Source organism: Synchiropus splendidus, chromosome 5 (assembly GCF_027744825.2).
Source record: "Synchiropus splendidus isolate RoL2022-P1 chromosome 5, RoL_Sspl_1.0, whole genome shotgun sequence".
NCBI lineage: Eukaryota > Metazoa > Chordata > Actinopteri > Syngnathiformes > Callionymidae > Synchiropus > Synchiropus splendidus.
Window position 1 is genome coordinate 10,924,583 of NC_071338.1, and position 60,948 is coordinate 10,985,530.

General features: G+C 42.5%; 8 protein-coding genes and 1 non-coding gene across 16 annotated transcripts; 5 read left to right on the top strand and 4 right to left on the bottom strand.

The window, feature by feature from the left end:
* The first annotated feature begins 1,703 nt into the window (after positions 1-1,703).
* cabp5a (calcium binding protein 5a) lies at positions 1,704-4,052 on the top strand. Of its 2 annotated transcripts, XM_053865641.1 has the most exons (7): positions 1,704-1,841; positions 2,558-2,607; positions 2,876-2,906; positions 3,002-3,145; positions 3,250-3,359; positions 3,433-3,580; positions 3,653-4,052. In XM_053865641.1, the coding sequence occupies exons 1-7, from the start codon at positions 1,802-1,804 to the stop codon at positions 3,679-3,681; spliced, it is 552 nt and encodes a 183-aa protein (XP_053721616.1). In that variant the 5' UTR covers positions 1,704-1,801; the 3' UTR covers positions 3,682-4,052. The 2 variants fall into 2 exon arrangements, with proteins under 2 accessions (XP_053721616.1, XP_053721617.1); XM_053865642.1 differs by lacking the exon at positions 2,558-2,607 and having other exon boundaries at positions 1,722-1,841.
* Positions 4,053-8,606: 4,554 nt separating this feature from the next.
* Positions 8,607-8,679, top strand: trnav-aac (transfer RNA valine (anticodon AAC)). Its single transcript has one exon. It is a non-coding gene; the product is annotated as a tRNA-Val (tRNA).
* A 181-nt stretch (positions 8,680-8,860) lies between these two features.
* nif3l1 (NIF3 NGG1 interacting factor 3-like 1 (S. cerevisiae)) lies at positions 8,861-11,970 on the top strand. Of its 2 annotated transcripts, none has more exons than XM_053865935.1 (7): positions 8,861-9,011; positions 9,822-10,414; positions 10,535-10,691; positions 10,974-11,097; positions 11,187-11,325; positions 11,571-11,654; positions 11,724-11,970. In XM_053865935.1, exons 2-7 carry the CDS (start codon positions 9,832-9,834, stop codon positions 11,906-11,908), a joined length of 1,272 nt encoding a protein of 423 aa, XP_053721910.1. In that variant the 5' UTR covers positions 8,861-9,011; positions 9,822-9,831; the 3' UTR covers positions 11,909-11,970. The 2 variants fall into 2 exon arrangements, with proteins under 2 accessions (XP_053721910.1, XP_053721911.1); XM_053865936.1 differs by having other exon boundaries at positions 8,861-9,001.
* A 3,511-nt stretch (positions 11,971-15,481) lies between these two features.
* tbx6 (T-box transcription factor 6) lies at positions 15,482-19,072 on the top strand. Its single transcript, XM_053866098.1, has 8 exons — positions 15,482-15,551; positions 16,037-16,250; positions 16,411-16,678; positions 16,769-16,912; positions 17,103-17,173; positions 17,251-17,309; positions 17,382-17,658; positions 17,881-19,072. The coding sequence occupies exons 1-8, from the start codon at positions 15,482-15,484 to the stop codon at positions 19,058-19,060; spliced, it is 2,283 nt and encodes a 760-aa protein (XP_053722073.1). The 3' UTR covers positions 19,061-19,072.
* Positions 19,073-21,290: 2,218 nt separating this feature from the next.
* prodh2 (proline dehydrogenase 2) lies at positions 21,291-27,284 on the top strand. Of its 2 annotated transcripts, none has more exons than XM_053866036.1 (11): positions 21,291-21,425; positions 22,980-23,212; positions 23,317-23,507; positions 23,903-24,029; positions 24,218-24,289; positions 24,380-24,460; positions 26,111-26,254; positions 26,330-26,496; positions 26,587-26,697; positions 26,761-26,849; positions 26,952-27,284. In XM_053866036.1, the coding sequence occupies exons 2-11, from the start codon at positions 22,985-22,987 to the stop codon at positions 27,116-27,118; spliced, it is 1,377 nt and encodes a 458-aa protein (XP_053722011.1). In that variant the 5' UTR covers positions 21,291-21,425; positions 22,980-22,984; the 3' UTR covers positions 27,119-27,284. The 2 variants fall into 2 exon arrangements, with proteins under 2 accessions (XP_053722011.1, XP_053722010.1); XM_053866035.1 differs by lacking the exon at positions 21,291-21,425 and adding an exon at positions 21,797-21,842.
* Positions 27,285-27,411: 127 nt separating this feature from the next.
* On the bottom strand, positions 27,412-35,121 carry eif3c (eukaryotic translation initiation factor 3, subunit C). Its single transcript, XM_053865329.1, has 23 exons — positions 34,961-35,121; positions 33,644-33,761; positions 33,496-33,561; positions 33,232-33,421; positions 33,000-33,125; positions 32,538-32,589; positions 32,246-32,361; positions 31,899-32,050; positions 31,672-31,822; positions 31,441-31,544; positions 31,169-31,310; positions 30,948-31,076; positions 30,384-30,477; positions 30,090-30,277; positions 29,731-29,955; positions 29,459-29,650; positions 29,169-29,340; positions 28,713-28,872; positions 28,567-28,632; positions 28,394-28,481; positions 28,156-28,321; positions 28,003-28,044; positions 27,412-27,733 (listed from the first exon to the last, which is right to left on the bottom strand). The coding sequence occupies exons 2-23, from the start codon at positions 33,739-33,741 to the stop codon at positions 27,654-27,656; spliced, it is 2,799 nt and encodes a 932-aa protein (XP_053721304.1). The 5' UTR covers positions 33,742-33,761; positions 34,961-35,121; the 3' UTR covers positions 27,412-27,653.
* Positions 35,122-35,369: 248 nt separating this feature from the next.
* Positions 35,370-41,393, bottom strand: LOC128759047 (mucin-17-like). Of its 3 annotated transcripts, XM_053865667.1 has the most exons (9): positions 41,248-41,393; positions 38,306-40,687; positions 38,196-38,244; positions 37,260-37,406; positions 37,023-37,109; positions 36,672-36,782; positions 36,146-36,223; positions 35,768-35,839; positions 35,371-35,505 (listed from the first exon to the last, which is right to left on the bottom strand). In XM_053865667.1, the coding sequence occupies exons 2-9, from the start codon at positions 40,592-40,594 to the stop codon at positions 35,492-35,494; spliced, it is 2,847 nt and encodes a 948-aa protein (XP_053721642.1). In that variant the 5' UTR covers positions 40,595-40,687; positions 41,248-41,393; the 3' UTR covers positions 35,371-35,491. The 3 variants fall into 3 exon arrangements, with proteins under 3 accessions (XP_053721644.1, XP_053721642.1, XP_053721643.1); XM_053865668.1 differs by lacking the exon at positions 37,023-37,109; XM_053865669.1 differs by lacking the exons at positions 37,023-37,109; positions 37,260-37,406 and having other exon boundaries at positions 35,370-35,505.
* A 285-nt stretch (positions 41,394-41,678) lies between these two features.
* si:ch211-136m16.8 (uncharacterized) lies at positions 41,679-47,373 on the bottom strand. 2 transcript variants are annotated; one of them, XM_053865285.1, is made up of 6 exons: positions 47,198-47,373; positions 43,000-45,183; positions 42,747-42,933; positions 42,613-42,680; positions 42,248-42,321; positions 41,679-42,179 (listed from the first exon to the last, which is right to left on the bottom strand). In XM_053865285.1, the coding sequence occupies exons 1-6, from the start codon at positions 47,240-47,242 to the stop codon at positions 42,119-42,121; spliced, it is 2,619 nt and encodes an 872-aa protein (XP_053721260.1). In that variant the 5' UTR covers positions 47,243-47,373; the 3' UTR covers positions 41,679-42,118. The 2 variants fall into 2 exon arrangements, with proteins under 2 accessions (XP_053721260.1, XP_053721259.1); XM_053865284.1 differs by having other exon boundaries at positions 41,681-42,179; positions 42,242-42,321.
* A 1,584-nt stretch (positions 47,374-48,957) lies between these two features.
* On the bottom strand, positions 48,958-60,675 carry si:ch211-180a12.2 (uncharacterized). 2 transcript variants are annotated; one of them, XM_053865792.1, is made up of 13 exons: positions 60,432-60,675; positions 57,240-57,542; positions 56,866-57,159; positions 56,117-56,422; positions 55,890-56,000; positions 55,616-55,777; positions 54,989-55,216; positions 53,880-53,930; positions 53,354-53,608; positions 52,941-53,282; positions 52,601-52,864; positions 50,679-50,948; positions 48,958-50,531 (listed from the first exon to the last, which is right to left on the bottom strand). In XM_053865792.1, the coding sequence occupies exons 1-13, from the start codon at positions 60,481-60,483 to the stop codon at positions 50,500-50,502; spliced, it is 2,670 nt and encodes an 889-aa protein (XP_053721767.1). In that variant the 5' UTR covers positions 60,484-60,675; the 3' UTR covers positions 48,958-50,499. The 2 variants fall into 2 exon arrangements, with proteins under 2 accessions (XP_053721767.1, XP_053721766.1); XM_053865791.1 differs by having other exon boundaries at positions 54,989-55,300.
* Between the last annotated feature and the right edge of the window lie 273 nt (positions 60,676-60,948).

Sequence of the window (60,948 nt, forward strand, 5' to 3'; positions counted from 1 at the left end):
CATTTCTGTTTCTGATGTCTTTGTTATTACAGTGATGATTGTAGTTTGTGTTGTTGTAGTTGCCTATAATGTTTAATGTTTGTGATAATTTCTGTAAAGTTATTATGCTTTTTTTAAAAATCCAAATATCCATTCACATACTTTTTCTTGGTCAACTGCTGGCATTATGTCATAGACTCTTGAATGTGACGGCGGTCAGTGTCCCACTCTTCAACAGTTCATCTTTAGAGATCATTAATTTCCAAGATTGTGTCAAGTGTTTTCCTAATATTTTGCTTATTACCTTCTTTGTGCAGTGGGATGTGACCTGTGTGACCTTCATCCTGCACGGAAATGTTGCTGTTTGTAGAGAGAGTATACAGATGTGTCACACTTTTGCATTGTTGTCCAAAGCCAAACATAAGCACAGATGCACCTGGAATCATTTCATCCCACAGTCTCATACAGACAGTGCTCTGCTCATAGGCAGCAGATGAAGGCAGTTGGAGTTTACATGTGGCTCAACCTGGGTTATATATGGAAGCGCTCTTTGCAAACTTGACGACAATGAAGCTTAGTGCTCTGCCATCACATTTTAGAGGGCGTTTAAATTTGGCTTCATTTCATCCAAAGTATCTTTTTATGTAATTACAGGGTGAAATCGCATCTTACTCTGAATTGGTCTTCAACTCCCCTCTGCCAAGTTTTGTGTGGCACAAAATGTCTGTTTAATTTAACCTCTGCTCACATAATCTCGTCATCCTAGAACCGGTACAGTCACTGTGTCACCAGTCCAAATGCACTAATTTGTCTGCACATTTTTGCAGTGCTCACACACACTATCATAGTATCACTCCACACACATCTACCACCCGCTGACATCACATTCCAGATGGTAGTGTGGCCTTGTCAAACCTTGGCTGGGAAAAAAAAGATAATAAAATCATTATCGGCTGGTGGTGAAAACGCACTTTCAGATTATTCTTCTTACGCAAACAGATTTATGAATTTACATAAGAGGAAGCCAGGCCGCGTTGTGAATGCGGGATGGACTCATGACGTGACCCGGCTGCTGGAGTTCACCAGCTCATCCAGTTGAATCAGACTGAGCAGATACATCCTTGTTGAAGGAAGTTAAGACTACAAGGTAATCCTCCTCTTGGTCCTCTGGGTTAATAATGAATGAAATAATCCTTTTTTCCAGGGATATGTAAATAATACCAGCGCAGATTAGCATTTAATAGGATACATAACAGGGTTCTGCCTCTGTATTTATGAACAATATTCATGGGTGTTTCACACCACTTTATATACAGAGGCAACCATGTGAAAAAAAGCAGTTATTATTACTGCAATTCACTTCACCTTTCAGTGACCTTAACGTGATGGCTCAAGGGTTTCTGGTCCTCACATATTTCAAGACAAATGTTTGGTTGTTTAGAAGCAGAAAGCCAGACTTAACAAATGAATATTTGCATTTTGTCACTGAACCTTGGCACTCGAATGAAGCCCTCACAAGACCAAGTAAGACATCTGACCTGTGAACAGATTGTATTTCCTCGGTCAGCAGCAGGTTCATATGACAGGATAATTTACAAAGTGATGTCATCACTCTTGGCAAATCCAGCGCATTACTCAAAATCCAAGAGTGGTCAGCAGACTCCTCCCCCAATGCAGCCACTCCTCCCTATATAGCACCTACTCAGGCTCCATCATCAGGCCGCTACAGAACAGAGGAGCACTCATTGGGGGTAGCACTCAACCAGAGGAGAGGAGGGTCGGTTCTCACTCACCTGCAGCTGGAGATCAACCTCACACGTTCATGATGCGTCTGTCTGATGACAAGACTTCACCAGAGACAGGTGAGTGGAACTCAACGGAAATCTTATCCATATTCACACACATTTGATATGTGTACTTATGATGTTTTTGCAGGACACAGGAACCACAGTGATTATTTTACTCACAAGTGGTTTGAACATTTCAGAGTAACAAAAAAAAAAATTAATAAATAAATAGTAAATTAATACATTTTACCAGACAACATGGACAAAAACTGCTTGGATCTCATTGAGGCAAAAATAAAATTTAACTTGCGTATTACTAAGTAATATGGTAATCATAACTAGACCCTGTCAAATTAAAACCTTAAGTGAATGTACTTGCTACATTTGAACAAATTGGGTTAAAATGGAGATTTGTAACGCAACATGTAAATAACTGGACGAAAGACAACATAAAGCCGTATAATAGTGTATGAAAGATCAAGGGTAATAAATGAACAGGAAAAAGAAAGTCTGGCTGTCCAGTAAGTCTAGCACCACTCCAGATTAGCTCAGATTGTCATGCATCCATGGATTAGGGTGAATACATGAGAGAAAAATGAATGTGGCAACACAAAATGTGATTTGCTAACATTTAAGAAAAATACATTTAATATAAAAAAAAAGAAAAAATGGCATTTCAAGCAAGGCTGTTGCTTATGATAATAGTAAACAGCAAACAACAACACACAAAACAGATGTAATTCACTCAATAGTTTCTTGAAGTCGACTAACTTGCAATTAATACTTGGCAGGTGTGAGTTTGGGAGCAGCCTGCATTTTTTTGCGAGGAGGAAAAAACATTGTAAGTATTCATTTGTTCATCATAAGACAGGAATAAGGCATTTAATTGACTAACTGACCATGGCTCCCTTGGCTTTAAAGCACTGAATACACATACTTTTAGTTTAGTTTTATTTTATTATCAAGGACTCTCTGCAGTTCAACACGTTTTTCATATCATCCAAACCCTGATGAAGACAAAACCCACCTGCATGTTTACTGATGACAAAAAGAGACATTTTACTCAACAGTGCAACTGATTTTGACATTTTATTTGCGTCGCTTTATAGTCCAGACAACTGGCTGACGATGAAATTGAAGGTGAGAGAAAATTCACCACCTTATTCTTGCACAAATGAGAATAATAATGAAATCCAAGTTTTTCACAGTTTCACTCTGAGCGTTCTTCTTTGTAGAGCTGCGTGATGCCTTTAATGAGTTCGACAAAGACAAGGATGGGCTGATCAGCTGTAAGGACCTGGGGAACCTGATGAGAACCATGGGCTACATGCCGACTGAGATGGAGCTGATCGAGCTGAGCCAGAACATCAACATGAACCGTGAGTCACTTATGGTTTAGGATAGAATTTAAGAACTGAAGAACTAGATATAGTCCTGCAACAAATCGTCTTTATTTCCAACTGTTTTTTTTTTATCTCTCCAGTTGGTGGCAGGGTCGATTTTGAGGACTTTGTCGAGCTGATGGCCCCAAAGTTGCTGGCTGAAACAGCAGGGATGATCGGCATGAAGGAGCTCAAGGATGCTTTTAAAGAGGTATGCAGGTACATTTGGATTCAACCCAATGATTCTGATTGAAACTGACTTCACCTCCACCTTGGCGTGTTAGTTTGATGCTGACGGCGACGGAGAGATCACCACAGACGAGCTGCGCTCAGCCATGGTCAAGCTGATGGGCGAGCACATGGCCCGGAGAGAAATCGATGCCATAGTCAAAGAAGCAGACGATAACGGAGACGGAACTGTAGACTTTGAAGGTATGAACCTGATGCCGAACATTCAAGACACGTTTAGAACTCTCAAATAACAGCCGATTTCTGCTCCTCCAGAATTTGTCCGAATGATGTCGCACCAATGATGAGGAGGACGCCAACATGTCAACACACCACACATTTGCAGTCTTCCATTCTACTGGGTTGAGATTAACTGAAACCAATTGTACGACTTAATGCAATATGTAATAACTTTTGTTGAATACTGTACATAAGAGCATTTTACTGTCTCTAAATGTTCATTCGTGCCGCGCCCAACTCAACTCCTCACAGTGTTGACGGCGAGGCTCTGCAGTGATGTCCACACCAAGAGTTTTTGGATGGGTTTGCAGTAACGCCCAATTAATGGGATTACATCATTCAATTGTGGAAGACGTCCAGTATGTAAATCCTGCTGCTGGGCATTACAGGAAATCTGCCTCTTTGGCACAGATCAAAAATAAAAGCATTAAAATATTGTCGTGTGTGAGCGGATTATCTTATGGCATCTGTGACAGCGTCAACTTTGGGAAGCAAGCACGTCTATCTAAGTGTTAATCGCGCTACATGCTGCTTTTAGGTCAGTAAATTCAACACATTGTTCTCATCTTATTTAGCGTGACGGAGCATTTGTCCAAAGAAATTGAATATAGTAGAAAATTACACAACAAAACAAGCCACACGTTGTATAATGGGGCAATGCCATGATCTTTGATTTTCCCATAGAGAGGATTTGGAATATCAAATTGTCTGTGATTCTATCATTTCCTGTGGAAAAGGATTGAGCTTGTCTGGGTTGGATTTGGTGGGATAAAGAGATTGTGTCCAGAAAATGGACTAGCCTGAACACTCTGTAGAGGACATTTATACATAACAAATATTCTAGGTATTAAAGGAAACATGATGGAAGATTGGTGAGTTTATCCTGGACGCTTCTGATGACAGGCTTGGAATTTTTACTCCACACTTCTTCCGTCATTGAAGCCACATTTATACTGTAGTTGAATCTATTTTACTTAAACTTGATGTGTCTTTTAATTATTTTCAAAAAGTAAACCAGAGTAGCACTAACAAAGCTCCTCTTAGTGACTGGTTATTTCACTGTTCCTGATCAAAATGGAATATTTCTAGTACGTGGGTGCGCAACCTCTGCTTCAGATTATCTAATGTTTCTTAGCTGATCAAGTAGGTAAAGAGAAAATAGTGAATATTATTTATAAATATTATTTTATTATTTTTGATTTGTCAGTGTGCCTCTGGAATGAGCACGTATAGAAACAAAATAAAATGGATCTAATAGTTAGAAATTACAACCTTAACAGCATTACATCATATAACATTGATGTAATGTTAACTCTTTTAAAGCCTCACATTGACAACTATAGAGCGAGAGAGAGTAGTGTTTTAAGAAATATCAGTTTTACCTTAGTCAATGAAAATGCGTGGATGCATTGGATAGTTGCTCACTATATTTTCGGAAGTTGCTTGATCATGCAACTCCAATCTTTTGAGTCACTACTACTCAGAGGGAACGTTTGAGTACTCAGTTGTTATTATATTATGCAATCACAACAGGCACCTGGAAGAGGAAACTGGCCACAATGTTGTCCACGCATGACAAACTGGGCACGAGTTGCAACGTGTGGACAGATGGACAACCAGGGCTTACTAATTAATAAAAAGGAAGCCGCTCTCTTTCGCAGACAATCCAACCCTAATGACTTCAGCACATCTGTCGGTCCTTCTCCACGAGGAAGAACTGAGAACTGTGCCACTAAGCTTTACTTAAGGACAGAACTCTTCGATTAGCACGGGGGAGCAGCACTTTTTTAGCCAACACAAGGTGTCTGGAACCTCAAGATCAGGGTCGGGGTCCTGTGAAGCAGAGTGCAGACATAGGGCACGGCTAGTCGAAAGCAAGGTCCAGATGATGTAATGACGGCAAGGCAGACTCTGCCCTGATCCTCCTCTGATCCGTCTAACATCTAGCATGGACCTTTTCCACGTTAATCCAGAATAATCCGCCTCTCGCACTGATGCTTTCTGACTCTCTCCTGCGATAACCACAAGCCCACTGTGTTGTCACGCACTCCATGTAAACTTTGGTTTAACCTTTGCCTTTACCTCACAACACTCGTGACCTTTCCCTGTTTCCATGAACAAGAGCGCTTTCCTTCCTCACAACAGTCGCTGTCAGGCAGACGACCTTGATATGAAGAGGTTAATCCCGCATTTTCCTGTTTCAGTTAATCAGTCAGTATGTGTTGTTGATGTCATGCTATATGAAAGCGTGTTACGTAATTCCAGCCGCTACAAAGGGTTTACGTCGAGGTAAATACAATCTATTTATTTACTTATAAAAAAACGATCAGAGGACATGGGAGCACTTTTTTATAGGGTTCAGTGAGAAATAAGTTGTACATTTAACATTGGTTGTGCATTGTTTAAAAGTCATTCATGTTCAAGTGAACCAAAAATAATGTAGCCGAGCTGTTCTGAAGAAGAGGAATTTAGGACTCAAGAACTAGATAGTTTCGTTGAACAGCGGCCCCGAACGTTGCCGCTCGCTTTATTTTCAACACCCATCAACAGTTCCACATTTCTGTTACCCCTCCAAAATAAAACGGAACCACGCGTAGTGACAGAGACAAATAACAAATATAACTCCTTACAGTTCTCCCCCCCTTCGAGAAAGAAACGCCCCCGTTTCACCGCATGAAAAGGCAATACCATTCCAAACACTGTGCCAACAGAAATACAATGAATATATATATATATATACATATATGCACACAAGTATCACTTAGAACCTTGGTATTAGGAACTACTACTCCCACCTGTCCCTATATACCAGATTAGCTGATATATGACAGATTTAAAACACACCAAGGAATGATATATGTCTGACAAGTTTGACATGAAGCATAACTCTATTTTAACAGAACATTACCAGAACACCATTAAGACAACAAAGTTATCAAAGTGGGATGGGACCCTAACTCGTCTCCCTGCACGAGTCACAGCCTGAGGAGGCCCCTTAGTGGCATTCTCCGGAATGGGGTTATCACTCTCCATCCCAACATTTTCAATGCACTCAGCCTGCTCGTTTTGCTGCCATGGCAACCCTCTCAACACCAACTCCATCATGCGTTGAAACGTAGCAGGAGCGTTGGTCATACCCATAGGCATCGAGCGCCATTGATACAGGCCCCTGCCGGTGGAAAATGCTGTCTTTTCTCTGTCTTCTTCTGCCACCTCAACTTGCCAGTAACCATTTGCAAAGTCCAATGTGCTGAACCAGCAAGCGCCAGCCAATGCATCCAGTGTATCATCCACCCTGGGAAGAGGATGAGAGTCTCTTATGGTGATACTGTTCAGGCGACGATAATCAATGCAAAACCTCCAGTCGCCATTCTTTTTCTTCACCAACACTACAGGTGAGGCCCACGGACTGCAGCTCTCCTCAATAACCCCCTGAGACAAAAGGGTCGCCACTTGATTGTCAATCTCCTTTCTCTTCTCCGGTGAAGTTCTGTAAGCTTGTTGACGAAGCGGAGCATGATTACCAGTTCTAATATGGTGTTTTACCAGTGAACATTTACCTGCCACAGCTTTCGATACATTAAAGATGTCCTGGAACTCTTCAAGTAATTCCATCAACTGGATCTTCTGATGCCCCTCAGCTGGAGATTCCCGTAATGACTCCATAATACGGTCTTTATTTGGCATCACTGCTTCAGCCACACGAAGAGGTTGTGGAAGTGACAGCACTTCGGTCTCGTTCCTTGAAAAAAACTCACCAAGGTGCATGCCTTTCTTCAACACCATGTCTTGATCTGTTGGATTCAAGATTCTTGCAGTGGTGACTCCATCTTTTACATGAGTAACGGTATGAGCCACAACACATTCACATGTAGAAGGTAAGTTAGGAGATAGATACCCCACAAAGTCCATGTTCTTATCTCTACCCACAGCAGCAGAAACACTTACTGGCAGGAGTGTCTCACTGATGGGAGGCAAAGTCACGTCCGATGATACTGAGACATTGCAACATAAAGGGATCAAGTCCTTGTCCTGCATAAGGGGGACGACCACATCCCATAACTGTAGTCTTTGATGGGTATAATCCAAAAGAGCGTGATTCAAAATAAGGAAGTCCAGTCCAAGTATTGCAGATTGGGATGACTCCCTTAGCACGTAAAACCTTTGTTGCCAAGAGTGCTCACCAATGCGCAGAGTCACAGTTACTGAGCCTAATGTGTCCAGCATCTGTCCATTCACAGCATGAGCCACCACAACAGCAGTCTGTAGGGGTCGTTTGCGCAAAGAAGGAACTGACATGCGAAAATCTGCACTAATGAACGACTCAGTGGAGCCAGAGTCAACCAAAAATGTTCACTTCAGTGCCCTCAACGCTGCCCCTAATATATGACGTGCAGCAGTGTTGCTCCCTGGAGGGTTGATGCAGGTCTCCATGTAACTCAGGGCCCCTGGTGACCGTAGCTGGTGTCTGGCCCACAACATCAGCTACTGAGCATTTCCCGACTGATTGCCCGCTTCCCCTCTCCTGGGAGAAAGAAAACGCACACCTCCCCGTCTCGGAGTGTTTCCACCTGTCGCCTCTGGACTGCGCCGGCTGGGGGACCGGCCTCGGTCTCCAGTCATTTCGATGGCGTGGGTTCGAATCCCACCGCTGCCACCAATGCAGCCGAGCTGTTCTGAAGAAGAGGAATTTAGGACTCAAGAACTAGATAGTTTCGTTGAACAGCGGCCCCGAACGTTGCCGCTCGCTTTATTTTCAACACCCATCAACAGTTCCACATTTCTGTTACCCCTCCAAAATAAAACGGAACCACGCGTAGTGACAGAGACAAATAACAAATATAACTCCTTACAATAAGTGCAACTAACTAATGTAATTCTTAAATCAATACAGATCATGTTTGCCAACACACGAATTCGAATATATGGTTTCAACAGGCTGAAAGACTTAAATATATTAGCTGTAGCACCACCTTGCGCCAACATGTGAGTTTCCGTAGTGTAGTGGTTATCACGTTCGCCTAACACGCGAAAGGTCCCCGGTTCGAGACCGGGCGGAAACAACACTTTTCTTTTCAGCGCGTCAGATATACTGAATTCGTTTTATACACGTTTACTATAAAACTGGCTCAATATATATTTCCCTCTGCCTCGAATACAATTGGAAAGTTAATCTGAAAAAAGAAAATAAATAAATAAATCGCTTGTTTCGCTTCGGACAGACAGAAAACTATGTGGACTGCAAGAAAGTCATTTTCCATGGTGACTGAATGAATAAAAACTGTCGATATGAAAAATAAGCGAAAGCATTTGTTCACATGAGCTACATATATAGGCGTGACGTCAGTCAGCGGAAACAGGAAAGACCGTGACAACTTGTGCTGTGTGAGTGCAGGTACATTATAGATGACTTTTCGTTCAATTATGACACATGATATGATACACAAGCAGTACGAGGCCCGTTTCAGTGGTGGCTCTTTAAATGTTAACTGCTCGTCATGCTAGTATTCAACTGTCGCTAGCTCGAGTTAGCCGCGCTGCTGCAGCATGTACTTTGGGTTGCTAGTTTCACGGCGTGGATTCGAAGATCATTTAGCGGCACAGACTGGAGCAAATGCTATTTCAAATTCCAACTTTGTTGTTGTTACGCACTTGTCATGTATTTCTCGAACAGTTTGGTTCTAAATAACGATGTACTGAATTGCATTAACATTGGCCCCATTCCTCTTAAGCAAACGCAACTTTAATGTCCAAACACTAAAACAAAAAAAACAAAAAAATAAAACATTACATTCTCCCAATTATATGGAATGTTTTAGATTAAATTGTCGTCCGACTAGAACCAAGTAACAGTCCTTTTACCTTTATGAATATTAGTGGAGTTTGTGGACAAAATGTTGGACTCCTCCTACTCTTACCTCCACCATGAAAACACCGTTAAAAACTCATTTTTATCGACGTTCATTGAGCACCCTGTTTACCTGCTTACATCTGCTTTTGCTGAGTATTCATATAAATGTATATGCATGGTCTTACTCAAGTTCAGTTCTGTCTTGAAAGTTTCATTCTATTTTTATTATTTAAACCGGCTAAAGGACTGAAACATGTAACCAAGACTTCTGTTTTTACCGTGATATCAGCGAGAAGCGCTTAAAAACCACATAATATTAAATATAAACCTGCTGTTTTTCCTTTATCCTTTCAGGTCTTCCCTGATGTTAACTATATTCCGAAACTCATCTTGGACAGTGGTCTGTGGACGTGTCTCTGTCTGGAGGAGCTCAGCACCAAAGAAGTTCCTTAACTGCTGTGCGCCTCCAGTTTCACCCACTCCCATATTTAGTTTATTACATTCTGAAATTGATTTCTTAAAAGCCACTCAAAAAGCAGTGTTCCACTCATCGTCGGTCCGCCGTACTCATCCGTCCAGCGGTAGCAGCACAATGGAGCTGAAGGAAGTTCTGCAGGTGCTGGAGCAACTTGCTCCTCTGACACTAGCTGAGTCATGGGACAATGTGGGTCTGCTGGTGGAACCAAGCAAAGCCCGTCCTGTCAATACCATCCTGCTGACCAACGACCTGACAGCTTCTGTTATGGAGGAAGCAGAATCCATGAGCTGTGATCTCATCATCTCATATCACCCTCCACTATTTCGGCCTATCAAACGCCTCGTCCAGAAGGACTGGAAGCAGCGCTTGGCTATTAGAGCTTTGGAGGCCGGAATGGCAGTGTTCTCCCCGCACACATCATGGGACAGTGTTAAAGGAGGGGTGAATGACTGGCTGGTCGGTGGACTTGGTAAGAGTGGAAACTCTCTAACCCTCCAGAATACCACGTGAATATTTAACGCTGTTGTGACAGCTGATACTGACCCAGAGGTCAACAATCTACTGTCCTCTTTTTTTCTGTGTCACACAGGCAGCGGGCAGGTGTCTGTGCTCAGTCAGGCCGTGGGCGGCGATTCCCATTGTCACAGAGTAGAATTCACTGTCAGGAGCGCCAAGGAATTCAACTCTATCGTGGATGATCTGAAGAGCCTCAACTGTGAAGCCACACTGCAGTCTTCACACAGCAGGTCCTGCTCTCCATCGTGGCCAGCATTTAGAAAGCTCTTCTTCAATACCATTCAGGTTCACATGCGTGTGGCAACATGTAGAGTAACAAGCACAGCAAAAGATGAAAACTGCACAAAAACATTTTTCTCAACTAGAAGTTGTGCGTTTGTTTACCTTCAGTTGAGCTGCATTCTCTGATGGTAAGGATTAGCATGCCATTAGACAGCAAACGCGAGTAAACAGATGTGTTCATGTTCTTACACAAGTGTTAGGAAAGCCACTTGATGTTTGCATCCCAACAGATTTGACAGCAACGAGATCCAGGTCAGCCTGACTTGCAGCGACTCTGCGCTGACCCCGTGTGTCCACAAACTGCTACAGCACGCAGCTCTTGGCCCTTCCCTCAACATCCTGAAATTGGAAAAGGTTCAAGCACAAGACCGTGGATTATTGTAGAAAAAAAATCCAACATGCTAAATAAATGAATCCTGATTTGATGACATCTCTTTGTGCAGGCTCCGCTGCCAGGCCACGGACAAGGACGACTTAGCGTTTTGAACCAGTCAGTTACCGTTGCAACTGCAATTGAAAAGATGAAGTCTCACTTGGGTTTGAGCCATCTGCGCTTGGCTCTTGGGTCAGGTCAAACTTTGGGTGAGAACCTGTGAAAGCACCTTAAGACTTCTATTGTGGAAAGTGAAATGATATATCTTTTTTCAGCAATATTAAAATTTACTGGAACACTGCTATTAAAACATAACATGAATATTTCATATATGTCTCTCTCTCTCTCTCTCTCTCTCGCTCTCTCTCTCTCTCTCTCTCTCTCTCTCTCTCTATATATATATATATATATATATATATATATATATATATATATATATACTGTGTGTTTCCAGAGTCCACTATAAGGAATGTAGCTGTCTGCGCTGGATCTGGAGCTTCTGTGCTGAACAATGTCAAAGCAGATCTCTACATCACGGGTCTGAAGCCATTTTGATTTTTTATTATTTTTTTGTGATGTAGCAATAATTTTTGCCTGTAATGTTCAGGGGAGATGTCGCACCATGACGTTCTGGACGCTGTAGCAAGAGGAACCAGTGTGATCCTGAGTGACCATAGCAACAGCGAACGTGGTTTTTTGTCTGTGTTTCGGGAGAGACTGGCGGTCCGGCTGCCAGACTCTGTGAAAGTAGTGGTGTCCAAGGCTGACAGGGACCCACTGGAGATCGTCTGATGAGACCTTTTTGGCTGTTGTCGTTGTGTGGAATCCAAATTAAAATTCTCCCTTTTCCCACATTATGACTGAAGTGTCATTTGTAATATTTTCCAGCCAGAAATCAGAAGGAAGTTGCCATCAATTGAAAATCTTTTAGTCAAGGTAAACTAGACTCCTTTTTTATGCTAACTCCTTATGAATGACATTCTAGCTCTTGCTATTTTGGAAGGTAAGAGCACGTTTGAGAGAGTGGTTCCTAGTGAAAGGACGTTGGAGACGTTTTACTTCATTTGCAGCCCCCATAACCTGACCTCAGATCAGCCCAGGAAAACCAGAAGGATTGAATAATTGCATGAATTTGGAATCAGAGTACAGTTACATGTAAATGTGCCTCTTGTGGTGGCTCTTATGAAACCTTCATCATTCAAATGAAGCAAATCCATATTCAGTTTGGAAGGGGCACTCCTACCCAGTCCAGACATGATAATCAGAATCTAAAATTCCCCCAGCTTAAATGCAGCAGCCTCTGCTGCGGATTTATTAATTGCTGCTTTAATCCTCGTCAAAAAAGTTGCATAAAAATTCCCGCGACAGCCTGTGTTTGTCCTGAAAAGTGGAAGCACACCATGCGACTGAAATGTTGAACTTATTTGAGCTGGAACATTTTAAACCAGATTAGTACACAGCCAGTGAAGACTCCAGCCAAGCAGCTCACTGCCACCCTCAATGTGAATGCATATGCAGTCTTCTATAGTGTCACGTGATTGGAATTTGTCTTGAGCACTGCACGACAAATCCTGGATCTATCCACATAAATGGAATCACTGTCGGTGGAGGGCGAATCAAAGCAGATGTAGCTGAGCTAAATGGATTCATTACAATGCGTTGTAACTTGCATGTAGTAAGTTTGTGTTTTGCTCTGCATCAAGTAACTATTATATGGATCTTTTTTTTTTGTAGTTAAACCACTAAACTACTAGAATTTGGGCCATAACATGAGATATTAACTAATATTAATACCAACTATGCAGATCTCTCTGGAGACTATTACAGTGCTCATGTTTGACAGCAAAAGCAGTTGCTAAACATAGTTTTTCAAACTACAAACCTGAAGCTTCCCCAACACTGAGCATTTGTTGTCGTCAAATAATGAACATTTCTAGAAAATTTCATTGATTCATCTGTTCAGAACGTTTGAAGTTTCTTTACTAGCAGACAGAAAACCTCATCAAAAACACAGCCTCCTCGACGCATGTAGTGTATGTCAGGTTATGTGTGAGAAGCCTGGTGATCCCAGACACATTACTGAACATCTAAACCTGATTTCAGCACACAATGAACATCTCAAGAGGGACAACAAAATGACCCAGAAAACCAGCGCATCAAACCACTTCACACATGCCTGGCAACCATCAGCAGCCATTGATCACCTGCATCCTCCCCTAAAGCTTACAAAAACACAACTGGTAACTTTGGTCATTATTGGCTGTTACTGACTACTGCTACTGCAACACACCTGTTTGTTCCTAAACACACACACACACGCTGTGCTGCCATCGAGGTAATGACCTTTCTCTTGCTGTGCCTTCACACCTCCACTTCCCCTCGCTGGCTTTTATCCACCCAGCACGCACACACAAGCACTCAAATGGAGAAGGAAAACAACAACTACAACAACATTTACGTAACATCAGCTGTCTTGTTTCAAAGGCAAGCAGTCAACTTCTCATGAGCTTTTGTGAAGACTTTTGAAAGATTGCATTGAATGAGAGAGTAGATCTAATGTCATTTCAGCTGCTAAACTTAGGAGAGAAATGTTTCATAAACAAAATGCACAGAGGAGTGTGAGTCGTAACATCCGCGGTTGGTTCCCATCATCCCATAACATTCCTACATTCATGACAAGGACACTGGACACACTGCAACACACATTTCCCGCTTTTAACTCACCATGTCCACCAGACAGACAGAAAGCGATCCATACTCGGGAGGATCTCGGGTGGAGGAGGGTTGTACTCTACTCAACAAAACGAACTATCTGACTGAAAGTTTTCACGACAAATTAAACTTGTGATACATTGAATCTGTGATATTTTTACAACACCACTGTACTACTTCAAAGGTATATATCCAGTGTATTTGTTTGTGGAAATGTATAGCAACATCCTGAAACAAGATCATTCGTTTTAAAAGCACAGATGACAAATTCTGGAGTCCCTGGAACAAATATAGCAGGTGGATTTGTTGGAAGGGGGAACCTCCACTAAACTTATGTTTCTAGACAAAATGATTGATGTCAGGAACTGACATGAAAAACAATGAATGACTAGACTTTGATAGACAGTATGTTTATTGAGCCTGTTAAACTGCTATTTACATCGATAAGGTGAATATGTTTTCAGTCTCAGGAGTGAATCATTTGGAAATGTCTGGCAGAATATCACAGCAAATGGTCCCATCAATGTTGCATTTATTAGTGACTGGGATGAAGCTTCAGTCCAGACTCCTCAGACACCGGTGTGGGTTGGTCAGTGACCAAATTGCAGCCTGACCAAACTGCCCTCCACTTCCACCCACAGTGAGGACTCCCTGCTGAGGAAGAGCAACGGAGCGACTGCTGTGAGGAAGACACTTGTCAGTAGGTCATGAAATAACCACAGGGAACTCTTTTTATGTGTATTTAGGGTTGTAAATGGAGATAAGTTGATTTGTAGTTGGGTGTAACATTGCTGCGGTTCACCAAAATCCCATCATGAAACATCACATCTGTGGTGCAGTCAGATGGAAGAACCTCCTGACGATGTGTGTGTGGGATCAGACGGGAGTCGATCTCTCTATTAATGACTTCTTTGTGTGTGTGTCTATGTGTGTTTTTCAGGATGAACTCAAACCACTTGACAAATGAAATGACACCAGAGTTTCTTGATTAACTGAATCATCTACAAGTCAAGTATTAGTTTTTGGTAACAGCTATTTCCTCTGCTCTGTTTGCCTTCTGGCAATGCGCAGTATGAAGTTGAAAAAGATTTGCAATAATGAAACATGTGATGTTATTTTTATGACAGGGATCCAATGATAGAAAAGGCGATGCAGGTGAGACAGTGGTCCGAGTTTATCCTGCCACACCTTCAGAGAAGGTGAGACAAACATCAGCGAAAGCAATAACTGAAATCCGATCGAATCAGAGATTTAAAAATGTCCCGGTTTATATGTTATATGAGGAATTGCAGAATGTTCTCAAATCCATCATGTCTATCCCTTCTGTGATGACAACAAAACAACACAGCCATGCAAATAGCCCAAAAGTTCTCTCTATAGCCAATTGTTATGCTAGCAAAGCCAAAGTGTGAAGAGGTAAGTGAAGACTCTTGTGGCCATTTGGCCTTAATGTGTGAAGCGCCACACACCTATATAACCCTGCCAGACTGCGCTCTGGGCATTTGGAGTCAGAGGAACAAGAGAAGAAGTTAGGACAAGAGTCATCTACAATAAGGAGGACTAAGACCTGGAATCTGTAGCTCAGGAGTTGAGGAGTGACATGTTATTGTGCAGCCAGTGAAGACAGGCAGCAGAGGAACCCAGAGCTGAACCATGCTCAGTGTGGACATGTACCCCAGTTTAAATCTGGGAGCGCAGAGGATTGGAGACTGCTTCTACAGAGGTGAGAGCAATTTCCCATTTACTCTAAAGACACGTCAGATATTTTCTAAAGAGCAGTAATTCCAATTCATGAAGAATTAACACATATTGTTTTATACATTTTAAGCCTTCGGAGCCTCTACCGAGGTTGCGATTTTAATTTAAGTTCTACTTAAATTAAGTACAATTTTGACAAATTAAGTTGGTAGGTCAATGTGGCATTGGTGTTAAATATTTACTGTCACTCTGACATGTTCATGCAAACTATGCTCTTGACTTCATTATCACATTAAATGAGCTTTGGTTAAGTTGTTTGCTGACCGCTCTCACAATTCACCAATTCAGAATACACTGCACTTCTGACTATTTCGCGAGTGACCACAGGCTCCATACTAATGAAATTAGTTTGAAAATTTAATATATATTTATACTATATTTTATATAAAGCCTTGACTATCGTCTTATTTACCTTTCTCTCCCTGAAATACACATCCATTCCCTCTACAGATCGAGACGCCTCAGCTCACACCGCCTTGTTCCCACCTCCGTGTGACTTGGCAGCAAAGGCCCTGCCACCAAGGCTGCTGGCCCCTCCTTCAGTCGCCACCGACAGCGTTGCCAAAACCCCAAAAGATGATGTGAAAATGGAGCTTGAAAATTCGTCTCTGTGGAAACAGTTCAGCTCGGTGGGCACAGAGATGATCATCACAAAGAAGGGCAGGTGAGTCTCATTGGACAAAAAAGTTACATTCTGACATCTTAAATTGTTGAATTTAAACAACATAGACATGCTTTATGTACTGTATATACATTCATTTTCTGTCTCATTGTTGGGTCAAAGCATCTAACAAATCAAAAATCTCTGATATATTCTCTCACAGGCGGATGTTTCCAGGGTTACGGTTGAAGCTGGCTGGTCTGAACCCATCCCTTCGTTACATCCTGCTTTTGGACATTGTCCCAGTGGACAACTCTCGCTACCGTTTCCAGGGAGGGGGCTGGCAGGCGGTGGGCGGGGCAGAGGCCCGGCTACCGGATCGTGTATTCATCCATCCAGACTCCCCTGCCACCGGAGCTCACTGGCAAAGCCGCACCATCTCCTTTCACTATGCAAAGCTGACCAACAACACCCTGGACTCACAAGGCCATGTGAGTAGACAATATACACGTGTTTAAGCAAGTTCCTCTGTGACAGAGGATTTGTCACATCATCTTATTTGTACTGCTCCATCTCCACAGATCATCCTCCACTCTCTGCATCGGTATCAGCCCAGGGTACATGTGATTGAAGCCAGAGATGTGCTGAGGTGGGGGGCAGCGCAGCATTCCTTCATCTTCCCAGAGACACAGTTTATCACTGTCACTGCCTACCAGAACAACAAGGTACTGACGCACTCAGAAGTGGTCATTCATGCCATGTCATGTACTAACCTGTCAGGAGAAGTGCAACACTTGTTTCCTCTTCCAGCTTCTAAACAATATATGATCTCATTGCTAATGTCTTTAATATAGGTTTACCATGTGTCTGCTGTGCAGCAGTTTCATTGAAATTCAATTCTTTGTGATTTCTTAGATCACCGAACTGAAGATCAACTCCAACCCATTTGCCAAGGGTTTCCGAGATGAAGGCATGAACAGCAAAAAGTAAGTGCCTGTCGGTAAAAACACACAGCGACACACACTCGCATTGCCGGTACTTATCCTTGCTGCTTTCCCTACAGGCAAAGAGATGCAAGACAGAAGCGCAAACTGTCAGTCCACACGGAAACCTTGGATATAGGTGGGTACCTTTACCAGATTGAAAAATGAGCTCATCCTTCTATACATCTAAACCTCCATACCTCTCTTTCAGTGAACTGTGACCCCTGTGACTCCACTCAGCTGATGCCTCAGACAGGTTCTGACAGAGACCTGCAGGCCCTGGCTCTGGCCTCGCTCCCGGCACTGACCAACCCGACCTGTGCGTACCAACCAGAGGAGGGCAGCTTCCAGGACCCGCTGGTGCAACAGGCGCCTCTGGATCTCGGCCCGCCTTTCATGACAACCCAGCTGCCAGACATCAGTATGACTTTGACCACAGGGATCCAGGACACAACAGGAAGTGATGTCACAAACCCTGTGATTGAAGGGTAGGTGGAAGAATTTCTTCCTTCGTCAATTCTGTCAGATGTGGTGACAATTTTAACAAAGTTAAGTGACTGCATCTAAGTATTTCTGGTTAATTCTCAGTGTATACATTTAATTTCAATGTTCAGACATATATTTTCATAATTCCTGACAGATCAGCACCAGGGGCCAGTGGTATGTTATGAATATGAATTGTCTGACATCACTGTTTCTCTCCTCTGCAGGTCCGACTCCATCGGCGATTCAGTTTACACCAACACTTTCGCCGCAAACCAAGAAAACTACACCTCAGCTCTTCTCTCCCAGTCATCGCCCACGTTCTCCCTTCCTGACTCCTCCAACACCAACGATCCTATCAACTATCCTCCGATTCTTTCCTCATCCCCTACACTTTCCTCCAGCTCCAACTCCCCCTCCCTGCAGCAGACCTCTTTCACCTTCCCCACCCCACCACCATCCAGCTCCACCTCACCACAGCCACTTCTCACCACCGCGTCCCCTCCTGACTTCCAAACCATAGGTTCTTCAGAACTGGATATGATAAGCCCCCACACCCCTACGGACACTTCATTTCCTCCCCCAGACCCCTCGTGCCAGGCCGGTCTGCAGCCGGAGCAGCTGTCTCACTCTTTGCTCTCACAATCCAACCAAGTTGAGCCGCTCAGTGGCAACAACTCACCTGATGATCAGGGCTCAGCCACATTTATTTACCCCAACAACCTGCAGGGCGACCTGGAGCCACCTCCAGTCACTGCTCAGTTGCCCCTCACCCAAACCGCCCCTATTTTACCCTCACAATCCTACCCTGCACCCACACATGGCTCTTCTACCTCCTTCAGTTTCCCATCGGTTCCATCTCATATTCAGAATCTGACCTTTCCAAACATGCCATCAAACAAAGGTCACCCTTCCCTTCACCTTCCAAATCTCCCTCATCAAAATCAGACCCCTGCTCTTGCCGCACCATTCCCATCTGCCTTCACACATGCGTCCTCCTCCCTTCCGCACCCCTCTTTCCAACCTTCTTCTTGCTTGGCTGTCCCGTCAGCTCCATCACTGCCAGCAGCTCATCCTCCAACCATGCAGACCTCCTCAACCCCTTCCTACCCACCTGTTGATATAGCTGCCATGTCGCAGTTCAACCACCCGGGGTCCTACCGTTCAGAGATGATGCTGCATCACCCTTCCCTCCACCCCCAGTTGGAGCCATCACTTCCTACATGCCTGCAGTCCTCTGCGGCCCACCCAAACCTCTACCCCGCCTTCCCATCCTACCCTCTGAGGCTCTGTCAGGACCCTCACTCATCCCTCTCCATCCCACTCAGACATCTCTACAGACACCAGCATGGTCACCCCCACCCACAAGGGCCCTACCTGGACATGAGCACAAGAGCTGTGTTTTGAAATCTAGAACATCACTGCTCATGAAATGGCGCTTTTAGAATAAATAGTTGACCAGTCACATGTAGTTTAATGTACTTGTGTGTGTGCGTGTGTTCTCTTATTCAAATGTGTAAATACTTTTTTCATTCCAAAATAAACACATTTCTTTTGAGTGATAATTTCTATTTTGACTGCATGGCCACAGTGGGTATATCTGAGAGAGTTGCCAGCACATTTGACCAGGGCAGACCATCTCAAGAACCCTCGAAGTAAACTTATATAATTGAAATCAGACACCTGTAATATTTAAAAATACTCCAATGTGACTGTTGAATTGGGAAAATAAAAAAAAGACCATTTGTAATCTGTTTCATAGATTTAGTACTACAATAGCAAAGGATACTGCATTACTGGAAATACATGCAAGTAGAACTGGAAGTACATGTTACATTTGAAAGGCACCAATATATGCTTTATGTAAGTCAATGAACTCATGGAGCCACATTAAAAGTGGGCTACACACATATGGCCTCAAGTACTAATGGTAAAGTAAATTAAAAAACAAACAAAGAAACAACTAATAGTGTTATGACAAACTATCTGAAACTTAAATAAAAATGGTAAAAAATGTTGGTGGGGATGATTAAACACTAAGGAGTTTTTGAGAACAAGGACATTTTCCATACAATTTAATATCCAGGTATCTCTTTTGAAGTCTTTTGAAAGTTAAAAATGCAGCGCAGTGTTGAGAGCAATTTATAAACTGAGGTTGTTTTTAGGTAGATGCTGTGGTTTATAGTTTTCAGAGGCTTGCTAACATCTAACAGGCTGGCACATGTTTTGTCCCTGCCTACTTCTATACTGCTATACGATCCCATAGTGTTGAGCGTAACTGGAGCATTAGGGTCATTTAAGGTCCAGATGTGGGCTGAGTGCACACAGGGAGAAAACGGAATACTGTAAAGCTGAGTGAGGAAAGTTGCTGTCGTAGTGAACTTTGAAGTCGGGAGAACAGCTTGGCGCCCAGCTCAAAGGGTAAGTACATCCTCCTCAGATTCTGCTGCACAGTAAACTTTAGCCTACATGTTTTGCATTTCACGCGCCATTCCCTTCTGAAAAGCTTCAGATATGAACTCCCTCGATTTGACGCCCTCCTGAAACAGCACCATATGACTTGCATTATAATCATGACACAGTAATAACAACGCAATAATTCTGAAACAGCAGCAGACCGATGTCAGATGAATGTATGCAATGAGTGTTATGTTGACCTAGTTGGCAGGATTTGCTCCTGCGTGGCCCACAGCTCTCGACTTGTGCTGCATGAAAACAGAAGTCTGTAACCATTCCAACTGGAATGCAAATGCTGAAGCACCGGCCAAATACTTTTTCTCTCGATGGAGTCGCTGCGACTGGAGACATTTACACTGGGCGGGAGGTGGGGTATTCTGAGGACAGGTCCATCACAGGGAACACACACACACACACACGTCTGTATCTCTATCCTTGTGGGGACCTCCCATTGCCATAATGCTTTCCCCAGCCGCTCACCCTAAACCTAACCATCCTAAACAAATGGCTCACCTTATCCAGGACGCTGAATCAAACTTAAACCTAACTATAATGAGCGTGTTGTTTTGACGTTTTCATGCTCAAATTGAGGCTTTTTGAAGAAATGGTCCTCATGCGGACAGATAAACAAGTACACACAAACTCTTACTTCTGCATGTTTGTGGTCTGTGGGTGGAAACATGAAATGTTGCAGAGGGAGAATATACTGGGCACACTGAAAAGACCCAGGTTGGCCTTGAACCCAGAGTTGCTTCAAGCAGGATTTTAAGGTGTGACCTAAACAACTGACCACAGCAAATCTCCTCCACCTAAATATACTAATTAAATCTATTTTGTTTGACCAATTGCAATAAAAAAAAAGCTTTCTGTTCCCTCCCAGTGCCACTCTGGGTATGTGAATGTCAGAACTGGATCACAGAGAAATGACCACGTTTGATAACTGAAGTTTTCATGTGCCCAATTTGAGTCACATCAATGACATTCTGATTATATTCATTACATAAGGAGATGAAGTTGTAGCAAAGTGGAGAGGGTTTCTTGGTTTTAAGCATTTTGTGTTCAACTTTCTCATTGAAGATTTACAACAGAGCTTACTTGGTAGAATTTAAAGATTTACTTTGAAAGCGATAACAACGTCTTTTTGCAGGGAAGTGTCAGATTTCCTGCCACAATCCGTTCACTTTTTCTCTCCCACTTTCCCGCCCCACTGCAAATCTGCTGGCCACTTGTTCTGCAGTCTGCCGTCCTGCTTTTCATCGAGTTTTCCGCTGATATCTACACTGAGGACATTGGGAATATCTCCTATGCAAAAAGCGTAAGGCTGCTTTTTATAATAAACTGTAAACTATGCTTTGTCATTTTCCTCCGTTGGGAGCACAGAAGTCTTTATGATTTACTAGTCACTGCTGGTTGGACCTGCAACAGGTTTAAGATTATTTCTATTTCAATGTCATGTGAGAAAAACTTTAGTTAACCTGTTTTAGAGCAGATGATTTTTTTCATTCTTTAGTTGATGATTTCTGTGCGAAGGAAAGCACAAGTAGAGACATAGTTAACTCTATCTAGGGGACAAGAAGATAACAAACGCCACCTAGTGAAGAGGTGGGACGTGACAAACAGGGGCCGGAGGAAATATAGAAACGTGATTGGTCTAACTTACTGACTTAGAGGCAGTTAAACAGCCAGACTGCTTTTATTATGAAGGGGACTCTTTGGGTGGGAAGAGCTGTGGGTGAGTACAATTTCTAAAATCTCGATCAAGTTTCAAAAACGAATTTGTCAGTCATTGATAATTCTGCTATTCTTTAACAAAGTAAAGCTCACTGAAGTCTGTGACACAACAGCAAGTTAATCATTTCCTTGTCACTTGACTGTTGTTGGAGTTTTAACATGTCAGCTAAAAAACAGAGATGCCCTGATGAAAACAATAATAAGATTAAATTACAAAAAACAACTTACATTAAGATAAATTGTTGTCAACATCTCTTCAAAAAAAAAAAAAATCTAGATGAGAAAATAGAGCGGCAGTAGCCAAAACAATGATGCAGAGGTGCACAGGTTGCGTATGGAAGTAAATGTTGATAGCAAGGCATTATTGACAAGGCATTTGGTTCTTTCCTTGTTTTGGAAAGTATGTCACTTTGAGTTGAAGCTAAAGCTACAGATGCTTGAAGATGTTTGTGTCTCAATTTCACGACACGACTACAAGCTGCCTATAAGTAACCGAACTGTTCCCGGCACTGGTTTATTTTCAAAATGATTAGGTACCAGAAAAATACCATCCAACATAATTGACACTAACAGCTCAACCAACACGAGCAGGACAGGAATTTGCCACAATGACAAGAGCAATACAAGTGTCTCTGAGTCACAGGTTTGAATGAGAGCATAGAATTGTAAAGAAACATTTCGCTCCCTCAGATTCCTTTGCAAAGTTGTATTCGTTCGCTCAGGAGCAGGTTAAATATTTCGTCTGCATCTAAACACGAACTTTCTAAATGTTAGCTTTGGGATGGAAAACCAAGGCGAGAGCAGATGGACTCACATCAAGGGTGGAGCTTGAAAGATGAATAGGACACTTGCAATCGGGGCAGTGAGCTACGTATAGACACATCTAAAAAAAAAAAACTTGTGCGTCAACATTCCGATGCAAAATCTGTCCAGACACTGCGAGTTACAAGTCAACTCGGGCCTCTACAATTACAAGAGGACATGTATGTGTACAGCAAACAACGGTTTGTGTGACTTTCACCAAAATAGTGGTGCCGAAACTTGTGTGATCTTGATCCTCCAACTGACATTTTTCATGTAAAAGAGATGTTGAATTTACTTGGAAGTTAAAGTGAGTCAGGCTTACTTCCCTCTCCAGGAACAATGATCCGGACTCGTCTCCGTCCCGTGCTTCCTTCCATCTCCTCACTGAGGCTCATTGGCACTGGACCCTCAAGTGTGGTGGCCAGCAAACCTACAGGACAGGCTCCTGCCACTCTGGCCTTCGAGGATCCCAGTGCCTTCAGGGTTAAGACTTTGTACGAGCTCCTCCGAGCCCTGGCTGTCTTCCGCTTCTGCTCTTTCCCAGTACTGGTCAACAACTGCGGAAAGGTGAGACCAAGCCGAGATGTAACCTGAAGAAAAACATCTCCTTGTCACACTAGAATTCATTATCTAATGACAGAACAAGCAGTTTACCGTTCTCTTTTATGTAGCTCATGTCAGTAGCCAGAACTCTGCTGGGAAGGAGGGGGTTTTCAATGCTGCTGCGTCCCACCGTCTACTCCCAGTTTGTGGCTGGCGAGAATGAGATGGAGATCTCTCAGTCCATGGAGAAGATGAGCTCGCTGGGACTGAGACCGATGCTGGCTGTGCCCATTGAGGAGGACCTGGGAGAAAGTACTGGGTACTCCCTCTAATGCCTTTTTATTATTATTATTATTATTAATAAATGGAGGCACATTTTGCCACAATACTGCCACACTTCAGGCCCGACAGTAACAAGTTCCTCATAAATACAATGATCCATGTTTTAAATAGCTATACAAATAGTGCCTTATTTCTAAAACTTTTATTTGTTGCTATGCATTATTGGACTAATAATGTGCTGTAGTATGAGAGGATCGAAAAGCAGGTCAATTAAAATAGGCGTATGAAACACTGCTCAGATCAAAAGCATGAGTGATTTGACTAATACACTAATATAGACACAAAGAACTATAAAAGATATTGATGGATGTTGACAGACTGATGGACAGCAATCGTGTTGCTGGTATTGAAATTCAACCCTGTCATCTAAAGGGAGAAAAGATATGAAGACAACATGGAGGCCATGCTGGAGTGTGTGAGGATGTCCCACAGCAATGCCTGGAGCAGAGAGCCCATGATGCAGCTAAAGATCACAGCGCTGCTCAGCCCCGAGCTGTGTGTAAGTCATGGAGAACGCACAATACGCTTCGTAAGTGTGTGTTAAAATGGAAGGAGAATTTAAAGCACTTGACCCGGCAGGTAAACACAAGCTGATTATTGTTGGGAAGAAAGATAAGAGCACACATGTCATGTTTCCGCGGCTGCTGCTTTGTTATATTTGACTTTGCTTCTGATGCGTCCCTCAAGGTCAAACTGACCACCCTCATCGCCAATGAGCCATATGACCTGAATTTGCTGGTCAGGGCGATGGACGGAGAGGTAGGATGCCCGTCTGTCTCCACGCAGCTGCATCAGCATTAACTACATAATGTGATGGAAACAACCTTTGACCTGTGAATGGTATTCTAGATGCTGGACTTTCCGGGTTTGACTGAAAGTGAAAACAGACACTTCCACTGCAGCCTGCGAAGACTCAACAAGATATCAGAGGTAATGTTATTGTGACAGCTCTTCCTGCACTACCCCAAGTGAACCTATGGGATGCTCCACGTCTCACATCCTGCCGGCTATACGGCGTGACTGGAGTTGAGTTTAGGTCACAGCTGGACAGGGTTACTCTGGAAATGAAAAAACATCATGGAAATAATACGGCTGTTGTTTCACAATGTAGAATGCCAATATGTGTATGAATAGAAGAGTAAAAACGTGGAAAATACGAAACACCAAACTGGCTCAAATGACATATAGACGACTTTTAATCGTCGTCGTGTCCAGTAATTTTGATGTTACAGCTTTCACATACAAGTCAGTCACCGCAGAAGACCAACCTACTTCAGTCGAAGTCTCAGCATTTCTTGCAATTAGTTGTCAACTAGTGATGTGCAGATCGATCCTGAAACATCAATACCTCCGATACCGGATCTTGATTCTTCTCAAACCAAAATATCGATACTTTCGATGCTTAAGTCATTGGAGGTAATGCATATCCTTAACAGGAACGCAATGAAAAGTAACTATCATATAAACTATTGAGATCCTGTCTGGACACGTGGTTGGTGGGAACCACTTTTCTGCCGCGTCACGTGCAGCCGACAGCCATGCAATAGGCAGGCACTATTCTGGTAAAGTAAAGTAATAAATATCTATAATAATATAATAAATAATAATAATGAGGTAATAGTATGTGTATCACTGAAATAATCTCACCCATCCTAACTTCAGCCTACATTAGTTCATGTAAGGATTCCTTGGTAGTTTAAAGTAGATCTTTTCAATTATACAGTTAAATAAATTATACAGTGCAATGACAATAAAACAGCCTTGGTGAAAAAATGTACTAAAAAAGATGAATAAAACACAAGTTTAGCTACTAAATATTGTGTTATTATTTTCAATCAAACGTAAACTGTTGAATTAACTGTTAAATTAATATACATTACTTTTATTAATAATTTATATTAATTTAACGGTGCAATTATTGTGCACTATTTGTTTGTTATTCAGTGCGGAGAAGTGCCATAATTTGTTTTTCAGTGAGATACCTGAGAATTAAATAATTCATAAATAATATTCATAATAATGAAAGGATTCTTTATTTTAATGTTTTATTTTTTTCTGAGTAAATAAACAATAATTAATGTACTCATCCTTGAATTCTTGAGGAAGCTATGATTAGGTGCAGTCACAAACATATAGGTATCGGTGTCTTGATCGATGATGCCAGCCTGAATATTACTCAGTATCGCATCGGAGAGGATACCAGTGGAATGGAACATCACTATGGTCAACCATTGCGTTCGATTTCTAATGCTATCTTATGACGTTGTTGAAACACGTCATTCGAGTTAGTGTTGTTGATGGCCTTGGTTTAGTTCAATCCAAAGTTATCTTTTTAGTTCTTTCAACCTGAAGGATGTTCTACTATTAGACGCACATTAATCTTTAATTCTTCCACATAATGCTTCACACTCCTTAAACAATATCATTGCCTGTCTCCTTGAAGAGTGAACCATGTGCAAAGGCTCAAAAACAAGTTTCCACCTCACCGTCCAGCTCAGCTCTTTCTGCTGCAGCATGATTCAATTCAGTTGTCCAAGCCACTGCTGTCCTGATTTACTTTCCAAAGTGTCATGTCTGCAGGCAAGCGTCAACAAGGTGCGCGTCCTGGTGGATGCAGAATACACCTACATGAATCCAGCCTTGTCCCTGGTAACAATGGCGATGATGAAGAAGTTCAACAAAGAAGGACCCTGGATTTGGAACACCTACCAGTGCTACTTGAAGGTATCTTTTAGCTGTTTCCAAGAATGTTTCCGTGGATTCATTGAGGAATCGTTGGCTGAGAGTGAAATGCATTAGGAGTCCAGGTCTCTTCTGCTGCAAGCGCTCCAGTTGTCCAGAAATGAGGGCTTCTGTCTGGGGGTCAAGTTGGTGCGTGGAGCATACATGGACAAAGAGAGGAAACTGGCGAAGGCTGAAGGCCGTCTCGATCCGATCCATAACAGTTGGGAGGAAACAAACGACAGGTGAAGCGCTGCACACTTTGAGCTGTGAATGATGAGCTCCGCAACATAACAAAACTGGCAGACTTTGACAGACTGTCCGGCTGTTTTTAGTTACAATGGCTCGCTGGAAGTGATGCTGGATATTATTTCCCAAAACCCTGGACGCTACAGCATGATCGTCGCCACACACAACGAAGAGTCTGTGAGAAAAGCTGCTGAGCGGTGAGAACGACACAAACAGAAACAAGCAATGACATATTTGACTCTTTCATTTGTTCCCTTCAGGATCAAAGAACTTGGCATCAACTGTGAGGGAGGCTCCGTGTGCTTTGGCCAGCTGCTGGGAATGTGTGACCACGTGTCTCTCACTCTGGGTCAGCCGATTTCCTTTCAATCATTAACATTGGAATGCACCGTTTTGGAAGTTTCATGTGGTCAAGAACTGACCAGAGCATAATCTCTTTGTCCCCCACCAGCTAAAGAGGGTTACGCCGTGTACAAGTCGGTGCCTTATGGCTCAGTGGAGGACACGGTGCCATACTTGGTTCGACGGGCTCAGGAGAACCAGACTGTTTTAAAAGGGATCCGTAAAGAAAGAGATCTTCTGAGGCAAGAACTGTGGAGGAGAATTCGCCGTATCTGACCGGGAACTCTAAGTGGAAGCCGAGTAATCCATAAAATGGGTCAAAGACATTCAGTGGAGTTGAATGGCGCCACGTATTTCTGATTTACAGTATAGATAATCACGGTTGTTTGAATTGTTTATAACCTCTTGAAATTGATGTATTTCATATTTGCACAACTGAATTCAAAACGCAATAAAAAAAAAAAACGTTTTATGAAACGTTTCATGGATGCGACTTATGTATATGGCCCCGTCTCAGGCTCCAACCACAAGCGGTGAAGAAAGTAAAAAAATGAGACAGCTGGACAGGATAAGATTGTGTCTCATGTTTATTAGATAATTCACGTTTCTCTTGAACAGAAGCTTGACCATGTGTTCCCACACTGCAAGACTCCATTAGTAACCTTCAAACGTTCAGTGTCCAAATGAGCTGCAGTGAGAGGCCGGGGGGTTCTTGTATGATGAGGTTGGAAAGTGTGAGCCCGCAGGTGATGTCGTCGTCCTTATGGAATGAAAACTGGTTCAAGTCACTGCACAAACCTTCCACCAAAAATCAATAATTGCTTTGGTTTTGGTTTCTGTAGCCACCACGTTGGTAGCCCGACTTGTTCTGCTGATAACCTCCTTTCTGATCTGCAAGTGTAGAAAAAAGAGAGGGTTGGTTTAGAGTTGCAAAGTAGCACAGTTCGACATTCTAAAGCTTTAGAGAAAAGAGTCAACATGTTCAAACAATTCACAACTGTGAAGCATCAAATACCTCCTGTTAAATAAGTCTTCCATGAGCTGACCTACATTAGTGAACTGGATTATTGCTGTGTGAACGCAAGAAGACGACTATACTTCATCGGACTAACACAAAGATGTGTGGTAAAGTGACACCAAAATGGGAGTGATGAACAAACCTCTCTGGTAGGACTGCTTCTGTTGATATCCACCTTTCTGATCTGTAACACAAACAAGAATAGGAGCCATGAATCAAAGATGCCATGCCCAAAACTGAGCCTCCATACGGGCATGAAGACACAATAGCATCGCGGACATCGTTTTCTCCTCACCTCTGTTGAAGTAGCCTCCATAGACCCCTTGCTTAAGGTCAAAGACACGCTCATTGTTCTCCACTAAGCTGCCCAGTTTCTCAGCCAGCTGAAGGGCCATGTTCTGCAGGGAGGTGGGCTCGGTGCGGTGCATCACCACAGTCTGCGTGGGCTGGTCCAGAGAGGCCTGACAGAGTGACATTGAATAAACACAATCAGACACGTCTTCCCAACTCAAGGGCATCGCCTTTAAACTCACCATCAGCTCCTCATTGATGATCATTTTGCTGATAATGCTGTGAACTGTCGGGATCTCGAGTTCAAACATCTCAGACAAGGTCTGCATGCTGGAATCAGGCAGATGGCAAAAACATTCAATGACATAGTAGCGCAGCAATGTGGATGTAGTGAAGCGGCTGCGACAGCACTTGCCTGATAGAGTCATAAACGCTGCTGTAGGTGAACAGGTAGGTCCTCAGAGACTCCTCCTGGATCTTCCTACAGTCAGAATATCAGACAAACACACCAATAAATACACAACAACGGAGGACACGGCTCACTAAATGAATGTGTCTGACCTGACGAGCATCTCGCGCACTTGCTGAGTCTCTGCGAATAGGTCCCAAACTTTACTGTTCATCTTTTCGTTGATGATGAAGGAGTGACACGTGCGCCAGTCGCCCATCTTCATGGCCTTGCTGGCAGCCACCACATGCTCCCTCATGCTCTCAGGGGGTCCTGGAGGACGGCCAAAAATTTAAGATGACTATCATTTGCAACCAGGTCACACGTAACTATTACTCGGATGGGATGGTGACTAATCATATTTGGAACATGAATGTAATTGTCAATTGCTCACAGCTTTCTATGAAGAATAAAACTGTCATTTTTCCATTAGAAGGTCTTTAATCCATCTATTTAAACGTCACCATGGCTAGACTTTGGACAGAATTGCAATCATGATTGTTGTGGAAACAAGAGGGTGACTGAATCCCCCCCCCAAAAAATTAAAAACCTTGACGTTCACCACTCACCCAGGAGGGGCTGCCTCTCTCCCACCCTGAGCTGGTGATGGAACTGCTTGCTGATCATTCTACGCCGGGCATCAAACTCATGAGCAGCCATGTATGGGATCTCCAGCAACATGGCTGACACCAGATAGACACACTCCAGTAGCTCCAGGTTGATGTGCATGTGGAAGGGCACCTGTGTTAGAGATGGAAAAAACTTCAGTTTTCACATACAACACATACACGTCTAGGTTGCAGATCACAAAGCCGATCAGTCAGGATGGAGGAAGGCCTACACAGTCATAGAAACCTACCTGTCTTCTCTTCTCGATCTTCTCCTGTTCGGCGTTCCTCTCCTGCATGTTCCTCATGAGCAAGCCCTGACCCAGAAGCTCTTTAGCACGACCAGAAGACTGGATGTCGAGCAGTGCGTTGTGGGCATCCTTGATCATCCCTTGACGGAAGGCACAGATGCCCAGCTGAACCATGGTTCTGTTGTAGAGGATCTGTGGGGAAAAGATGTTTCAGTTATTTATGCAGCTGCTGAAATGATAAAACTATTTCATAGGGGCTTCTACCGCCTCACCTGCACTGGTGGGTCAGCGTGCTGAATGTTGTCTTGGAGGTGGCTCATGAGCATCAAGTCTCGGGCCTGGTACCAGCGGGAATGCAGGGCATGGTGATAGATGTGGCAGAGGATGGCACAGGTACGAATACGGTCGGTGCGGTCCTTGGCGTAAATGAACTTGCAGAGGCGGTCCATATTCAGGGCACTGTTTTCGCCCTCTGCCTCCATTTGGTCCTGTTCGGACTACACAGACAAAACTAGACTCAAAAATTGAAAAAACCTCTGGACTTCTTGTGTTTTATATGAGCCAAGATGAACAACTCATTCTTTTTAATATCTCATTTAGGTTGCTAGTAAAAATGGAACATTTCTCTCACCTTGGACTCTCCCTGCAGGGCCTTGCTGCGCTCATGAGCCTTGTAGTCAAACTTGTAGTAAGTGTGCATGATCCTGCGCAGGTATACACGGCACACCTCCTCCGTGGTTCCCTTTTTCTCCAAGTACGAGAGCAGACCATCAATGATATCGCACACTCGCCCCTCATCTTTCAGGTTGTCCACATATTCTGGATTTGTGAGGGAGAAAGAAAGATCGACGGCTCATTGTTGTTGCTGAACGTTCCACATATAACTGTTTTCAGTTATATGTGTAACTGTATGCTGTAAACAAACCTTGTGAGTGGGGATCTGTGTTCTGCATGATCTTTGTAAACTCTTCGTCCATCCTCTCCACCAGAGTCAAGATACAACCGCGGACCCGGAAAGGCTGAAAAAACAATAGTAGGCATTTATAGAAACAAAAGGTCCCTTTAACCATCATATAACACCAAGTTCCCTGATATGAACTGTGAAATATAAACAAGACTCTGAAAGCTTTTCAGGTTTAAAAATATGAAATTATTTTAGGAACAGTAGAGAAACAAAATGGATCTTGAGGACCAAGTAAATAATAATAGTAATTATGAGTTGTTTTTCTGGAGAACTTAAAGGAACAATGTCTAAATATGAGGACCGTCAAAGAATAATTATTTCACTGGATTCAATAAAGGACAGGGAAGGTGACTACAATGCAATGAGGAATGGCAAGGTTGTTATCAATTATCATGGAATACAGTCATTTTGAAGGAGTAACCCCAGACATATTTTGATATAATTACAAGCAAAGTCTGATTTACTTTGAGACCAACATGACTGTGGCATGTCTTAGATCTAAAGGATCTATCAAGGTTCTGTCACCTGCTCTGAGATCGCCAGATTTTCGCTGTCCTCCGCAATGTTCTCCCCAATGAAGATGTCATTGTTGTTGTCGAAAAGGATGTTCAGCAGCTCCTCTATGCAGTCCAGACACTTCTTCCACATTTCGGGCTGTTAGGACACAAAAGGAACATTTAATAAAAAAGCCCTGAAGACAATTAAAAATGGCACCACACATGCTTGTTGTTCAATAACATTCTGACCTTCATGAAAGCTGCCAGATTGGGATTGTAGTCATATAAGGAGGCGACAATGTTGAACTTTATTTTGACCAAGATTCCAACACCAAGGTTGTGCTCAGCGGAGATGCTGGACAGCGAGTGGAGCAGCTCAATCTGAGCAGCCCTAAAGAAGAAGAAGAAAACAAGTTAATCATTTTATTGTGCCCTAAACTAAAAGACAGGATCATGTGACGAATGAGAATGAATGCAAAGTTTTAGAAAACAATACGACATGTTGTGAATGGTGTGGTTACCTGTCAGTGCCTTTCTTCCCTCTTGCCTGCAGGATCTCGTTGAGTTTCTTTACCACCACTGCAATGTTGATCTCAGTTCCTTTAGCAAACATCTTTGGCTTTTCCTGATTAAAAAACCAAAAGACGTTCATTTAATATTCTGTTCATACAATACTGCCAGGCAGCGTGAATACATTAGTCCACACATTGATTCAAGGAATCAAGTCGGCTTATTCCCGATCTCGTCTTTACCTTGACCATGGGGGCTCCACCCTTGACCTTCTCCCATCCTCCCTCCACTTCCTCACCAGGTTCTTCCTCAGGCTCTTCCTCTATGCGCACTTTCTTCTTCAGCTTCTTCTTTTTTGTAACCTTTTCACTGGCTTTGTCAGGTAACTGGGGCCTGAATTAATAAATGAAGAGTTGTTTTTTTGTCTCACTGAATACACAATACAGTTTTAGTTAAGAGTACTACATACTTTTTAAGAAAGGCCATGGCCAGGGACGCACTCTTTCCTTCTGCTTCATCAGAGCTCTCGCTTCCACTGCCAACGGAGTCTGAGCCCCAGCCACCATCGTCGTCGTCATCGTCTTCATCATCATCATCGCCACCACTAGAAGACTCATCATCCTGCACCGCACACATCAATTTGAAAAAATTGACTTCGGTTGTTTTTTTTTTCAGGGAACAAAAGAATGGTTGTGTTAGCAGTTTTTTTCCATGGGTCATTTTTATGGCACAGGAAAAAGTATGTAGTGCCATTTGTTGGATAAATAAATGAGGCAAAACGAAAGGTAAAAGATGCGCGCACAGCTATTGACTCACCCCAGAGCCTTTGGCAGCCTTGCTAGCCTCTGGGACAGCTTCAGGCTTTTTCTTTAGGAAAGACTTGGCTGTAGGGATGTCATCATCGTCATCGTCATCATCCTCTGATGAGGAACCTGTATGAGGGGGAAAAAATAGTTTCAGAGAGAGTAGCTGCAAGTGATGATGACTTAATCCTATTTGCAGTCAAGCCTGACTTGGATCTTTATTTAATACATGTAACTCTTAAATGTATTATTAGAAGTGAACTCCTGAGAGAGAAAAGGACAGCAGTAAAAGTACTATATATTACCTGAATCATCTTGCGCCTTCTCCTCCTCTTCATCTGCAGACTCCTGTGGGTTCTGGTAAAAAAAAAAAGAAAAGAAAAGCAAAAATGCTAAATATATGATTGTATATACTGTAAATATGACTACTACATCATAATAATTTCCTAATTTATATTCAACTACTTGTAAAAATAAAGAGATGCCATTTAACCAGGTTTCATAACCGTGATGGGTTAGAAAATCACCAATGCTCGCCACATAAAACAAAAAAAAAGGTATCCCAACAATCTGAATTACTTGTGAAGCGTGTGCATTTTACTGCGAAAGATGTATGTCATTCGACAAAACTGAACTAACGTTGACATACATTAGGTATACACAAGCTATAGAAGACGATGGGAAGGGTTAAAGTGAATACATTTTGCTGCAATATTCCTATATCTGAAGATGTCAACAGCAGACGTGCTTAAATGTAAGTGTAGTACCTCTTTGTATGCAGTGATTTCTGTCTCGTAGTCCCTGTTGTATTTGCGAATCTTCTGGCGGAGTGTACTCAGAGCTTTTGCATTGTTTTTATTCATCTTCTTTTTGCCTTCCTTGTCTTCCCACAGCTGCAGAAAATCACAATGTTAAAAAATTAAAGAAACACCAGAGACATTTAAAAAAATAAACCAACAAAAAAACATTGACGTCAAGTAACGATTAGAATTTACAAACCTGGTTTAGATAGTCCTCCAGGTCTGCTAGGAGTCGGATGTAAAAAGAAGGAACCCCCTCTTTATCCACTATGTTCTTGCTTTTAAGGAAGACTCGACATAACTGCTCAAACTCTTCCAGACACTTGGCCATGTCACGGATCTTCATGGCATTGCGGATTGTCTTAATGAGGTTGGTCAGTTCCTCAAACCTAGAACGGAAGAACTCCTTGTTTGACAACAGCAACACAACAAAACAACAAAAAAGGGACCATCTTCTTCCCACCTTTTGTCCTTTGCGCTACGCAGAACTCGCTTGGTGTCTTCCTCTTCATCACTGAGCAGCAAGGACCTGTAAAGATAGACATAATGTTGTGACAACTTTGAAGGTTGGAACTCACCACTGGACGGGTTTAGGGATATGGAAAACTTACTGCTTAAAGGTGGTCCCAGGTGCCTTTGGGGTGATCTCATCAGCAGATGATGACTCCTCTGACTCACTGTCAGACCCAGTAGCGAAAAAACGAGACATGCTTGAAGAAGATGGAAAACCTGAAAATACAATTAAGAAGGTATTAATGTGCAATACAGTACAACTCATATGTAGGGACAAAAACAAAAAGCACCCAGCATTCCTCCGCCTGGGCTGTGGTAGCAGCACCATTTAATATTGTGTGTTACACAAAATCAACACTACAGACATCGATGAATAATGCCGTTGTTAACAAAGCAAAAAAATGATGGAAAAAACATTTTAAATATGTTAAAAAAATGGAAAAATTATAGTAATAGAAATAGTAATATCTTCAAGAGTATGACGGTGACTAATAACATAATAAAAATTAAGTTAACAAAAGTACAAACATGCAGGACTAAATTGATCAACACAGAGAAATTCATACACATTGATTTCTTCTTTAAATCACTATATTCTCAATTTCTACCTAGATAGGTATGAAGCAATAGACTCATCTAATCCAAACTGTAGAGTTCCCTCCCAGCCAGCTGGAAAACCTCAGACTCTTTTGTTACAGCGATACGTTGAAAGAATAAAACTATTTGACCAGTGAAAACTCCCTTTGTATAATTTATGTTGATGCAGTTCATTTTATGGAGTAATTTCTTCTTTCTCTAATAGTACGGCGAACTTCCAAAACACCTTTAGTGATCCATTTCCATTAATCTATTTAAATTGCAGGAGTGACTGCTAAAGCGTTACCAGTTTTTATATGGAGATATGGTGGTGCGAGCCCCGACAAAGACTCAAACATTACCCATCTGGTACGATCGTATCCCAAAGAAGTGGGGGATTTATTCACGTCTAACAAAGGTCAAGCATTTATCATACAAACATGTTTCTTTTAAAGAAAAAAATGTCGTGAACAAGTAAATTATTTACTGATCGTGGAGTATGCATTTGTGAGGTAACGTCCATTTTATAATTCATCCCGAATAAGATGCATGAAACCAGTCATGTCGAGTGGAACTCATGCAGCTGTTCGCCACAACACGGGAGAGAAAATCCCACTAAAACGTTAGACGACTACCTCTGTTAAAACATATACTTTTTTTATTTTCACAGTGAAATCAACATTTCTTTACCTGCACTGTAAAAGCAACAATCACATACCAACATGGCGCGAGGTTAGCTCTAAGCTAATGCTAATTAGGAGGCCTCTGCCTACCAGTAACGACAGTAGGAGTTCACCATTTAAACACAAACACCTATTAAATTGAATCAAACCCCTTACCTACGATCTCGAAGAAAGAACTCTGTTATCAGTCCGTCTGGTTGTTAAAGTTTTACAATCCAGTTTTGCGGTGAACGGCCAACAGACGGAGGCGTGCAACTGCCTTGCCGGAGACTCGCGTCAGGAAAAGGAAGTAGTTCCTGCACGAGGCGGAAGGACAACAGCGCCTACACCTTAGCGCCCTCGTGGCAACACTGCCCCCTAGTGGCGGAAACGTCTTATTTTGCAGCAACATGCTTTCATAAGTCTGTTACCGGAACGATTGAAAACGTGTACAAATGAAAGACGCGCATTAAAACCCGAAGATAAAAATGAACATTTACAAAGGCGAAGCGAAAACAAAGCAAAAACAATGGTGATGCTGCAAGTCGTCATCACAAAAGGATGCCCCATGTCTCCCCCAACAATGAAAAACACAAAATAATGAACACGTCAAAACTTTATTTAATAAAATCAATAATAATATTCTCAACCAGAGGGATAAAAGCAATGGTGTTGGTCGGTGAATAATGTCAGCGGTCTTCTTTTATTCTACTTCAGCAGCTCTAAAAAGATAGAAACAAAGATATCAAGAAAAGTAGTTTAAAGCAAAAATAATTCACGATTTTAACTGCTATAAATTAGTCAAGCACTACAAATGTATATCTAATACACAGCCTGCACACAGTGATAACAGCATACAATAACATGAATCCAATTCAGCATTTTATTAAATCCTCATAGAGACTATAGTTTGTAATACTGTTTTGTGAAGAAAGGTAACAGCAAGTTTTCTAAACGTGTCCTTAGAGAGTAGAAATATGATACCTGCTTTCAGTCTTTGTAATTCTTCACATTTGATTTTGAGCTGCTGCTCCAACAAAACACAGTTGGCACACACTGCAAAAACAAAGTACAATTGTGTGATAATATCGCACTATCAGAGAAACATTTGCCTTTGTTCAGACAAATCCAACATTTCACCAATGAGAGGAAAATAAGTGCCATGCCTGACAACTCAAGTAGACTGTAACGTCTGACATTTACAGCAGGCAGTCAACACTTCATTTTACAAACTGCTGACACGAGGACAGCAGTAGGTCCCAGACCTCTACCGAGTTCAGACAAGAGAAAAGTGGCTTTCCTCTCAACATATTGGCTTTAAGTATGTCAGAGTTTTGCATCAGCGTTTCTCAACCGACTCACCTTTAGAAGGCTGTTTCTGTAATTTGCTCCTGCTGGCACTGTCACGAGATGCAAATCCTTCACATTGACCTCGAGTATCTGAACACAAGAAAATACGGAGCACAAGGCCAACAGTCACACTCTGTCACACACAAGATTATTCAGGTAGATAGATAATCTCAAACAACTACTTCATCACACTGTAGATAAACTGCAGAGTAAGTACTCCTTTGGACTCTTACTGCTCCAAAGTAGAAATAAAGGACATCTTCTCTTCCTTAAGCCATCCGTCACTTCAATGCTTTCTGTCTTGTAATCCCACAGTCGCTAGTCCTTATAATTCAGTAGTTTCCAAAGTTCTAGCCATATTCAATTTCCAGTTGTAACGTCACACCTCAGCCCAAGTAGCTGAGGCCCCCTAAGAGAAACCGCTGTAAACCAGCAGAGGAATCTATGGACACCAGCGCATCTCCCCCAACTGTGCAACAGATCTGGATGTGAACCCTTTGGAGGTTGACTTCCCTCTGATGACTAATACCTAACATACCCTCCGTTTTAGCAGGTAAAGTCCTCTGGACTGTCAACGGCTGCCTCAGCCTCTTCACTCGGCTTGTCACGTCAGAGGAGGATACAGAGGCTTCAGTCCTATTTGAAAGCTCTGGGGGATGACAACAGACAGACAATTAGAAGTTTAATCAACACCACTGTGATGTCACCATCACCCACTGAACGGTCTCAAAACGTCCCCCGTCTGCAGCCAAGTCAACAGACAATATAGTTCTTTTGATATGTACAAGACCGATGTACTGTGTATGCTTGTTTTTCAAACTTTGTTTGAGGAAAAACTCATTTATAGCGCAGATGTAGCTTTTGTTAATACTATCACCAAACATCATACCAGTCTTCTGCTTCTTGGCTATAGGAAGCGTTTCCTGTGGAGCAAGAGGATGTTTCTTTGTTACTGCAGCCTTTGGGATGACAGGAACTATTGGAAGGGGAAAACATGATTATGAGACTCAAAATTACACTTGGAGTATGACTGCGCCAGCAAAAGGTCGAATTGTAATAAATGTTAACCTTATTAGTTATGGTATCAGATTGTATATTAGTTTTTCTATCTGGTATTTTTCCTCACCAGCAGCAGAGGGAAGTTTGTCACTGCCTTGAGAGGAAGCATTATTTCTGGCTGATAAGGGCCTCAGATGGAGTCCAACTCTCTGGATCCCAGATCCAATGTGGCTGGCTTGAGGCTTCAACAATCCTGTGTTCAACAGTTTGGGCCCTGGTGTCAGAACAGGAGAGTATCGATGACAAAATGAGGCTGTGCACAAATAGAAAAGTAATACTACGGGTGCTAATTCTTTCGAGACGGCATCTGCAGACCTCTCTTTATGTGCTACCCCATTCCATGTTCCCAAGCGTCTGATAAAAGCATAGCCGGTAGCTGGGCGGGACTATTCAAAAGTGTTGTGGCCCAAACATGACAGAGGTCAGGGGTTCTTAACCTGTTTGATATCGGGGCCCACCTTTCCCAGAAAAAAATGTAATAGAACTGATTCATTACTCTCGATTTCATTTCTGATCAATAACCATACATAATCTACTTAGACGTAAACAAACCAAACTGAAATGACAGGCAAACGTGATCATAGCAAAGATATTTGCCAGAGAACAGTCCAACCAGCAGCAGAGCCAGGTGCAAGTCATGCTCATCAAATTTACTAAAGAAAAAATACCCTTGATGCAAACGGCTGAGAAGATAGGAAAAACTGACTAACATAAATATAATAAAACCAGGTCTGAATATTATGAAATAAAAATAATATATTTTATTTAAACTCCAAAGAAGATATAAGTAAAGTGTAAATCAAAGTATCGTCAATTAATTTTCAAAAAGTGTTTTCATGAACAGTTTTTACTGTTGGGGGGGGCCAACATCACTTTCTTAATATTTTTTTCTTTTCAAGAACTTTCCATGGTTGTTAACTATCACAGATTTGCAGCTGTCAAGTCAATTGAGTGACATAACAAATAATTTAGCCTCATTGTAGACCGGTTACATATGACTTACCTGTGACTGCGGAGCGGACAATGTGAGGGCCTGATTTTCCGGCACACTTCTGAGAGACAAAACAATTAGTTATTTTAACTGATCCAAACCAGTAACTTTTACAAGGCTACCTCTTGTACAGCCTCAGATGTAAATGGAGTACTCGTAACTTCAACTTGAGTTCTTGGCCTTGTCATGGGCAGACGTGACATCAGAGATTCAGTGCGGCCTGGAAGAACTGACGTGGGCTTGGATTTGGTTGGCAGGGTTAACGTTTTTGAATTAGGCCAGGTGGGTTTAGAAGTGGGCTGCGGAAGAAAGGTCTTCCTGTCGCAGACGATGTTGGAGGCCAGAGCTGAAGCGGGGTGAGCAGCAGGCCTGCTGGGGCACTCCCCATAGAGCTTTTTCTGAGCCACTTTTCTCTCTTCCTGCTTGTCAACGAAACTGAATGTTTTACTATCAACCATTGGCGTTGAAGTGACCATGTAATCTGACCTCAAGTCCAGACTGTCATCTAAATTGAAAACACTTGGCTTGTCCGTGCCCGTCATGTGAAGCCCCAGAGAGTCAGAGAGACTCGATTGTAGTGGATCCTTCTGACTTTGAGCGGAAGTCGTGTCTGTACTTGAAGTTGCGCTCATCGGTGGAGAATCCTGAGCAACGCTCTCAGTGGGAAGAACCGTGCTTGTTTTTTCTACTGATGAAGCACGTTCTTCAGCTTGGCTCGTGCACTTTAAAGCATTAGATTCATTGCTTTTAGGGCTGCTTGATGAGTTGCAGCAGCTCTGAGGAGAAGCCATGTCACAAGTAAGTTGGTGCTTATTGCATGGCTCGGGTTCTGGTATGGTCACAGTGGTGTTATTTCTGATAGAAGTTTTGCTTTCAAATGTAATGTTTTGAGTATCTGTTACCAAAGTGCTGCTCGTTTTTGAAGGAGACACATTTTCTTTTCCTTCCTCACTGGGTTGAGACAGTTCTTCGCTTTCAAAAGTGACTTTTGCTTCACACTCATCACTTGCCTTTGTTAGGGAACTCCTAGTAGAGGTGACTGAGTCAGCTTCATTATTCATGGATGAACTACTGACATTTGGTGGCAGGATATCCATTGTACCATTCTGAATGCAGGCACCACAGTCATTTTTAGCAAAGCCTGAGGTATCATTACTGAGTGATATGGTTTCAATGTCCTGGGTTTGTGCTCCATGGTTAGTTGTTACATCCATCGTCACATTTTGGGGGCAAGACAGCTCAGTGGTGGTGTTGACTGGTATTGCCTGATCCCCAACATCAATTTCAAACGTTTGATTTTTACCGTTAAGATCTGAATCAGCAACCTCATGGATTGAATGAGTGAGATTCACTGTTGCACTCTCTGGAATTTCAACATGGAGCTCTAACGTGCCATTGTTCACACTTCCGTTGTCAGTGGAAAGGGACTTTGACGCAGTGTGCAGAGCAGATGTGTCAGTGGGCAGGTTCAGGTCATGAGTAACATTCGCAGGATGACCACTAGCAGTTATACTGGCTGCAAGTCTTTCATCAGATTCTAAAGAACGCCTGGCATTTTCTGGACCACAATCCACAAATAAGTCTTGAGTTACTTCCAGTCTTTTTTCATCATTTCCCTCCGTTTTCTCCATCAATGATTTATCAGCGATTGAGTTGTCTCTGGTTACACTACCAGTTAAAATACTTGACATTTCTTCAGTGGAATTTTGACTGGGAATGTCCGCCCCCCCTTCAGCAGCGGTTTGCTCAAACGAAAGTCCACTTTTCTCCAAGCCGTGCTGATGTGAAAACTCCTGGGTTAACTCCAACAATTGCTGTTTCTCACCTGGCGAGAGTCTACAAGATCCCTCTACATTTAGGGTAGCATTGGGACTCATGTTGTTTAGGTTAACATCAACAACCTGCTCCTCTGTTATCATTTTCCTTGCTGAGACTGGAGTCTGTGGACTGTGGTCTGAGTGTGGCGATTCGATTCTGGAAAGGGCCATCGTAGAATTACATGTCAATTCTAGAAGAGGAATCTCTGGATCAATTTCATACCATTTCGCAGAAGCCTGAGAACCACTGCTGACCGACTTTGGAGCTACTGCACCACTGTTCCCAAAAGAAAATAAAGTCATACCCTGAACACCGTTATTTGCATTTCTCTGAGGTTCATTTGAATGGCGCGGCTTCCCAATGTTCAAGAACTTCACAATCGGGGTCAATGCAGAGTGGAAGCCGGATATGCGGGAGTTCTGACTCCGTCCATCACAGCTCGGTGTGCTCTGGACTGGACTTTTCCCATATTTTTCCATATTTTGTTGCACCTCCTCCAACTGAACAATGGTAAATCCATGTGGAATATTTTCGTCCATCTCTTCACAGTCTTGAACGAGACATGGGGTCTTGGTCGTGGATTTATTCGACATCTTTGGAAGTAGTTGTCCTCCAGTAAGTGTAACTTTATCGAAGGCAGAGTTCACCCGGCTTCACATTTTATTATACCTCAGGATGACTGTCCTCTGCGGAGTGAAGACGTCAAACATTACAAAAGTGTTGACATAATAAATAAACTAAAATCAAACAATGCTTCGGAGCTAATAATGTAATACAATGTTAAATAGTGTGCTGAGACAAAACGGTGGGCATGTAACTCTCTTCAACAACGCAAACGTGTTTTCGTTCATGACGTTCCAGAGAGTCAACACATACATTCTCAAAACATACCCAGGACTGCATTTAATGTAAAATGTCTTAGTTTAAAAAAGTGTAGCTAAAGCATTTTCTCGGAAAAAAAGGGAAAAGATCATATGACGATCGGCACCGTTCAGACAGACGTTTTCAGAAATACGTTGACTGACTGAGAATCGGATGACGGTCCTCAACCGACACCGTGTTATTGCTGTAACGCTTTCGGCGATACGCTGTAGCCGCGATCAGAAAGCTTTTCTCGGGGACGCGCTATTGCTGTAGCCTAACTTCAGTGTGGTGGAGACGTTCTAACCATCTACCTAGGATGAACAGTGACATCAGTCAAAAGCTAACCGTTTGTTAACAAAGTCGACACAAAGGAAAGACTTACCCAAGAGTAGATATACAGAACTATATGTCCATCGAAAAGAACACAGAGTCCTTCTTCACAGCCTAAATGTTGTTTTCTAAAAAGGCAAAGGGACCAAATAAGTTGTGACACAGAGATTCAACGTCGCTTAGGTTTTAAAGTCAGTAGTTACTTCTCACCCACCAATCACAGCGGAGAGAAATTTCTTCGTAAATTTGAACCCGACTGTTGTTTTACTTGCACTGCCCTCTAACGTCCCGGCAGACCACAGTGCTATTGCGTGACTTATTACTTATATCGATACCATTCCACTCTATTGATTTCAATATAGATTATCTGTATTTTTTAACCTCCTAACATCTAAAGAGTTTGTCAATTAATTTCTTTAGTGAATGAATTAAAAAAAAGATCAATTAAAGCGAGATCAACAATTATTTTTATTTAGAATTGCAATCTGTATTATTCATCACAAGGACACATTATTTACAACCATTTCCCCACTACTTTTTTGGGGGGGGGAAAATGGGAACTTTCCCACATCAGCTGCACAACAACAGGAGATTATATACTGTACATCATTACATCCTACAGACCATGTGGGAAACAATGGATTCATAACAATAAATAATGAAGTAATAAAATTAGGTGCTGCAGGGGCTCTTCATACAATGTGGGAAAAGTATGGATTTTCTCTGTGGGACCTAGAAAAGTGCGAATGATTTGGAAAAAAAACAAACAAAACATTGAAAGTACTGCATAACTCTGCTTACAAGGTCGTTTGAATTAAGACACATTTTCTTATCACACAGGTGACATGAAGATATATACTTTATAAACATGAGCGGTTGAAGGAAGAACCATAGAAAAATATGCCCTAATACATTTTATGTCCTTAGTCATCAGTAGTTTTCTTCAGTTTGTTCTTGAGCTCAGCCATAAGAGGATTTCCAAATCTGAAAACAAAATTAGATTCATTGTGAAAAATACTGCGAAAATATAAGATAATGTTATTTACCCTGACTGTCTTGGTGGGAGCCATTTTGGAGTTTGTTTAGCATCCTTTTTTCCATCGCTCTTTTCTTCGTCCACTGCGCCCTGGTGATTTTCCAACATTTGATTAAAACATGCTGTAGGGAACAGAATCATGCTACTTCTTGTTTTCTTTTTCAGTTCCATGTGCACCGTGTATGATAAACACCTTTTGTCTTGCAGCAATTTAACAGATGGATGCACAATTGCCAGCATGCAACCCAGAAGAAGTTGACCATGCAGTATGCCTGTCAGTCTCTCTCTCATTTATATATATATATATATATATATATATATATATATATATATATATATATATATATATATATGCCCTGGTAAAGCTTAGATTATACACACCTGTGAGGTGGTGTCATCATCCACTGTCCTCTTGGTTGTTTTTAATCCCTGAAACCCACCTCCAAGTCCTTTAAAAAATGTTATAATTTCACAACATTGATACAGGACACGAAGGACAAAAGAAAAAAACTCACCCGGAAGTTTTACTGTCAAGGCCTTACCCAGTGCTGGTATGCCCGTCCCCAGCGCTGGTTGAACAGGTAAAGGGGTCACAGAGGGCATGTTTATAAGCGAGCGAGGATTCTTTGGTGGTCTCACATTTGGGTTTTTCACAGCAATTCTACACTTTTGTGCAACAAAATCCAAAGCAGCACCATCTACCTGCAATAATATGAATTATAGTTACAAATATATAGATACTATAGTTGAAACAGTAGAAGTTCTGACCTCCAGTGGGGAGTCATCTTTTATTTCTTGATCACCCTGCTCTTGTTGAGATGACATCTCTGAGACGTTGACAGAAGAACCTGCGTCTACTTTGTCAACTGCTTCACGATTTCCAGTTGAAATGAAATCCACAATCTCTTTGCCTCCCGAGTCCTGCAGGCATAACTGTGATGTTGCCGAAGAAGCGTCACTGTCTAGAATAGATGCTACTGATTTCCCCTCAAACAGATTTTCATTCCCTTCTTTGCTTGATGACTGCTTCACTCCTGTGTCTTTCTCAGGCTCCTCAGTCAGGGCAGCACAACTCCACAGGTCTTCAATCTCTTCATCAGTCAAATCCTGTTGTCGAAGCATTGTGGCACAAGTGTCTTCACAAGTCGCATAAGAGTCAAGCTTTGCCTTTTCATCCGTACAATAAACTCTCAGTGAACCATTAAAGTCTATGGACATGTCATCGTTCGACCCCAGTGCATCTTCAGGTTCGGGGTTCTTCGACAGAACTGTGTTTGCCAACAGCTCGGCCTCTCTCTCTGACACAAGGTGTTCTGCTCCCAGGATTCCTTCGTTTCTTTTATCATCAGCAGCCTCCACATCGTAACCACAGTTGATTTCCTCCATGTCAATCCCTGCATCTTGAATATCAACAACACACTCTGTCATGCTCTTTAGGTGTGGCTCAACTACAAACTCAGTCATGTCGTCTTGTAGACTTGAAGCACCACTGCTGTTCTGTTCAGATGTCACGGATGGCACCTCCTCATCTCCACCCTCAGTATCTTCGGTGCAATATTTTTCAAACGTATCAGCAGTCGGCTCAGTCCCGGGTGAAGCTGATTCCATTCCGATGAGTTGACTTGTACTCCTAGTTGGGTCCGACAATATCTCACGTGCCTCTTGGACAGTATCACACACAGCGATCATCCCGGTGCACACAATCTCACCACAGGAATTCTTGCTCTCATCTGCGCGATCAAAGGTTGAGTCTGCTCTGTGGTTTGGGTCTTTTGCAAACACACACTCACCTCCAGTCTTGCTACTGTTCTCCACCTCTTCGGGTAACTGGATTTCCTTGCCTTCATCTCCTGCTTCCAGGAACCATTGTGCTGTATTTTCATTTAGCTCAGACTCATTGTTGAGCTCAGGAAGTGCCCCCTCATATACAGTAGCATTTAACTCCTGGGACTCGATCAAATGGCCTTCAGACTGACCTCTGGGAGTCTCCGGGCCGGCTTCCTGTCCAGCCTCACCTTCAAGCTTCACTGGTATTGTCAGGATCGAGCTTGTGGTTTCCATGTCACCTTCTTTGTTTGCTCTCTCCTCGTCCACGTCCAATAAAGCATCAGGAAATGAATCAGATTTTCCTTCATCAAGCTTATTGTTGTTGCCATTAAAGTCAACACTAGTTTTCAGGACTGGAGCTGAGTACAACTGCTTAACGTGTGCGTCTTCTTCCTGTCCTGCTACTGCTAGTGTATGTGGTGTCTCAGTTCTGAGCTCCTCCAGTTTTGATGCTTCACTGACCATCAGGCTGTCAGCCTCCTCCTCCAGATAAGCAACCTCTTCTTGTGTTTTCCCATCATCAACTTGGTGACTTAAGAAAGTGCCCATGTCCAAATTTTCTTTTGCTTCCAAGTTGATTTGTAGGCACTTGGGGTTATGCTCAACTTCCAAATCTTTGTCGTCGACGCTCTCAGGACGGTCTACATCTGTTTCCTCAGACTGCAATGAAGCCTGCTCCCTCTTGTTTGTGACAGTTTTTTCAAGTTGTTTGGCCCTTGTGTCCTGACAGACTGACTGATCTGAGTCGGACACAGCGATGTCTGGTTTCAGGCATTTGCGATCTGTACTGAGCGAACCTGCATCAACACTTTCCGGTTGAGAGGACAATGATGCCTGACTTGCCTCAACTTCATTAAATTCTTTGTTCCCGTCACTTCCGGCCAGTAGAGTTTGCAGCAGCAAATGTTCTCTCTCCGCCACCAAGTCATTGGTCTCATTGTCACCATCACTGGCAACAAGTGGATCTGAAGCTGAAACATTAGACTCGGGCTCGTAGCTATCCTCTCTTTGGGGGTCTTCTTGTTCCTCATGATTCTCAAATTCTTTGGGGGCGCCAGGATCACTGTTGATGGGGTTATTGGATTCTGCCCTCAGGAATCTGCTCACAGCGCCAGTTATATAGTACTGAGGTAAGGAGAGGAGAGAAATAGTCAGGGGGACTTTTCTGTTAAACATTGTAGCAAAGCAAAATGGTCATTTTGGATTACACGCAAATGTATTTTGGAATAATCAATCGATCAACCAACTGGTTTCAGGGATTCAATATTCAATGCATGAAAAAAGCCATGTACTGGGTGTTTATCTGCATGCGAAGACAAGTATAGGATGTAAAGAGGCGGTGGTTGTTGGTGGTAAGCTTATGCAGTTGGGGGTCAGTTGGTCCAGACGTTGGTCATTTGCACGATACTTACCATGACGTTCCTCCATAAGATCATCTTTTCATTATCAACTATCAAGTCTAGTCTTGTTTTCTTCAGCTAAAAACGATCTCTGAAATCAATCCCATACTCTCACATGTGGACTTAGAAAAACTAATGTGTTCATATTTCCAGCCTGGACTACTACCACTGTAACTCTCTCCTCACTGGCATCAACAAGACATCTCACCTTCTACACCTCCAGCTGGTTCAGAACTCAGCAGCGAGGCTTCTAACTGGCTCCAACAGGCGTCAGCACATTACTCCAGTGTTAGCTGGTCTGTTCCGTTAAGAATTGACTTTGAAGATTTTAATGAAAATAAAAAAAACTTTAAAAAAAAAACCGTTAAAAAACAACAACAATATTTTATGTTAGTATTGAACCTGAGATTTAACTGAATCTTCATAAGGGTTACACATTCTGAACAATTTCTCGTCACACTAATTTCCCTATGGTTTCTCAAAATATTAAATTAATATATGTTGTGTCCTGTAATGGACTGGTGACCTGTCCAGGGTGTTTTTCTGCCTCCCGCCGATTAAGCACTGGTTAAGTAAAGATGTATTTTAACACAGAAACAAGACAAACAAGACACTGCTCTGTGTTTGAGGTAAAATATTTGGTTTGTGTGAGTCTTTCAAGACAGCCAGAGTGAACAGTGACTAATAGAGGAACAATCACTGTGAGAAAAAAAGTAAAGATTCACAGTGCAACTAAAAAAGAAAACTACAGTGTAGTCTTGTAAACAGAAAGTTGATGTCAAAAGAGGGAGCCCTGAGAGACAAAAAAAAAGTATAGGAGTTGTATTTCTGTTGTATACATGGCAGTACTTCATAGATTGATAGGTTTTCTGTGGAAGCTGAAGAAAAATAAACAAGTTTGTTGCAGCCACGGCTTTATAGAAAAAAAAAACCAAAAAAAAGCAAACTAGGGTGGACTTCCTCATTTGGCAAAGGATTGTGAAATGTTTCCTGTTTCACCAGATTAATTTGACACTCACCCTTTTGTTTATGTGCAGCACCTCACAAGCACGGTCAGTGTGCCAACAGTGTTGGAAGCCAATAGATGAGTAAAATTAGATAGTAATTTTACTTGACTTTGGATGACGCACAAACAAACAGGAAAGGTGAAGTTGTGGTCGTAATTAACAAACCCACAAGCTGAACAAAGAACTGCAGACGTGCTTTCGTGAATGTTATGTGAAGGTGCTTTATTTTGCAGTTCCCTTTAATTATACTTCACATTCTGAACTGGTCCTTAAAAGCAGGTTGTTGTTCAGGGGACACAGACCAACAACCTGTCGTTTTCTTCAAAGACATGTACAGTTGTGTCATAGATCTGGCCTTTATTTAGCGACATGTTAAAGGCAAGCGGGATAGCTGTACATGCCTGTGTGTGTGTTTAAGCATATCTGTCCTAAATTGTGGTTCATAGCTGAGCAATCTGTCATCTGTCATGAGACCCGCCTTTGTGCACAGAGGAAGTTTTGGCATCTTACAATGCGCAACGTTAGGGAGGAACACAATTCAGGATGTGGATAAGATCAACCATGTTGATGAGACTGGGCTGTAGAGTTGCAATGAAATAGTTTGTGCCAATGATTTCTTAGAGCAATGGAGAAAGACATGCAACCATCACAGGCAGCAGTGAATAAAAATAGCATACACACACCTGAAAAAGTTTTAACTGATCACAACTGTTGCAAACATGAGGCGCTCACCCAGACGGTCCAGAACGTTCCCTCGGCTCTGGACAATGGATCCATGTTGAACTTCCCGCTTGTTAATTCTTCCACCACCTGGAGGTGATTTCTACTTAATGGTCAAGCCTGACAGAGGGGCAAAACTCCCACACTCACTTACTCTCGTCTCAGCTGACGGTGACTCAGTTCCTGCTTCATCATTTGAGGAAGTGATTACGTTCATGGTGCCTTTATATCGTCATCAGTGTGTTATTTTTGGGTTTCTTCTTTTTTTGAATGTACATAGCATTGAAGTTTCAGCCGTTTAACTTGACCCAGATGTTGACAATCAAACAGAACCCGAGACTAACATTCTTTGTTAGATTATCTTTAAGTCCCTCAAAGGCTTTGACATAATAAAAACTATACAAATATCAACGGTACTGGCACATAAGGGTGGTGCTAGGAAAACTACTGCTCACGGTCTGTTTGGACCAAAACACGGCTTTATGTTTCTCTGTCTATCTTTGTAAAGGCACACACTTTTTTTGGTTATATTATATTTAGAACCACATTGAATCACAATCATGAATATAACTTTGTGCTATATATTTTAAATAACCTTGCGTACTAGGTACCTTAAGGTAAAAAAAAACCAAACAAAAAACAAACAACCGCCACTTTTGAAGTTACTAACACCAATAACGTTTGACTGCATTTTTGACGTTACTGGATTATCAAGCCAGTAGATGGCGCGCATGCGCTCCAATGAAATAGGACTGACGCCAAGCGTCTACACTTGGCTTACTTTTACAAGACCATGGCGTCTCTCCTGATTTTGTCCGTAAATACTCATCGTCATAATCGGAGGTGGAGTGTGGTTGAGCTTGGTGTTGAATAAGGTTTCTTGGTTTGATAGTATAGAATGCGATCAGTCTGTTGAACAGCATCTGCTGAACTGAACGGGTCATACTTTGACTATTGTTCTGACCTATTATCACTTGGCTGCGATGATTATTGATACAGAAATTGATGTGGATTTTTCCCGTCATGCTGTCTGGCAGGAAGAAACTGTTTTGTCTTATTTGTGAGCGAATAAAGCCAGCAACATATGCTCATCCTTGTTCAACATCTCTGACTGCTCCAGGTTTACAGTGTGAATGAGCTGAGATCACTGGATGATTTTTCAATGAAAAACCTTCAAACCGGGCACAAAGGTCTGGTGATGTAATGCGGCCGCCCCACTGCAGTGGATAGGAGTCTCTGTCCATGATCATTGTTGATGTGCAGAAGTCTGTTTCTCTGGCAGATGGAGTGGAACCGGTTGCTTGATGAGATGCTGCATCTTCCACCTGGTGGATTGGAAGCTCCTCTGTCCTCTGCTGCTCCCACTTAACATAAGAAGTTGAATCCTTACCCTCCATGGTTCTCACCTTCTCACTTCTGAAGGAGTCAGTAATCATCTGTTTTTTTCATTCCCTATGGAATACTGGGGCATGAAATTTAAGCAGGACAGTATATGGGCTGAAAAACGTCTTAATGAAGAGTCTATGACTTTGACAAGACAGTCTTCGTGGATCAGAAGTTCTTTGTTTTGTGGTATATTACAACCACCGGCCCTTGAGCTGGAGATATGTGAATTAATAAGAGGACGCTAGCTGTTTAGGATTTGTTGGAGAGCCTTAGATGCTGGTGTGTGAAACCAGCAACTACTCAACACCACAAAGCTCACGGAGACTGTGCTGTGTTCAGGCTCTTAACTGGCAAAGGAACCAAATGCACGATACTAGTTTGGCAAAGTTTATTACAGTCGTCAGTCAACACCAAATACAAGCCAGATGATGGGTCAACAATACCAGATGATTCCAGACAGGGATGAGGCAGAAGACAGGATACAAAGTTCCTAAACAAGATTGAAGATTCCGGCAGGAATGGTACGCTGGAAAACTGGGCTTAATTTCAACTAGTTACGCTGGCAGCTAGTGAATGAACAAGCTGGTCAGTAAAGGGACAAAGACAATCACTGAAGTGGACACAGGTGTGCACATGATGATGGGCTCAGCAACACCAGTTGGAGGGCGTGACTCAGCTAAACATGTGACATGCTGGACTTCATGTGGAACGGGAGCTCATCTAGATGTCATCACCACATTGAAAAAAACATAGTTGTTATTGTTCAAGATCTACCACACCTGACATAGGCATCAGCACCATCCTTATTTAAGACTAGCTAAACATTCCACACAAATGTCTTATTCCCTTATTATTCTGTGGAAAATATCTGTAATGCCAATGTCCAATTCCAAGCATTTAATATTGCAATAGTAAACTTTTTTTAAAGGCAACCCATTTTTATTTTTCATTTATATTCACAAATGCTCTTAATGTGAGAATGAGAATCTTATTGTTGACTGCATCCTGGTGTTTTGCTTCTTCCTTTGCACAGGCTAATATCAGTGATATGGCTTCTGGGTTTGTTGGTAATGGTCGAGGAAGTATGGTAGAGGGCGGAGCACATACGACATAGAAATAGTAGTAACTTAAATGTATCATCAGTTCTATCAATACATGTGAAGCCTTCTTAAATGAGTGGAGACTCTATACTCAAGACCTTGGTGAAGGGTAAATCAATGCTGAAGCCTGTGCACGTAGTCATACAACTCAAGTCACATTCAGGTAACTGCTATATAGACAAGAGAAGAAATGGGAGGCTTCATATTCCCACTTTGTTTCAAGGGAGCTCTGGAGCCCCATTGGTTTGAAGGGATCATTTCAAGTGGTGAAAGGCTAGTGCCCTCGGTCTTAGGAGTATTGGAACAGACTACACTTACACGTGAACGCGCAAAACCCAGTGTTAGGGCCAAAAGGAGTGTCAGGGTGAGAAATGGGACACAGCCTTAAACTCAGTGCTGTGCTGAAGGAGTTACATGCAGGTGACAAAGACCAGCAGCCTGAACAAGCGAGTGCAGAAGGCTGTTGCTATCATGCATTCATGAAAAGAAAAGCGTGAGGGCTTAACCCATCTGACTTGTTTAATGAGCTAAGCCAAGCTCCTGTAAAATCCAATAGAAGCACCATCAAAAACATGTCACAAGAATTTGCGATACATCACTATAATTACAGATTTCAGATGAATATACCGGTAAATCATAGTTAATATTATTAAATGCACGTATACAAGATATGTAAAAACCATAAACAAGTGAAAAGCTGAGTTACAAAGTCGATAGCAATAAATAAGAACACATTTTGGAATATGCATGTGATAGACGAGACGGTTTGTTTTTTGCTCTAGTTTGATAAAATATATAGACATGAAAAAATATATTTGGGTGCCGTTGTCATGGTGACGGTAACATTTCCTCGTTGGGCTCTAAAAAAAGCAATAAAAAGAAAAGTCAATTAATGCAAGTACAACGTCAAAACTGTAATTTCTGAGATTGAGATTGTTCCTCAACCCAGCTAAATTATATCCTTACTAAATCTATATTTGATGAACCAAGTTCCGGCATGTTCTTACCTTCCCAGGACCTGTAGACAGGAAGTTTGAGGGCTGGGTGTGAGATTTCCACACACACCCTCAAACGTGCCTGCTCAGCTTCTCTGGACGCCCTGGTCAAGTCGACCTTGTTGATGTGGAGAGCACCCGAGCCCTTTTCTCTGTCGTCGTCACTGTCTTTGTCGCTTTCTGAGTTTGTGTCCCGATCCGTGTCGTCCTCCTCCTCTTCTTCCTTCTCATCTATGTATGCGATTCCCCTGGTGTCGGGGTCTGTGACAGCAGCTTTGGTTTCTGCGGTGAAACACCAGCAGGAACAGATTAGGATTATTTTACATTTATTCATTTTAAAAGACATTTTCAGGCAGCCATTAGTGATTGGAAGTTTGGCTCTTTTCAGAGAGCTCTTTTGGCTCTTCCGACTCCTGAACAACTTTGCAAAAATTGATGGTTGGGAACCCTGTCATGTGCTGTGTTTTTATGAGAGGCCTTATCATTGCTGAATTTTGTGCTTTTTTTCCCTTTCCCTTTTGTTTGATATTTTAATGAAACATTTTAATTGCACGAATGAACAAATAACTGCAAACAATTCCATTGAACAGGCCCAAACCCAAGTAAACAGTATTAATGCCAGGGTTCACTCATAGTTTCAGTACACAACTACACGAGGCACTCTCACACTCTTCCCACTGCTGTCTGGTAGAAATCTGTCAAACTTTTCTCAGCGCCCTCCTCTCTGTTTTCACATAATGGTATGATCCTGATGATGCTGACCAATCTAAACAAAGTTTTGCCTTGAGCAGGCCTCAAGCTGAGCACTGAGGTTGGCAGCAAAAAGAAAAAAAACTTGATGCGAGCCAGCTCCTCTGATTCACTAGAAAGCATTGTCTCTCAGATCTGCATCTTCTACCGGCGACACATCACATTTTGACAGCAACATTCCAGATCATTAAAACCCACGAGCATGAGATCTATATTAATGGAGTCTATATGTTCTCCCCAACAGTGAGGTTCCCACCCAATTTCTAGAAATAGCGGTCAAGAGAGGTGGCACTAGTTGTTCACCTGTATGTGCCACGCAATTGAGTGGTGACATCTTCTGAGTACCATGCTGCGTCGCTGCTATCCTGATGTGGGAAATGAATAAAAATTTAATTCCTTAGGAAAATAGAATGGCTCTCCCGACCTTAAATGCGACACTTATTGGAACCTTGAACTGTAAGCTTCAATACAGGGCAGCGCCATGCTCATTGTGAACCAGTTTAACTTGTTTCGTCAGCTTTACTTCAAGAAAATACATTTCAAAAGCAGATCCTTATGCTGATTTGGATACTTGAATGCAGAGAAAGCAACGATAACATCATGATGATAAATCCTGTCCTGTGTTTCATCAAAGGTTGTTTATGTTCTGTCATGGGGCATACTCTTGTGATGCAATTCAAACTTTTTCGCCTTCAGTCAATAACAATAAAACTTGAGTTATTTAAATAGCACTTTATGCTGTTCAAAAAGTGCTTGGTTAACATTTTTTATTTGATAACAATTTCTATTCAGAATGAGTTGTGAGATATAATACTCCCAATGTTGTCATAATTTTCTTTTCTTTTCGAGGAGCCGTGGGGTGATGCCGAGTTCATCGCGCCATGGATCAGATTGTGTAATATCAATTTATTTGCTTTGCAAAAAGTGACAATGCCTACATGATGCCGTGGCATTACCCGAGAGTGAAAAGTTAATTCCACTCGACACGCCTTATGCCATCACCAGACAAACTTACATGAAGTCAGATTAGTGACAGTGTTGTTTTGAAATGCATTCTTTGTGCCTGTAGGCCCTGTCCAACAACCTGCTCATGCTCCTCGGGCGATGACCTCAGCTCCACCCTAATTCGTGAGAGCGGCGATGAAACCTTTGACTAAATTGTGTTTTGAATGAAAGATAAGTACTTATTGCATGGCCGTTGGTTCGCCGGTTGCCCATGTGACTCGGGGGTCTTGTAGCTCTCTCCAGGGCACACACACTTTTCAGTTCCCTCTGCCCATCATCTCCAATCTCCTCTGTTTCACTGGAAATCAACGGCGTCAGCGTCTGTCCACCTGCTGTCCAGAGCAATTTGACCTTCGGGTGACCTCCTTTCAGCAGCAGGGAGAACACACCGACCCCTTCACTGCTCCAACACACAGTGATGGAAGGAGGGATGGAGGGAGACACTGAAGTACAAAGTATAAATTCAGAGTAAAAAGAATGCTGTCAAATAGAGTTCGCAACAGGCTTAATTCTTCGTACCTACGTTCCTCCAGTGTCTCTCGATTGGCTCATGTAAGGAACAGTGGTCCACTCTACAAATGATCCCTCCTCCTCGCTCACCTTTGTCCAGATTGGTTTTCTTTGTGGTCAGAAAGGCTGTTGATCTGAAGAGCCTAGAATGAGTCTCAATTGGCCCCCACATATCCCCTCCCTCTATCGGCTCTTCCTCCCTGTCGTCCTGCTCTCCCCCTCTCAGCTTCAGCCAGGTGACTGATATGCCGGGAGGGTAGAAATCTGTGATTTCACACCCCAGGGTCAAAGACTTGCCCGAGGGGCACATGAGATCCACAATCTCTGACACGCACGGCCTTTTAATGAACCCTGCGGAAAACATTGTCGAGAATTACACAACAGCGTCAGGGGAAATGTGATATGCTGCTTTTCTATCTCACCTCTAGTCTCCCGAGTCACTGGCTGTTTGAGAGCAATGTGATGAACACTGACCCAGACTTTGGTACCTCCCCGTTCCAGTTCACTTCGGGGAAGTTTGCATTGGCTAAACGCAGAGAAGAAGCCCTCTGAATTTGGTCTAGGAGAAGAGGAGGCTTGGGAGGCCACAGGGCTCAGCTCGCCCCCCTGGCAGAACCAACGAAAGGTGATGACATCTGGGTGAAAATTGGATGCCCGGACTGTCAGATTTATGACATCTGTGGGGAAAAACAAATGGATGACACTAAGTTTGTTCATCTGCCTCAGTCATTCATCTAGTATGACCGGTTCCTGTGACCAGCAGGTGAGAGGCAGTGCATTCCCTTGCCAGCTCATCACAGAAGAACCGCCACTCTACCTCAGTCAAGAGGTCACATACATGAGCGCAGCTCACATAAGCAAAAGAAAGTTTTGAATCGTGGACTAAACATCAGGTGTTGATCAGTGTGATTTTTTTCCTCTTGAAGAACAGAATAATATGTGGCTCACCTGGGTCATTGGTTGTCTCTGCAAGCTGGATTTCAGACACTTCTGGTGGTGCTGAAAAGAGGTAGAACATACTGTATTTAGTTAGATTAAGCCATTAAGCAACTTAACTAAAGATAATAACATATTTCTGGTTACACATGTGGATACTCATTCTTTATAAATGTTTACTAATTCACAATGACGTTTTAAATACCCCAAAATGCGTGCCACAAAATAGAATGTTGTCATTTGTAAACAACTGTTAACAGTGCAACTGTCTATTTGAAACAAAAGGTTGTTATTGCTAAAAAATCTAAAATATAATACAAATTAAATCAATAAATACCTATAGGCCACTACATTTTCCCGCGCTCTGAACCCTGCAGTTTATACAACAACACAGGCTTAAGAGCGTCATGCTAATATTGAGCCTTGCCAAATCAAACTGATGAAATTATGGGCGTTTTATATACCTTAAAGTGCACAAAATGTGCTGTTTTCACCCGCGTGTCCGCAGCTCCACCAACAGAGTATTGAATGTAAATAAAAGATGTGACAAGTTCATGATTCAAGTTCAGAACATTGTTTGTTTCATGAGCACTGGACGCCGTTTTCAAAAGCAGTTTAGAAATGATCCTCAAACAGTTTTGGCCTTTAAATCTGGCACATTATTAAATGTAGAATGCAACGCCATCCTTCAACCTTAACCCCAACCTCCGTTGCTACTCGTAGAATGAATGGAGGGCCATTCCTAATCCCAAACTAAGTCTTTTTTTCACGTGTTGCGCTACCAATGTGTCAGTATGCGACGCCGAAGGCTGTCCTTTTCGTCAGTATGTGACGCAAAAGGAAGCTCTGTCAACATCAATATATGAATGATGCCTGTGGAACACAGGCTCTACAGCCAACAGGCTGTGGTTAGCCACTCCCTGCGCTCTCATTCAGAATGTGAGTACAATGGTAAGCTAACCCCAGTGTGTCTGCAGCTGGCATATCAACTGGGCCGGACGGTTTTCCAGCTGCTGACCTGCGTGGCTCTTTTCTAAGTCAGTGTCAGAAGTCAGTTTGACTTGTTATTGCACAGACCCACCTATCTTTGCCATAATGTATTATTAACTGTTGCTGCTTACACAGAATGGTGAACTTCTCCGACACTCTCTCCACCACTACTTTGTCTTTGCCCATGTAGGAGACCTGGCACTTGAACACGGCGCCCTTGTGGATGGAGATCTGAGGGATGAAGGTGAGTGAGGCGATCAGCTGTTGGGGCCCAGTTCCAGAAGAGTGCAGGGGTCCATGGGTGTGCAGCTTGTAGTAACACATCTCACCCCTGGAGAGGAGAGGACCCTTCTCTGACGCTGTGGAGGTGAGAGTTAGACCGAAGGGCAGATGGATGGTAGTTAGGCGGTTATAGAGGCAGTTAAAGTTTGCATGTGAGGTCCCTTTGTAGTTGTTTGGCAAAGGTTAAATGTTAAGCGGCGGGAGAAAACATGGGACATTTAAGAGATTATTAATGAAATCGCATGATTCTTCCTAAACGTATGAGCTCAGATTGCTTTTGCTGGTACCTTTGACTTCAAGTTTCATTGTCTTTCGTGCTTTCCCCATTCAAAACAAATGGCTAACCAACAAAACTAGATAACTAACTAAAACAAACTTAAATGAAATCACAATGGCAAAGTTATTTTGTGAGGGCCAGCAAAAAGAAGTAGTGTAGCTATACAGGATCACACACACACATGCCCTGGGTCTTTTACCTGAGATTGAGGTGTCTGATATTGGGGTGTCGTTTAGAAACCATAGCGTCTGGACTCTGTCCACCCTCCGACCCTCTATGCTCAAAGACACTCTGCCCTTTTGGCCGACAGTGATGCGTGGGGGCAAAATAATGCCAGACACGTTCAGGGATTTCTGTTTCTCTGCATGTTCAGGGAGAGGAGACATATGAATCAAATGTAGGCCGCACGCAAAGTTGCTATTTCTCATCGTGCATCATACATGAAGTCAAGCCATTAAAACAATCATGCCTACCGTCTCTCCTCCTCCAAGAGAAACCGAAACACAGCAGGAAAACGAGAACCAGGGAAATGCACATCATGGCGACCGATGCTTTGGCCGATTTTGTCAATACTGGTGGCTCATCTGGGAAAGAAAGGCAGACTCAAAATCTTGCCTCAGGAGATGTCACATGCAGCAAGGATCAGCGAGGCTTGCTTGTTTCAGATAGCACGGGGGACACAGTGAAGAAGGTTTTTTACCTTTTGAGTCCAAACTGTCTAAGTCGACAGAACCTCGAACTGGCTCCACAGCTCCTGGTTGGTTAACTGCACACTCTACTTTCCCACCCAGTGCTCTCTGCTCAGGCGTCAGAGTGTAGTATCTCCTGGTTTTGAAGGTCCCATCGGGGTTCTGCTCGGTGTTGGGGAGCTCAGGGAGCGCACTTCCGTTTTGAAGCCATGACACAGACGCACTCGCTGGGTAGAAACTCTCCAGGTCGCAGTAAAGTGTCAGGGGAATTTTATCAGACGACGGGGGGACGACTGTCAGTGTGACAGAAGGAGGGTCTGAGGACACAGCGACAATAAACATCAGCAGAGTTGTCTTTGTTTTTGTGCAACATTCAGTCACTGACAGGGAAGGATTTTACTGCTCAACGTTAAACATCCACATGAACAGTGGGGGAAAAACTATGAAATATGGAAGGTTCTGATTCAGCACTGGGTTCTAGAAAAACCCAGCAAAATATCAGACTGTGGATGGGAATATTGGAGATGGTGATACCAGGAAAAAGGAAGACAAGACTCATGGATGTGTTAATTGATGACATGAAGAGTGAAGGTGTGACCAGGAAGGGTCAAGTGCGGAGTATGGGAGCTTCCTGGTAGTGCAAGCACAAGGTGAAGGTACAAACTACCCTGGTATTTAAGTGAGCTCCTAAAACAGAAGCTATATATCTGATAGAGAAATCATGTACATTTGACCAATTGTCAGTGGGGTCTCTACTCACAGGTGATGTTGAGTTGAAACTGCTGCTCCTGGTTGTCGCCTTTGTGGGACACTTTGCAGCCAAATGTTGCATTCTGGTCCGTACGTGACGGATAGAAGGTGAGATTGCCAACCGCCTTGTAGAGCCCATCTGCACCTTGCTCACCATCGAGCTGGTCAGCCGAGTGAATCTCCTGCCCATCTCTTGTCCAGGAGAGGAAGACAGGGGGTGGGTAGAATCCTTCTGCCTGGCATTCAAGCTGGCTCCGTGTCTCCAACACAAGCCACTTGGGAAGTATGGAGACAGTAGGTGGCGCTAAAGAGAAGAAATTGAGAACGTGAAAGGAAACATTTGCATGCATTAAAGAATAAAGCCCTCTGTCAGTGGAATCCTACCTATGATACTCAGCGTGACTTCGCAGGTGTGCTGCAGAGTGGCGTTGTATCTGACCACGCACTCATAGACTCCTTGCCTGCTGATGTCGGTTTCAAGAACAGTCAAAGAGAAGTCTCCATTGAAGATGGCGCTGGTGTTCCAGCTGAAACCCTCAGTGACGTTTGCAGCTGCTTTGGCAAAGGAGGCGATCACAGATCCGTTACTGCTCCAGCTGACGTCCAGATCGTCAGGGACGGGTGACGTGAGGTTGCAGGGAAGGGCGGCAGTAGCATTTGGCCTGGCCTGGATCTCCACGGCAGACACTGTTCATCGAAACAGACAAAAAGATAAAAGGGAGGTGCTGCTTGTGATTTGCCTGTTGTTTTTTGAATCAAGATCACGGTGTTAACTTTCAAAGTCAAACATTTTGAGCGATAGGCGGAAACTATGCACATGTTGCATGTGCATGACCAAATATTATGTCAAGATGTGAATATGATATTAGCACATACAGATCAATTTACATATCAGAATAAACCTTGTGGTTTGAACAAAAGGTCCTTTTTAATCCTGGTATATGCCCTAACGCTACGATTATGGCAAAAATGATCATCGTGATTATTTTGATTCGTATCATAATCACGATTATTCAACTCAGTTTAAGATTTTGCTGTCATTGAACTGTCAAACATGATTGAACAATGAACTACAATAAAGCAATGTGTAGAATATAAACAATAATTTAACAGTTAATTTTGGTGCTTCTGATTGAACTTTTTTTTTTGTCATTTCTCAAGAGATCATGAGAAAGTGAGAAGTCACTTTCATATTTGTGTCTTCCTGCGTGTGTGCACCGTGATGAATGACAAGGAGCGCTTGGTTTTATCACCCCTGTCTCAAGTTGAAGCGCAAGTGATTGTTCTAATGCATTTCTGCACTTCCAAATAATCACTGGTTTTCCAAACATCTGCAACAAGCAGCGAGCGCCGCTGCTGTGACTGTGGATGAACGTCTGCTCCTCGGAGCTGAAAACCATGCTGCCGTTGTGCAGGTATCATTATGCATCATTTTTCATAATTGTAGGAAGACATAATCATAATCCCGATAAAAATGTGATTAATTGAGCGGCCCTATCCAACGCTATTTTTTGAATGTTTGGTCACACTATGACAACACAAGGACGATAAGTTGATAACATCTATGCTAACTGACAAGCTCCGGCATTTGTGGCATTTGTCACTTGTACAACAGTTACGATAATGTTACAGTGGCAACACATGAGGTATGTGCCTGGTCATGGCTAATAGATGAGTGAAAGACTACAACAACTGCCTTAAGCAGGATTGTAAAATCGCCAAGTCACCTTTTCAAGCATTTTGAAGGACCGACCCAAAACATTTGATAGGTACAAATCACATGTCATGTGCCACTAGCCTTGTGTAAACAGCAACATGCTGAAAGTTCCTCACGTCACTGGGTTTCTTTTCATGCTCAATCAAAGATGAAAAAACTGGACGAGCTCATTGATTCAGGGTGAACACACCCATCAAGCAGCCATTTGGCTTAATTTGTAACCAGCTCAATAAATACCTGCCAGCAGGTGTGAAGGCAGAGCAATGGCATTTTTCTTCTTCAGCCATTAATGTTGTGCTGAGTGTGACGGATGGAAACCACGAGAGGGAACAATGGCCGTGACTAATTGTTGTTAAACTTGAATTAGCTCTGACGTTGTTTATTTAGCAGAGTTGTATAATGATGAATAACAATCAGGTTCAAAAACTGGGTTAAATATTCAGCAGTTCAATAGTCGCAAATGTTTTCCAACCCCACATCAAACAAACTCTTTCATCTCAACTGATCGAGTGATCGAAAAGAACAGTTCTTACAATTTCTAACCCCATTTAAAAAAAGAAGTATTTTCTTTTACCTGACAGATTGTAACTAAACTTAAAGGCAGACGGTTCGACACAGTGCGAGCAGAGTTGCTGACGGCTCAGCGTGTGAGAGAATCACTCATCTTTTTGACTGTGTCACTGCACGTCTTTCTTGTCGTCTCCAGAAGGTTTTTCTGCTCATGTCACGCTCGGTTGTTACGCCTCACTCTTGTTCATCTTTTGTTGGTCATATGCCAGTGTGCGTGACAAGCTGCTTCTGTGTTTTGGTACATTTCCACCTAACCATCTTTTAACACAGTGACAGCAATAATGTATGTTTGAAATGGATTAGTTACTTTGCCCACTAATATTTTGATCAACAAACTAATTTGGAATCAAGATCATTAAAAAGGTCAATTTCTTTGAATGCTCGACAGTGTTGGGTGTGATTAATCGCACATATGGAAAATATAAATAGATATTTTTGGAGCAACTTATTTTGGTTTCTGGTCAGTTGTGTGTGCTGATACATGGACAGCCACTGAGAGCAGACGAGTGTGTCGCACGTAAATATTTCTATTTGGTTTCAAACCAATAACCCTAGCATCAATGAAAATGAGGAAAACAAACACAAGAAAATAGAAAATATAGTTAACTTGATTAACAATCAAAAGCAGAAACAAAAAAAAGCAGCAGCATCAGTCAAAAAACAAAACACTCAATTCTCCTCTCATGGTTATTTCCGCTGTTGAATTGACAATAAAGTCTGTGTCTGTATGGACTCATTGAGCTCAGCTTTCTGAACTACTTCAACAGAATTAAAAACTCATTTCATTCAGTGGATCAGTTTTCTTTTTGTCACTTTTGCTTTACACACGCGTTTGGCCAAAGTCTTAAACTCATTTTGTTTTGAAAATTGTTTGGGATTTTCAGGCTCTGTCTGAATACATTTCAGTTTTTTTTCTCCTCTAATTTCTCTCAAATATACAGTCTTGTGTATTTAAAGTGAGTTTATAGATCAACACTTTTGTGCGTTGCTGCATGTCTGTTCACAGAGTCCAAATCTTTACAGCACTATATTTGCTTGAAGTATTGTGCAACATCACTTTCAGTAGCGTGAACAGACCTTTAGATAAAGCTCTATCAGTAAGAATGAAGGGTGTAAAATACACACAGACAGAGCTGCGTACCGGTGTGTTGTGAGTCCGGAATATGGTCGACACAGACTGTTAACATGAGATTTGGTTATAATTTCAGCACCACACAACATTTCAAACAATCTGTAAGCACTGTTGAATTAACATATGGCTCCTGTGAGAGTAATGACACAACACTCACCAGACTTTATGAGAGTCAGAAGGACGGCATGGACGAGGACTTTAGTCGGCATGGCCAGGCTTAACTTGAGACCAACTTCTTATCATTGGACCCTTTCCTTGTCCTTTATAGACCTGAGCGGCTTCAGTGGGCGGGATTCAACCAGGCGGATGGGAAATAATAAATTTGGATCTTGGAGAGTCAGAGAGGTGAAAGAACTCTTAGACTTTAATGTTCTCCTGAACAAGAAAGCGTAGAAAGCAAATCAAAACGGGGGAAAGAAGGGAGATGTGCGAGGACACCCGGTGCACAAACTAGTCACTTAAAATTCAGCTGGGCCTCCGGCCAAGGTTTGGGGGCTACTTTACATTGGCGCAGTGTTGCCCTAAACAAACGGCCAGGGCGATCCCACTGAGCTTATGTGGGCAAACACTCAGGCGAGACTGCAGGCCTTTTGTATCCAGGGAGAGTTTCTGTGGCGTTGCCTTTAGGAACAATGAGAGGAGAGTTTGCTGTAACTCTGCATGGGTGCTGCTAT

What these genes read in the sequence shown, in the direction of transcription:
- cabp5a (XM_053865641.1), top strand. Translation starts at nt 1,802, where the DNA reads ATGATGCGTCTGTCTGATGACAAGACTTCACCAGAGACAG. An exon ending in CCAGAACATCAACATGAACC is followed by an intron (nt 3,146 to 3,249) that starts GTGAGTCACTTA and finishes TTATCTCTCCAG; the next exon opens with TTGGTGGCAGGGTCGATTTT. An exon ending in CGGAACTGTAGACTTTGAAG is followed by an intron (nt 3,581 to 3,652) that starts GTATGAACCTGA and finishes CTGCTCCTCCAG; the next exon opens with AATTTGTCCGAATGATGTCG.
- nif3l1 (XM_053865935.1), top strand. Translation starts at nt 9,832, where the DNA reads ATGTTAACTATATTCCGAAACTCATCTTGGACAGTGGTCTGTGGACGT. An exon ending in ACATCCTGAAATTGGAAAAG is followed by an intron (nt 11,098 to 11,186) that starts GTTCAAGCACAA and finishes CTCTTTGTGCAG; the next exon opens with GCTCCGCTGCCAGGCCACGG. An exon ending in TGGGTCAGGTCAAACTTTGG is followed by an intron (nt 11,326 to 11,570) that starts GTGAGAACCTGT and finishes GTGTGTTTCCAG; the next exon opens with AGTCCACTATAAGGAATGTA.
- tbx6 (XM_053866098.1), top strand. Translation starts at nt 15,482, where the DNA reads ATGCTCAGTGTGGACATGTACCCCAGTTTAAATCTGGGAGCGCAGAGG. An exon ending in TGGAGACTGCTTCTACAGAG is followed by an intron (nt 15,552 to 16,036) that starts GTGAGAGCAATT and finishes TTCCCTCTACAG; the next exon opens with ATCGAGACGCCTCAGCTCAC. An exon ending in CCCTGGACTCACAAGGCCAT is followed by an intron (nt 16,679 to 16,768) that starts GTGAGTAGACAA and finishes CCATCTCCACAG; the next exon opens with ATCATCCTCCACTCTCTGCA.
- prodh2 (XM_053866035.1), top strand. Translation starts at nt 21,809, where the DNA reads ATGAAGGGGACTCTTTGGGTGGGAAGAGCTGTGG. An exon ending in GTGAGAAAAGCTGCTGAGCG is followed by an intron (nt 26,698 to 26,760) that starts GTGAGAACGACA and finishes TGTTCCCTTCAG; the next exon opens with GATCAAAGAACTTGGCATCA. An exon ending in CCACGTGTCTCTCACTCTGG is followed by an intron (nt 26,850 to 26,951) that starts GTCAGCCGATTT and finishes GTCCCCCACCAG; the next exon opens with CTAAAGAGGGTTACGCCGTG.
- eif3c (XM_053865329.1), bottom strand. Translation starts at nt 33,741, where the DNA reads ATGTCTCGTTTTTTCGCTACTGGGTCTGACAGTGAGTCAGAGGAGTCA. An exon ending in GTGGAGCCCCCATGGTCAAG is followed by an intron (nt 31,545 to 31,671) that starts GTAAAGACGAGA and finishes TTTTTTAATCAG; the next exon opens with GAAAAGCCAAAGATGTTTGC. An exon ending in CCCTGCAGGGAGAGTCCAAG is followed by an intron (nt 29,956 to 30,089) that starts GTGAGAGAAATG and finishes TTGTCTGTGTAG; the next exon opens with TCCGAACAGGACCAAATGGA.
- LOC128759047 (XM_053865667.1), bottom strand. Translation starts at nt 40,594, where the DNA reads ATGTCGAATAAATCCACGACCAAGACCCCATGTCTCGTTCAAGACTGT. An exon ending in TGTCCGCTCCGCAGTCACAG is followed by an intron (nt 37,407 to 38,195) that starts GTAAGTCATATG and finishes TTCTGACACCAG; the next exon opens with GGCCCAAACTGTTGAACACA. An exon ending in ACAGAAACAGCCTTCTAAAG is followed by an intron (nt 35,840 to 36,145) that starts GTGAGTCGGTTG and finishes TTGTTTTTGCAG; the next exon opens with TGTGTGCCAACTGTGTTTTG.
- si:ch211-136m16.8 (XM_053865284.1), bottom strand. Translation starts at nt 47,242, where the DNA reads ATGGATCCATTGTCCAGAGCCGAGGGAACGTTCTGGACCGTCTGG. An exon ending in AAGATGACTCCCCACTGGAG is followed by an intron (nt 42,934 to 42,999) that starts GTCAGAACTTCT and finishes ATATTATTGCAG; the next exon opens with GTAGATGGTGCTGCTTTGGA. An exon ending in CTTGACAGTAAAACTTCCGG is followed by an intron (nt 42,681 to 42,746) that starts GTGAGTTTTTTT and finishes CATTTTTTAAAG; the next exon opens with GACTTGGAGGTGGGTTTCAG.
- si:ch211-180a12.2 (XM_053865791.1), bottom strand. Translation starts at nt 60,483, where the DNA reads ATGCCGACTAAAGTCCTCGTCCATGCCGTCCTTCTGACTCTCATAAAG. An exon ending in CTCTTGGAGGAGGAGAGACG is followed by an intron (nt 55,778 to 55,889) that starts GTAGGCATGATT and finishes CTGAACATGCAG; the next exon opens with AGAAACAGAAATCCCTGAAC. An exon ending in TGTCTACAGGTCCTGGGAAG is followed by an intron (nt 50,532 to 50,678) that starts GTAAGAACATGC and finishes TGCTTTTTTTAG; the next exon opens with AGCCCAACGAGGAAATGTTA.